At 44.3% G+C, this 72,089-nt stretch overlaps 1 protein-coding gene and 1 long non-coding RNA gene across 2 annotated transcripts; both read right to left on the bottom strand.

Moving 5' to 3' along the window:
• Positions 1-1,434: 1,434 nt before the first annotated feature.
• On the bottom strand, positions 1,435-23,079 carry LOC118578473. The gene is made up of 3 exons (XR_004944262.1): positions 22,942-23,079; positions 6,638-6,818; positions 1,435-3,301 (listed from the first exon to the last, which is right to left on the bottom strand). It is a non-coding gene; the product is annotated as an uncharacterized LOC118578473 (long non-coding RNA).
• Positions 23,080-49,193: 26,114 nt separating this feature from the next.
• On the bottom strand, positions 49,194-53,004 carry Hey1 (hes related family bHLH transcription factor with YRPW motif 1). Its single transcript, XM_036180068.1, has 5 exons — positions 52,749-53,004; positions 52,446-52,521; positions 52,227-52,310; positions 51,879-51,960; positions 49,194-50,976 (listed from the first exon to the last, which is right to left on the bottom strand). The coding sequence occupies exons 1-5, from the start codon at positions 52,835-52,837 to the stop codon at positions 50,408-50,410; spliced, it is 900 nt and encodes a 299-aa protein (XP_036035961.1). The 5' UTR covers positions 52,838-53,004; the 3' UTR covers positions 49,194-50,407.
• Between the last annotated feature and the right edge of the window lie 19,085 nt (positions 53,005-72,089).

Raw genomic sequence — 72,089 nt, 5'->3', positions numbered from 1 at the left:
TGTTCAGTTCTTTATTAGACCATCAGATGTTTTAGACAGGCACAATAAGTAACACAGCTTCACAGAGTTAAACAAATGCAACATAAAAGAATGCAACACATCTTTGCATCATTAAACAAATGTTCTACAGCATAAACAAATGTAACACATCTTTAACTAATATTCTACAATAAGACTAATATCTATTTCTCTGTGTGACTGTGAGTTTTAAATGGAATAATAGATGCATGCAAAGAATGTTCTAGAGCAATACCTAGCATGTGCAAGGTACTCAGTAAATAGGAATTTGAATTATTGTTGTTGTTATATACAAAATAAGCCTTGTAATTGTGCAAATGTTTTCGTGGACAGCCATTATTAATTTACCATTTTCCCCACACTACCCAGAGATGCCAACATAGTGAAATGGTTAAATTATTGCACTATGAAGGTGAACAAATTAGCTATGGTCAGAACACAATCATATGAATAAGCGTATTTTGCTAACAAGAGCTTGGGGTCAGAATCAGGCTGTATCAGTTAAACCCAGTGGTCTGACTTCCCTTTCAGTTTTGAAGAACCTAAAATGAAACACCAATGGCAGATCACCCATATCGTTATTATAAGAGTTACACAGCTTTAATAAATTGAGGCTGGGGAGACAGACCAATGGATAAAGTGTTTGGACTACAAGTGTGAGGGCTGAAGTTCAAACCCCTAAAACCCACATAAAAGTCCAGCAGGCACGGTGGCCACCTGCAATCTCAGCACTCGGGAGGCAGAGACAGAGGATCCCTGGGACACGCTGGTTAGAGGTGCAAAAAAAATGCTTCCTTCAGATTGGCCTGTAGGCAAGTCTGTGGGGAAAATTTTTATTATTAATGATTGATGACAGGTGGTCATCCAGGTGGTCCTGGATGATGTGAGAATGCAAGGTGATCAGTTCAGAAAGCAGCATTTCTCTGTGGTATCTGCTTCAATTCCTGCCTCCAGTTCCTGCCTTGAGTTCCTACCCTGACTGCAGTCAATGATGGAGTGTGACTGTAAACCAAATAAACCCCTCCCCACCCCAAGCTGCTTTTTTTATCACATCAACATAAAACAATCCAGGATACTATTAGACTAGCCTCCCCATTGCCTCCACAGCCCTACCACCTTCTTCCCCTCTCAAATTTGTGTGCTATCTTGTTCTCTTTCTTGAAATGTAATACACACTGGTTCCATTTTAGTCCATGTACATGCACAAGTAAGAGGCCATCTACTGGAGAACTAGCAGGCTCTCACAGAATGCAGATTCGTAAGTGCATAGTCCCATTCTACACACGTCTTCTCTGAAGCCAGCATGACTTGGTCCTTATGCTCCTGGGCAACCCAGAAGGAAGATTTTTTTTTTTTAATTTTTGAGACAGGGTTTCTCTGTGTGGCCCTGGCTGTCCTGTAGCTCACTCTGTAGACCAGGCTGGCCTCGAACTCCCAGAGATCCACCCGTTTCTGCCTCCCGATGGCTGAGATTAAATGCATGTGGCACCACCACCCTTCTCAGAAGGAAGCATTTCCTTGCAGAAAAACTTTCTGTTTTGGAAAGAGGAGCTTGAAACCATGCCACAAAATAGTGAAGGCCAAAATCCAAAACGTGTGTTTAGTCTTCATCTGTTTTAAGTTCTTTCTAGAATGTGGCCCAGGAAGGGTATTCTGCTAGGAATAGTTTGTGGAGAGTAGGTTTGCCACTGGGACTTACACAGAGCGCTGGAGCAGCAAAGAAGCCAGGTAACACTTAATTCTCTATACACAAGCACTGTTAATTCATCCAGCCCGCTTCACAAACACCCACAGCCAACTCCAGCAAACCTGCTGAAGTCATACACCAGCAAGTAACTAGAAGCCAAAGTTTGTTGTTAAATTGAATTACGTGTTTTATGTGTCACTTTGTGAGAAATAAACTGCATGACACATTTACCAGGCCAGAAACTGCAGAAATACTTACAGTTTTTGCATGCCCCGGATGAAGACTTGAACATGTCTTGATTCTGTGGCAGGAGATTTTCCACCCAGAGGGTCACAGATGGGATTTTCCACGGTAAATGTAGGTTATCATAAAATAGGTGGGCTGATTCTGCCTGGGTGATTGTCTCCGTAGCTCAGGCACAGAGACAATGGCAAGCCCCTGGAGGGACTTATTTTAAAATGTCTGTTCTTCTTTTCTCTGAGGGAGGAAGGAGGAATGTCACCATGCTCTTAGAACTGCCAGGGTCGGTCCCTTATATCATCTCCCTCCTCCAGGTCACTTGCAGGGACACAGAACACAAGAAAACAATCCCTTGAGTAAGACTGCATCTGTGTGTCCCCTTTAGGAGGTCTTAGCTCAGAGTTACTATGGATTAAATAGATAAATTTCTGTCTGGAAGATGGTTCAGTGGGTAAAGGCACTTGCTTTGAAAGCCTGCTACCCTGTGTTCAAGCCCTGGAACCCACTTAAATGTGGACAGCAGAAAACCAAGCCCTGAGTGTTCAGACCTCTACACAGCAGCACATGTAAACTGAGTTCTTTCAAACTGATGAGCTGGAGGATGGATCCTCAGCAAACCTAGGAAGCAAGGCTCAAATCACAGACGAAGAAAGCTCAGACCTCCTTGGACCACTGGAGACAACGGCCTGTGAGCTCTTGAGAGAGAAGCTGGACTGTTTTGCCCCAGGGCTCGTGGAAGTGGTTTCTTCCCTTGCAAAAGGAAGGGTCTTAGGGGGCAAACCTCACAGGGGACAGTGTGCCTAGACAGGTGGCAGTTGGGGAGATGGTCCTGACTCTCCTTTCTACTTAACTTACTTAGGAAATGCATTTGCTACAAGTGTTTATTAATTTGTAAAACAATTGCTGTGGACTATCTCTCTACCTGTAAGTGGTTGGTAAGGTACAAGCATGTATTAAGCACAAGCCAAGTCTTCAAGCATTTTACAGGAGAGAGAGAAATAAACAGTTGACAGCTATAATAGATATAGGACAACCTAGTGTGAGAACTCAGAGCAGCCCACACCAGTCACAGAGCCAGATAGACATCTGAAGAAAAAAAAAAGTGTCAGGAGTGCCTCCAGCTTCGATTAGCAGAAAATCTAATTTACGGTGCTTTTAACACATCACAGCAATGCTGGAGGTGAGCAGCCGCTAGATTTAATAGCAGGCTAACAACACCACCACCAGGCTGAAATCTTCTTGAAACTTCTTGACGTTTCTCTCATCTTTGTTGGACGATTGGTTGGGAAAGGCTGCCCCAGTTTCCAGCACCATGTCAGGGAGTCCTGAGGATGAACTGAGCCTGCTGTGCCTCTTCTAAAGGGAAAAAAAAATGATAGATCATTCAGATGGATACCTGTGGATTTGCAGGTATCCATCTATAAGCATTCTCCATTCCATATTGCATCTTGAACAAATACCCTTTCTCCTTGTTGCTGATTTAGCTTTTGGACTATTACCTTTATATTTATACATTTTTTTTCTCTGTACTCCCTCTGATAGGATTGTTTAATAATGCCTCAAAAAAATTAACTCATTTGTTAATAACATTTTTCATTGTACTTTTCTAACACATACTAAACTAATACTTTTTTTTTTTTTTAAATCACCCAGCATGCCAATTAGATTATTTGGCATATCCACGGACAAACTCTCAGGAGGCATTATCCCGACCAATCTGCTGGTGAGTTGTTCTGTCAGTCCTCCAAAGTAGGAGACATAACTCTATTACCATTCATAAAGGAGTCGGAGAGCCCCAACTTGAAGCATTAAGTCTGTTCCCTGAACTCAGAAAACGCACGATTAAAGGAAATGCCCAGCAGTGACCAAGACTCTCTTTTTTTTTTTCCCTTTCTCTCAGCAGTGAGATAAAATTATATTGTTCACAAGTTTCCCATAATGCATTTCATTTGCCACTGTGCCTGGGGAAATGATTGCTTATAAAACTGTTGGATCGCTTATAACTAGAGCCAGCTGAACTTCATTGACACCAAAATAAAAAACAAGGGGAAAAAAAATCCAAACATTTCATTACTGATATTTGTGTCTGAGAGTTCAATTAAAACAGAAAACAATTTGCACACAGCCAGAGGTTTGGCAATGGCTTCATATTTTCACACAGAAAGCTGGGGGCTGGGAGCAGGGGTAAGAAGGAAGGAAAGAAAAGACATTTATGTTGGATTATGGAAAGCCTCAGCAATTATTAGGTCTAAACATCATTTCTTTACATAAGTTTTCTTTCTCATTTGCATCTCTATCCCGTGAATATATCATCAAAAAAACCAAAAACATTTGAAGGCTGTATGTAAGGATGTGTGCTATAACCTAGCACTGAGGAAGCCACAGTAGGGGATTACAGGTCGAGCCTGGGCTGCCTGTGTGGATCCTGTCTCAAAAACAATGTTTTCAAACAATCTGTTAAATAACCAAATGTGTTTAAATGGATGGACAGAGATGAAAGATAGAAAGATAGATAGATAGATAGATAGATAGATAGATAGACAGACACGCAGATAGATAGCTGATAACTAAGCAAGTACCCAAACTTTAGAAAGAGAAAAATAAACGTATCAAACGCACAAGGATCCAGAATTGAGTTCAGTATATTCTTTTTCATCGGACTGTGTGCTTGCTGGTGACAGGCTGAATTTGGCTTCAGCCTCCCAGCAGCCCAAACAAAAGCAGCAGCCCAAGCAGGGCCCGAATATCCACAACAGGACAGGAGGACCTCGCTTGCAGTCAGAAGGCCCTGCATTTCAATCCCAGCTGCGCAGCACAGAGGGAAAGCCATTGAACTTTCTAAGCCTCAATTTCCTCTTCTAGAAGATGGGAACGATCACACCTCCCCTCAGTTATGAGCTATTCAAGTCTGTGGAGGAACACCTGGCATTCGACAAACATGTAATCCGAGCAACCACTTAAACAGCTCACGCTAGCCATTGAATAGGAAAGAAAAGAGGTGTGTGGGGACCAGCCGACACCAGCAAAACTGCGAAGAAAGTCAAGTTAAGAGAAGATGAAGATCCTACACGCTTTCTCTGGCAACACTTAAGTTTTACATCAATTATTGTAACAAATAAGTAAATAAAGTGGTTCACACATAGAGGTCTGGCAATGGCTTCAGACTTCAACAGAGAGCACCTGGTTTGTCTGCGCGTGTCCCAATGCACACGTATGTGTGATGGTTGGAATTTAGTAGTCTCTAGACTAGAAGTAATTTGTTTCTTCACAGATTTGCCCAGGTGGCTTCAGTATTGGCCTTCCTTTGTATTTTCTTTAAGAACAAACTGAACTTCCTGGATGTGTATCTCTGTCCCCAGATCCCCACACATCAATGGAGACAGACAACAGCTTTCTTTGTTGGGGGAGGCAGGTGAGTCTATTGGACCAGATTAACGAACACTAATGGATCAAACAGTAACCAAGGAAGTAGGTGGCAGATTTCCCCAAATGGATCTCCCCAGAGGGCCAAAGACTTCACACACATCTGGTCCTGTCAGCAGGCTCCAGTGTCTCATTCCACCTCTGCAAGTCTCCAGTTGCTGAACCATGATGGGTTTTCCACGCCTCACCTCTGCCTGTGTGAGCTCGCAAAGCTGAAGTATTTAGAACCGTTTGAATCCATTAAAAAAATGATGTGCACCTGGGACAGTTAACTCTGCTGCCTGGGACACTCAGCTCTGGATCCCACACTGTGCTATTTCCCGAACTCAGTGGACAAAAGCCTGCTAGGAAGGACACACCTAGCTGTCCCTGAGGTCTGGAAACAATAAAATCATGTTCAGTCCTCACTTGTGCCTCGTTTTACCGGCAGCACAGCCATAGCCCTGCCCCCTCCAATGTTAGCATCCCTTGGAGCCCATAAGACATATTGACTAGAGAGGGGAAATTTCAGAGACCAAAATTGCCATCTTTCTCAGAAAGCTGCACTATTTTTATCTAGAACTAGCTTGAAATGCTCCAAAAAGAACATAAAGTAGAATAACAACGAACTAAAAATGTCCTCTACTCAATGACTTAGGATCGCTTAGGAAAGCAATACGTCTGGCTGGGAAGAACATCACTGGACCTGAGAAGACAGCAACATGAAAAGAATACATTCTTATCAAAAAAGTGAGAAAACAATAGGCGAGGGGCTGGGAAGATGGCTCAGTGGCCATGTGCTTGCTATACAAGAATGAGGACCTGAGTTTGTATTCCCGGTACAACAGGTGGTGGTGTGCATCTGTAACCCCAACACTGGGAAGCAAAGAGAGACAATTCCTGGGGCCTCACTGGCCAGCCAGCCTAGCTGAATCACCAAGTTCCCGGTTCAAGATTGAAGAAGAACCCCAATCTTGACCTGCTTCCATGTGGGTGCACACATACACATAGAATCCTTTTTTAAAATGATAGTCATGGCTCTCGAAGAACACAAAGGTTAATGAAGAAAAAGGCACCAGCACAATCGTAGCATCGTGCAATGCCTACTCTATGTGAAGCTGGCAAACTGGTCCAGAAGTACAGAACAAAGGCCCAAGTCGCAGATGTTCCGACCCACATGTCCAAGAGAAGGCTGGACAGTGCAGAGTGTGATAACCAGCCTGGCTCAATATGTCAAACGTCCAGGTTTAGCTGGCCACTTTCTGTGACCCTGTGAGAAATCAGTCTCACCTGTCCCTTTTGCAAACAAAGCCCAGAAGGTGATCAGACCACAGACTCTCCCCCAAAGGACTTTGGCCACTCGATTTGTTTCCTTGAGTCCACTCCACACCCTTGAGACCCTCATCTGTCCAGGAAGACTTCTGGCAGGCTCTTCCCATAAGGATGAAATGTCACAGTCAATTTTTTTAAGCTGAAAGAAAAAAAAAGTCTTTATAGCAGATTTTATGAGCACAGGCACATGTCCTGCAGGATCAGATGGAAGGTCCATTTGAAGAGACGTTTTCATTTAGACTAGAGAAAAGCCCTAGGGAAGTCAGTGCAGAAATTGGACCCCCAGAGACAAACCGGTGTCTGAACGTTTGAGCCTTTCCAACCAGCTGCAGTTCTTCTGCTATACAGCTGTATCTCGTGCCTACTGGGTTGTCAAGGTTTTACACAGAAAAAGGTGTATAAGCTGGAGTCACCGACATGTGGCATGACATACCACAGACAGCTGATCAGTGTGCAAGGCATAGCCCAGGTGCCAAAGGTACATGGAGAGGCCCCGACTCCTAGTAAGCTGTCAAAGTTTCCAGCCTACAAGTAACCCACAAGAGATCCCCAAGTACAGCCCCTTCCAACTCTGATCACCACACGGAATTCATCAGAGGATAATCAAAACAGAAACTGGCCTGTTCTCCACAGAAAGACAAAGTTGTAAAGTAACACTTGAAAAGAGTTCTCCTCCATTCTGGAGCTGCCTATGATGGCCAGTCTTTGGTGTCATCTCAATGGGAGGATGCTTCCAGAGAGGCTCGCTTACTGTGGGGGAAGGACCCACCCTGACCCCCGCGCCACCTCCCCTTTGTCAGGTATTTGGTCAGAGTAACAAGAGAGCTAGCTAGTCCATGTCCCATTGAAAGACCCCCGGAGAGGTCTCCCTTCAGGAGAGACCCCCGGCTCAATGAGCACGCAGCGACCACCGATCAGATGCAACAGCACGAGGTTTATTCAAACACAGGTACCTGGGGCAACAAAGCCTCTCGGAAGACCAGCGCGCCTCTGGGTTGGTGGGATGGGTTTTTATAGCAAGAAGCGCGGGAAAGCATTAGTCAAAGGGTTCTGATTGGATAGTTTAAACAAGGCGCGAATGGTTACAAAGCTCTGATTGGACAATTCAAGTGAGGCGCGAATAGTCAAAGGGTTCTGATTGGATAGTTTAAACAGGGCGCGAATGGTTCTGATTGGACAATTCAAGTGAGGCGCGAATATATAAGCATAAATCAAATGGGGCGTGGATTCAGGCTCAGGGCGGTTTGTGGGTTTCCTTGGTAACCAGATATGTGTGTCGACTCAACCCCTATCTAGAATTCCAGCTGCTCTGGTTGCCTTCTAGCTGAATTCCTTTGTTCCCCTACGTGCCTCACAAGCTAGGGGGTTTGCACAACAGGGCAATGCTTATCGGCTATCTGGGCTGCGGTGGGGCCATTCTATTTCCTGGAACTGTCTTTTGTTCCCTTATAAGCCTTGCAAACATAGCATTCCTATAGGGGTGCCGGGGGGTCTTTCACCATAAATAAACAGAATTTAGACTGGTGTCTCGAATGGTGCCAGTTGCTGTGTTTCCCTCAGCCCCCAGGCCCTCCCAGCAGCTCCCAAAGTGTGGACAACTATAACTGTTCTTTACTCTCAAGACATAAGGCACCACGGGAATAGTATTGGCAGGCCCATAAGTCTCATAAACAGCATTGGTCCCACAGTAGACAGAGCCCAGAGATGGGAGACCAGAGCCTAGAACAGCCAGAGGCCTGGCAGCTAAGCCAGCGATGTTGGGAAAACAGTCGGGGCTCAGGTTTAGGGACATTAGCAAGGACAATTAAAGGACACAGAAAGCAACTTGTCCTAGAAGCCTCGGGCAGTGACAGCTCCAGCACCTCACCTAGAAAGGGCCCTCGGGCAGCAGAGATATTTGGAGACCACAGCAGGCTGCACTTTGTACAACATTCTATGAGGAATTGAGAACAGGCTGGCCATCCACATCCAAAACAAATGAGAGAGCAATGGAGATTCCAGGAAAGGGGCATGCATGCTCAGACTTCTCAAAATAGGCACTGAAGGTCAGCTTAGCCACAGGACCCAGAAGTTCAAGGCAGTCAGTGTTTTCTGAGGTCATCCCCAAGCAGAACAGAGGATTTAGAAACCGAGATGCATTGTGGGAGGCTGAGGCTGGGAAAGTCAACTGCAGGTGTCCTGGCTTAGCCCACAGAAGCAAGGAACAGGGAAGCCTGTGGTAATTTCCAGCACAGTGCAGCACCTTGGCCTCAGCCATCAGCAGAGTGACAAGGGGACAAGTCTCCTCAAGGATGTCTGGATGTGAGGAGGGCCTTTGCTGGCTCTGCTTAATTGCTTCCGGTCTCCAGGCTGAATTGGTCTGGGAAGGGGGCAGGGCCCTGGCTGCAGGTGGGAAACCTGTGTGGCCAGCTGTGGTGTGTTGGAGAAGCTGAGTCAGGGGAAATGGGGGGGTTGGGTAGGAGGGGCATTCAGAATGCTGAAATCAATCCTTCCATGTCCTGGGGAAGGAGACGGCCACTGAATGGGGGGAAGCAATGTCCTCCCCTCTGGCTTTATTTTCCTTTCTTTCTCTTCCCTCCCAGGCAAGCAGATCCAAGCAGGATGAGCGTCTGGAGGAGGAAGAAATGAAAACAAACCGCGGGAGGTCATGTCCTGTTTGAAGCATCAACAAACTGAGAGGGTAGAGCGCTCACCCTGCTGCAGGCACCCTGCGGCTGTGATCTGGGGTGGAAGGGATTGCATAGGTCCCGTCCTCCCATTCCCAGGTGCTGAAGCTCAACCTTTCTCCATCCTTTGAAGAAATGACCACTTGGACTGCAGAAAGCACGGGGTTCTTTTACTGCATTTCTTCACAGCCTTATCCTAAGATCCAGTGTTTGGGGTCCTTTTATCTTTGACATATTTGCTTAGTGCATTAAGAGAAGACCCCCAGCAGCATGTAGTACCAGTCCTGGAGCAAAGAGAACCATAGGTCCCCAACCACCTACCAGCTCCAATTGATAGTTGCCTGACAGCCTAAGAAAGATAACCAATTTTTTTTTTCTTTTTGAGGCAAGGTCTCACTATGTAGCCCTGTCTGGCCTGGAACTCACTATATTCGATATGTAGACCAGGCTGGTCGTGAAACTCACAGATATCTGCCTACATCTGCTCAAGAGTGCTGGGATATTTTTTTTTTTCTCCAAATGACATTATTTCATTCTTGTTTGTGTTAGAATAGTGTTCCATTGTGTTTTTACAGAATGTCTTCTTCGTCCATTCATCTGTGAGTTCCAGTCGACTGCAGTACACGTGTCCATAGTCTCTTCTAAAGACCGAATTAGGACTGAACTTGGAGTGACAGACAGTAACATGGGTAGCTGAGGAAAATAGGCTAAACTATCTTTTGACGTCAGAACAGTTTCCTAGACGTGGCAATCTTTCATAGGGTTGGGTGGACAGTCACCAGACGGTTAGTAAGAACCACGCAGACATCAGAGTGAAAGGATGTCCTACTCTGAGGTGCCTGTGACAGGCAGGACCTATGAGGTCAAAGATGCCCTGGGCTGCTTGTCATCCAGTTCACCCTTGCACCGGCTGGCCCAGTGCCTTAGCTCCGGTTCAAGAATGTGACTGTGGTCCCCTCAGGACTTTGGGCTCTCATCAATGCCCTTGGCTACCTAATTAACTAATGAGCCCAGTTACTCTGAGATCTGCTCAAAAAACAAAAACAAAACAAAACAAAAAATCCCACTCTTTAACAACATGAATTCTGTGTGTTAATATGATTAAGTGTGATGTTTCCATAGGTTTACATGGTGTTCACTGATTAAATCCTTTTTTTTTCCATCCCACCATTCCCAGTCTCTAGAATATAATTATATAATACAATATAATTCCACTTTCAAAGGGTCAGATCTGTCCTTGAGAGATTAGATCAGCTCAAAAAAGTCAGCTCCCCCATAGTGGACACTCAATCAACACTTCCCGAAAGAAAACAGGGAAATAAAGAAATAGGCCTCAAAGGTTGAGTGCTTGGCAGGAAGCCAAGGCAAAACCCCTCCAGGCCATACTCCCTTGCACAGCCTGGGAGATCCTTCAGGACTTTCTTCAGCTCGTAGTCACCCTGCACAGTTCCTAGACAAGCATACTCCAGCTTTTTCTGACACTACCAGCACAAATGGAACCAGATCTTAGGGAGAGGACCCTTCAGCTTCAGGAAACAATAGAACACAACAAGCAGCTGAGGAACGGTGTGGCTCGAAGCAGGAAAGCAATGCTCCTAGCTTGGCCTTGAAGGACGAAGAAACAGTCTGGCTCTCAGACAGGCGTGGACATGGTGGGACCCAGAGAGAAGGTGAGAACACTTCTGGGCATGGCAGTGAACATCTTTAATACCAGCCTTCTGGGAGGTAGAGGCAGGAGGATCTCAAGTTCACGGTTATTCTGTTCCGTAGTAACTTTGAGGCCAGCCTGGGTTACAATACGAGGTGCTGAGTCAAATACAAAACAGCGAGAACACTCAGACCACATGGTTTAGGGTTTGAAGTGTGAGAACATGGTACGAGAGACTAAGAGACTGATCACACCTCACTGTCTATTGCAAGTTCATGGAGCAGAAACAGGCCTAAGGAGACTGATGTGGGAATAGTGCATGTAGTCAAGGAAACAGAAGAACTGGAAGTGATCAACGCAGAGAGTGGTGGACAGGGGTACTGAGCCCACACTTAATTTCTTGAAGCACACCCTTTTTTCCCCTCCCATAAGTCTAATATAAATCCTTTCACTAATGAGGGCAGTATCTTAAGTGTGGGAAATACAGCTACTGGGTTGGACACATGGAAGATGGTCTGAGAAGCAGAGAAAAGTGAAGAGATGTCTCTGTACAAATACAAACCAAAAATTACCAGCCAGAAACTCTTCCATGAAAACCCAGCTTACCCAGAAAAGTCTTATCTTTAAATTTACAGATTAGAAAGTTGTATACTTTAAAAATATATGCCTTTATTTATGGTACCAAAGGCTGAGCCGAAGGCCTCCTGAACGCTACGCCACACTAGCTCCTCCACTGAGCTATATCCCAAGCTTCTTTTTACCTTGTACTGTTAAGCCAGGGTCTCACTAAGTTGCTGGGGTAACCTTGAACTCACTTTGTAACCCAAGTAGGCCTGAAACTTTTGATCCTCCTGCCTCAGTATTCTGAATAGCTGGGATTTCAGGCTTGGGTCACCAAACCCTATGTTTGATATTTTTAAAGCCCAAACCAAAAGGAGTCAGTCCCCTGTCTTCCCTAGGACCACCAGAGGTCTTTTGCTAAGAAAAATAACTCCTCACTGCATTCTGAATGGCCTGGGAGGGTCTGGATTCAAGCAACCTAGCAAATGTCTCAAGCTCAGAGTTTAGGTTTCATAAAGCAATTCTGACTTAGAGAGTGCATGCCATAAGGGTTGGCTCCATCCATGACTTCCCAGAATAAATACAGGAAACAATCTTATAATTGTGGTCCAGATTTTGTGATAATTCCGGAAATTAAAATCTGCAGTTTCAAAGACGTATAAGACTGTTTCTCAGCTTGATCCACCTTGGCAGAACCACACTGTCAGACAGTTCTACACCTAGGTAAACAATTCCAGTTCACAGCAAAGTAAAACAGTGACCTATTTTTAGAGACCAAGGGTTTCAGTGTTTTACCATTCCGGAAATAAACATCGCCGCTGCTCCTTCTGTTTCAGTGGGGACAGCTGTCCGGGTGGGGACGTAAACATCCCTTGGCCATGTTGTGAATCCAAACACAACAATGTAGGGCTGGTGTGTGAGAACCAGGAAACAAAGCTGACTCCAATCTCACAAGAACCAACCTAGTCTCATTATCTAATCTGAATGAAGCAAGACCTACCAGATGATAACATCCTTGGATCTCTTGGAAGTCAGCCCTCTCTATCAATCCACACTTCTACTACAAGTGCATAAATTCTACTGAAACTCATTATTACTGGGTTTGTTGGTTTGTTTGCACTTTCTATGTTTTATGGTATTTTGACAGGTAAGGGATCAAGGGAGACTACCCTCCTACCTAATTTCCAAGATAATCCACCAGCTTTAAATGGGGGCTCCACCCTCCAGACCAAAAACCCTTCCAAAGGCCAGATACCATCACACTGGAGATAAGGGCTCAGCATAGAAAACTGTACCTTACTCATTCCTCAGGGAATTAAGTGATATAAATCTTCTTTTGATGACATTGGCTTCTGACAAATGTCATCAATAAATCCTGTCTATTAGAAACCCACGTATACAGAGCACTTGCCTATGTAGAACGTCAGGACAAACCATGTCTCTGGCACCAGTATCTTTGTGCTCTAGCTTTCCTTGTTTTTAAAGCGTGCCTCTTCTGACTTCTCACACCTATAGACCTAGGCATCTTTACCTTTCTTCTAGACCACTTTGGTGGCTCTGACTGGGCCTAGACTCTCATATGGGGTAACCAGTGACTACTTGCAAGTTAAATTTAGTCCACAAACTATCATCTTATTACATTGTAGTTGCTTATTTGTCTATGTTTATTGTTTTGTGTGGTTGGGTGTCAAACCCAGGTCCTTGGATATGCTAGGCAGGAGCTGTGCCAGTGAGCTAAATCCTCAGCCCGGTTTGTTTGTTTGCTTTGTTTTTGCAGACTAGAAACATTGTAAATTCCAACAAAAAATTCTCATAATCTGGAGTCTGACATTTCTTGTAGAATAAACAAAAAAGTTTAAAGTGCATCTCTTAGTCAATAAAATCCATTAAAAAGCAATATTGTGCTTCTCTCTCTCTCTCTCTCTCTCTGTCTGTCTGTCTCTCTCTCTTTTGGTTTTTCGAGACAGGGTTTCTCTGTGTAGCTTTGCACCTTTCCTGAAACTCACTTGGTAGCCCAGGCTGGCCTTGAACTCACAGAGATCCCCCTGGCTCTGCCTCCCAAGTGCTGGGATTAAAGGTGTGTGCCGCCCAGCTCTGTGCTTCACTTTTTTTAAAAAAATATTTATTTATTTATTTATTTATTTATTTATTTATTATGTACATAGCATGTATGACTTCAGGCCAGAAGAGGGCACCAGATCTCATTACAGATGGTTGTGAGCCACCATGTGGTTGCTGGGAATTGAACTCAGGACCTCTGGAAGAGCAGTCGGTGCTCTTAACCTCTGAGCCATCTCTCCAGCCTCTGTGCTTCACTTCTATGGAGAGAAGGAGTGAGGTCAGATATTCAGCCTGGACCTGAAGGAAGAGGAGGCCAAAAAGAGAGAGGTATGATTAAGGGGGGGTGCCTGAACTAGGAGACTGTCAGAGTTCCAAACTAGAATGCCAGAGGCTATGTGTAAGGGGTCCATTTGTTCTAATTAGGGAATTTTTAAACCTTTAAAGAACTTTCTGAACCACACCACCTTTCATACTTTATTAGTAACAGGATAATGGTATAAAAAAAAAACCCAAAACAAAAACAAACAAACAAACAAAACCAGAGCAGTCTAATGCAAAGGAAGTCCTGATATTCACTTTATGCTATTCAAGGAAATTGAAGGCAAGCTAATCCTTATAACCAACTTATGGCTATGATTTCTTTTTTGCATTTCAAGTCAAGGGTTCTGTTTCTAGACTTGGCTGTCCTGGAAGTCACAATATAAAACCCAGGCTGGCCTCAAACTCACAGTGTAGCTGAAGTTTTCCTGTGTCCACCCAGCTCCTGTAGCTGCTCAGTAAACACACAGAGGCTTGTATTAATTAAAACTGTATTATAGTGATATTTTATTTGTGCTGAAATGTGATTTTATTTGTATGTTAATAAAGTTGCCTGGAGATCAGAACTAAGAGCTAGCCATTTAGCAGAAGTCCGGCGGTGGTGGCACATGCCCTTAATCAAATCACATGGCAGGCAGAGTCTCTGTGTGTTCAAGGACACAGCCAAGCGGTGACCCGAACCTTTAATCTCAGTACAAACCATAGAGACCTGGAGGTCTGTATAGACAGGCAGTGACAAGAAAGTCATGTGGTTGGTTTTAGAGCCAATGAGAAGGCAGAACAGAAAGGCAATAAAAAGACAGGACACAGGAAGAAGGTCTCTCTCAGGGGAAGGACAGCAGTGAGTGGACAGATAAGGTGGTCTTAGCTCTTGGCTACTGCTTAATCTTTGGGCTTTTAACTCTTTATTTGGCTCTGTGTTTCTTATTTAATAAGACCATTTAGAATTACATCTATACTGTATGGCCTAATGGCTCAGGCTTCTTGCTAGCTAGATCTTACATCTTAAATTAACCCACTTCTATAAATCTATACCTTGCCATATGGCTTGTGGCTTACCGGTATCTTTACATCTTGCTTCCTCCGTGTCTGGCTGGCAACTCCTGAATCAGCCTTCCTCTTCCCAGAATTCTCCTCTCTCTTTGTCCCGCCTATACTTCCTGCCTGGCTACTGGCCAATCAGCACTTTATTTGTTAACCAATCAGAGCAACACATTCACAGCATCTAGAGAGATATCCACAGCATCACAGAGATTGCCTGCCTCTGCCTCTGCCTCTGCCTCTTGAGTGTTGTGATTATTAAAGGTGTGTGCCACTATTCCTGGCTTAATGCCATGATTCTTATTATCTTGAATATCTAAAATTTTACAAAGGCCGACAAAAAAAAAAAAAAGAAAGAAAAAGAAAAAGAAAAAAGAAAAGAAATAAAAGGATTGGTGAGGGAGTGGGGAAATGTGTAAAATCAATCACATTATGAGAGCACTGAACTATTTTCCTGTGAATGGCATTGTTCACAAAATTAGGTTTAAATGCCTTGGAACCACCATAATAAAGAGATTTTTACATGGAAATCTAGGTTCCTAGTCTCTCTTATTTACCACAGAAATCATCAACACTTCCCTAGAGGAACCACTAAACATCTCTTGAGAGGTGGAACCTAATGCCTCCCCAAAGGACCCACTAAACGCCTTCTAGAGCAGTGGTCCTCAGCCTTCCTAATGCTGTGATCCTTTAATACAGTACTCATGTTGTGGTGACCCCCCAACCATAAAATTACTTTCATTGCTACTTCATAATTGTAATTTTGCTACTGTTATGAATCATGATGTAAATATCTGTGTTTTCTGATGACCCCTGTGAAAGGGTCATTCAACAATGCCCAAGGGGGTCACAACCCACAGGTTGAGAGACACCATACTGGAGGACCAAATAGACACCATCCCAAAAGAACCACCAAAGCTTTCCCACCAGACATCTCTCACAGGAACCAAACATCTCAGAGAAACTGTAAAACGCCTCCTGAGAGGAACCATCAACTATCTTCCCCAGAAGAGCCACCAAACACTACCTCAGAAGAACAACTAAATGTTATGTGATATTTTGATTGAATTCTGACAATAAAGTTTGCTTTGTATCAGAGGGCAGAGCTAGCCACTAGCTGGCCAAAATTAACTAGAGAAGTTTTGGAGGACTGAGGACAGATAGAGAGACAGGAAGTGGTAAGGCAGGGCTTAAAGAGGATCTCAGCCTTTTGGATGGAAGAATGGAAGAGACAGCAGATCACTGGTTGCTTTGCCACCACTTCTTTGATCATTCAGGTTCTTACCCCCATATCTAACTACTGATTATTTTATTGATAAAGAATAATTAGATAAACGAATCAACTTAATATCTCCCCAAAAGAACACCAAACACCTTTACAAAGAAATACCAAAGAACTTATCAGAGGACCCACCCAACATCCTGTGGAAGTCATTTTTATGTTGCTGATATAAAATATGGACTAAAACCAAGTTGAGGGGAGGAAGGGGTTTATTTGCCTTATAGTTACAGCCTTATTGAAAGAAGCCGAGATAGGAATTGTAGAGACCACAGAGGAACATTGCTTACTGGCCTTCCAGGTTCACATCCAGCTAACTCTTCTTATACAAAGCAGGCCTACCTGCCTAGGAATGGTAATGCCCTCAGTGGGCTGGACCTTTCTACATCAATGAGAAATCAATAAAACGGCCCACAGTCCAAATGATGGAGGTACTTCTTCAATATAAGTTCCTTCTTCTCAAATATATCAAGTTGACAACCAAGATTAGCCATCACAACTCCAAGAGGAACCACAAAAATGGCTCCCTAAAAGAATGTCAAATATCTCCCTGAGAAAAACCAACCTCTTCTCCAGAGAAACCACCAAAAATCTTCCCAATGGGAGGCAGAGGTGTGGGAAATCTCTGTAAGTTCCAGACCAGTCAGGGCTGCATGGTGAGATTCTGTCTTAAAAAAAAAAATCCCAGAATGCCAAACACCTCCTGAGACAACAACCAAGATGAATACTAAACTCCCAAACACCTTCCCAAAGGAACTTCAGAACACCCCAGAGAAACCACCAAATATTCCACACACCTACAGTGTCCTGACTTCCCCCTCTAGGTCTAGTTTTGGCTTGGTCACACCATTTCCTGCTCCATGCACACTTGGTCACACCATTTCCTGCTCCATGCACACTTGGTCACACCATTTCCTGCTCTATGCACACTTGGTCACACCATTTCCTGCTCCATGCCCAACTTGTTCCTACCTATTCCATCATTCAAGGTCATGCCAAAGGCTGCTTCCTCATGAAAAGATCTTCGTATCTCTAGCTGAAAAATAAAGGCTCCTCTTAATTCCCCTAGTATCTCTCTCACGCTCTTCATCAATTTTTATATGGTGATTTATATGTCTTTGTTTTCTCTACTAAACTGTAAAATGATTAGGAACATTCAGTTTATAGTTCTCAATATACCAACTATAGTAAAATACACTTAGCCTAGATTAATCAAAAAACAAGATTTTTTTTTCCTTTTTAAGATATCTCTTCAAGATTATCTAACAGAATTTAGTGACTTTCTCAAATTCCCCACAAAAGGAGATGAGTCATGGTGGTACAGGTAGGGAAGCAATGTAAAGACAGAAAAGCAGAGCTGTACTGGCTGCTTGTTTTTGCCAACTTGACACAAATAGACCATCTGGGAAGAGGGATCCTCAGTTAAGGAATTATCTTCATCAGACTGGCCAGTGGGCAAGCCTGTGGGGCATTTTCTTGATTAATGATGGGAGGTGGGGCAGCTCAGGGTGGGTGCCAGCCAGGGCAGGTGGTCCTGGGTGCTATAAGAAAGCAGGCTGAGCAAGCCAGTGAGCAGCTCCCCTCCATGGCCTCCACATCAGCTCCTGCCTGCAGGTTCCTGCCTTGAGCGCCTACCCTGTCTTCTCTCAAGGATGGACTATGATTGGACGTTAAGCCAAAAAAACCCTGTCCTCCCCAAGTTGCTGTTGGTTGTAGTGTTTATCAGAAAGCAAAGTAGGGCAGTAACACACCGCAGACAGGGGCCACATTCCAGTGACCGCCGGGACTGGGGGCATTTACAGGGAGTTCACGATCACAGCAGCTGGAAATGGAAACGTAAACTCACATAAGCGGGACATAAACAAAGAAAAGCCGCTCACTGGGAAGAAGGTGGGAATATCCTATCCCTCTAGTGTAGTTAGAGTTTTCCTGCCTGGCCCAGTCAGGACAAATCTCTCTTACCCGCCAGTCCCTCAGTCACTCAGACCCAACCAAGAAAGCACACAGAAACTTACATTGTTTACAAACTGTATGGCCGTGGCAGGCTTCTTGTTATCTACCTTTTCTATCTTAAATTAACCCATTTCTGTTAGTCTATACTTTGCCACATGGCTTGTGGCTTACCGGTGTCTTTACATGTTGCTTTTCATGGCGGTGGCTGGCAGTGTCTCTCTCAGCCTTCTACTTCCCAGAATTCTCTTCTCTCTTCATGGCGGCGGCTGGAGGTGTCTCTCCCAGCCTTCTACTTCCCAGAATTCTCTTCTCTCTTGTCCCGCCTATACTTCCTGCCTGGCCACTAGCCAATCAGAACTTTATTTACACAGAGCGATATCCACAGCACCTTGCAAAAATAGCCATTTGGGCAAGAAACTGTTCTTGCCTGGACTGCTCGATCAACTGGACATGCAGGACCCATAGAAAGGTGACCACTGAACTTTGCTCGACAAATTGGTCCTTCAGGTTCCTGCTTCACAGAGAAAACTGCCAGACATTCTACAAGACACTGAGAGAAGTGACCGAGAGACTCTAGCCCTGTGGGCTGAAGACAAATGCCCCAACTTTACAAAGGAACATTAGGTGACTGTCCAAGCTGCCAGCTGTCTCTGTCTACTCTTGCAAGACTCCTGAAAAATGCTTACATCCTTCTCCCGGTTCTCAGGTAATATTATATCCTTCTGAGGTCTTTGATGTGGTTGAAGATTACCTATCTATCTGAAATATCTCTATGTATATCTAGAAGACTTAACTAACATGGCTACGAGTATGATTATCATAGATGACTAATTATTAATCTATTTTTAATTATCCATTTCAATTTAAAATGAGCTATACAAACATAATACCTTAAACATGATTAGAAATATACACACAGTATAACAAAATTAACTTTAAGTTTGTATCAATAGACTAAAATCTATACCAATGTAAAACATTTTAAACAAGTTGTTGCTCTTTAGAAGTAAGTTCCCTAATCTACCCTTTCATCCTATTATATCTATATCACTCTAGCCATCTAACTTCAGGTCACTAATACAGTTAGGAGAAAATAGAACCTTTATAAGACATTATTCTCTTTGTTTTGGTTTGATTTTTTTCTAGATGGGGTTTCTCTGTGTAGTCCTATCCTGGAAATCCTCACTCTGTAGACCAGGCTGGCCTTCAACTCAAGAGTTCTGCCTCCCTCTGCCAGCCAAGTGCTGGGATCAAAGGTGTGTGCCACCACACCCAGCATAAGATTGTTCATAAGGGAATAATTTACACACACACCTTTGTGCTAGATAATACTATGGTATAATGAATGCTTATATAGGTAAAACAGTTACTGACAAAGGAAAAATAACAATGTGAAAAGAATGCATTACTAACATAGAATAAATTAGAAAAGCTAGCAAAAAGTAACATATGGGGCCAGGGGTTGGATCAGCAGCTTGGGGTGTTTTGCTGCCCAGCCTGATAGCTTGAGTTTGAGCCCCAGATCCCACATAGTTGAAAGAGAGAAGTAAATCCACAGCTAGCCTCTGATCTCTCTCTCTCTCTCTCTCTCTCTCTCTCTCTCTCTCTCTCTCTCTCTCTCACACACACACACACACACACACACACACACACACACAGAACAATAATAATAAATACATAAATATGCAAAAAGATGAATATTTTAGAAATCCACCTTCAGAAGCTAGGGAGATGTCTCATAGCTTAAGATGCTCCTCAGAGGATGTGGATTCCATTCCCAGCATCCACATCCAGCTCACAACCTCCCAAAATTCCAGTTGCATAAACCCTGGCAGGCTCTTCTGACTTCCACAGGCTCCTGAATACATACACATACATACATATACCACATAGAAGAAATGTTTTTGAAGTCAACCTTCAAACATGCTAGTAACTGCATTACAAACCTGTGCTTCTCAGGATTATGGCTTGTCCTCTTCTGGTGTATTTTTGCCTTCTCACTTTTCTAAGGATCTTTGTAGTAATAATAATAAATGACAAATTTTATTTTAAATGTATCTTAAAATATGAAGTGAAATGACATGAGGTACTACTTTATCTATTAGAATGACAGGATGGATCTTTTACTGTTGACAGTATGGTGAAGGCTTACTAAGCACTGTAGTGGAGTCTTCAGAAAAATAAGAGCAATAGGATATGCATAGATTTCTAAGAGGTAATCTAGTATGGAAATTGGCTCACCTGTTTATAGAGACAGGCCTGGATCAGCCATCTGCAAGCCAGAGAGCCAGAACATGAATGATCCCCTCAACACTGCTAAGAAACAGGGAGTTGAGTGATATGACTTCCAGCCTGAGGCCAAAAGACAGAGAGAGAGGCTAGTGTAATTTGTATGGTACAGAGGTTCCAGACCCAGTAGCTCTGATGCTCAAAGGTAGAAGAAAATGAATGTCCTAGCTCAAAAGAAAAAACGTAAATCTTGTTTACTCAAGCTGTTGAAGGATTAGAATAGATTCTAGTCCATCAGATGGTTCTCAACCTGTTGGTCAAAATCCCACGTATCAGATATTTATATTACAATTCACAAGAGTAGCAAAATTACATTTATGAAATAGCAACAAAGCCGGGCAGTGGTGGCACACGCCTTTAATCTCAGAACTTGGGAGGCAGAGTCAGGCGGATCTCTATCAGTTCGAGGCCAGCCTGGGCTACAGAACGAGATCCAGGAGAGGCACCAAAACTACACAGAGAAACCCTGTCTCAAAAACACAGAAAAAACAATGAAATAGCAACAAAATAATTTTATGGTTGGGGTCACCACATGTGGAACTGTGTTAAAGGGTTGGAGAATTAGGAAGTTGAGGACCACTATTCTCAGATGGCATTGGTCCATATTGATGATGTAGGTTTTCTTTATCCAGTCTAACTGCCCCAATGCTAATTTCTTAAGGACAAAAAGCATGATATGAGTTTAAATTTCATATATTCTGACTTGTGACTCTTTGGCTGTAACAGTTTCCCTCCAGGTTCATGTGTTCCGTACAGTTGGTCCCCACCTGGTAGCACCGTTTGGGGGAGGCGGGTAATAAAACTTTCAGGGCTATCCAGCCTTTTGTCGTTGCAATAAGGAGTTGTTATCTATAAGCATGTTGGCCTCATTCATAGCTTTCCTGGGTCACAGGTAGCCTGCAAGGGCGAGTTGGACACACCCACTAGGAGGCGGGGCTGAGCTGCAGGAGGTAGATCACTGTGGAGCCAGCCAGCCTTGAGTGTACTAGCGTGAGCATCCTCAAGCTCCAGCTGCCCAGTGACAAACTGCTCCACTGCCCTGTGCTCCCTTTTGTGATGGACTGTACCTCTCACAGTGTGAGGCTGAATAAACAACTCTCCCTCCCTTACATTGCTTCTATTAGGGATTCGTCACACTGGAACACGCTAGGAAAGAAACTGACAGTATGTACGGGCATTGGACTGGAAAAGGAGCACACAGTTGTTACTCATGATGTGATATGTACACCACTTTCCACATTTATTATGATGAACACATTATCATCATGTGCATATATTTCCTCATACAAAATTCATTCTTCAGAAGTCTGTTTTGTACTCAACTTTCTGGAATATACCTGGTACATCAAAAATACCTCTATTTAAAGGAGTATTTTAAGAATTTTTAGTTCTATGTCTAGCATATAGGTAAATTTTAAGACATTCTCTATGAGTCATATTAATCTTAATGATATCATAAATTTAACATTAAAGCTCCCCAAAATAATATGTAATTATTACTGGAATAAAACTAGAATTTGGTTTATTTGCAGCAAATGTTCATCTTGAATTGAACTTATTCGAAAACCAAGATAATCCTAATTATTCCTTAATGTGCAATGGAGCAGTGATTACTGTTCATAATTACTCCTCAAGGGCATTACAAGGTTCTAAAATGCCTTCTGAACCACCAAAGAAACAAGGCATTAAATTTAGAATACTTCATTGTAAAAATTGTTTAATTGTGCTGAATTCCCTGGAAATTGACCACTCTACATTTGGTGTCTACAGCTGGCTAGTTTGCCAGTCCAAACTGTTGATCAGAATGTCCTATCTTCAGCTCTTTTGCATAAACTGGAGTGTGCTGTGCAATCACCTAAATGTGTCCAGAGAGTGCGCTTTTTACTCCCAGCTAACCCTGAGGGTTCAGGGCCTGGGGGTCACAGGAACAGAGAATTTACTATGGATCTGCTGAAAAGGGAGAGATCTTGCAGGTAATTCAAGACTAAAGTGGCATCCCCTTATCTGCAGGGGCCATGCACCAAGACCAGCACTGGACACTGAAACCATGGGTGAGTTGGGCAGAATGGGTTGTTATTAACTACTAATAAAATAGAACTATTACAACAACTTACCAGCATAAGGATTACATGGCTAACATCTCAAACCCTCATTATACTGTAAACCTTAGCAGGCTCAGCATGAGACCTGCTTTCTTTCCTTACTGAGAACAGTGCCCTGTTTACTTAGGGACTGCTAGCCACAGCTTCTTTTGACATCTCCTGTTGACTGACATCATCATGGCTGTGCTTTGGTGCCATCATTAGATACACAGTGGCAACCTGAACACAAGCACCTTGAATACCAAGACAGCCGACCTGGGCATGGAGAAAGCTCCCAGGAGCCCACTATGCAAGTAGCACAGACAGTGTGGATGGATACAGTGGGCAAAGGATGTTTCACCCACCTCGGGCTGCACTGAGCAGACGCCAGTGAGAGACTTTGTCCAGATGCTCCGTACAGCAGGAAGAAAAGCAGGACTTGTGAATTATTTCTGTCTGGAAACTTCCATTTGATTCTTGAAGCCTTAGGTGACCACAGGCTCCTGAACCTGCAAAAGCAGAGCTTGTTAAAGGGGTACTGCAGGATCTGAGAGTGTCTAAAAGTGTGCGATGATGGATGATGGGCTGTCATATACACTTGTAAAAGGGACTTCAGCACGACTGCTATAGAGAAGGAGGAAGCTAGCTGGGCGGTGGTGGCGCACCTTTAATCCCAGCACTCAGGAGACAGAGACAGGCGGATCTCCGTGAGTTTGAGGCCAGCCTGGTCTACCAAGTGAGTTCCAGGAAAGGCACAAAGCTACACAGGGAAACCCTGTCTTGAAAAACAAAAACAACAACAAACCACATACCCACCCACCCACACCCCCAAAAAAAAGCAAAAAGGAGAAGAAGGAGGAAGAGGAAACCAGAAGGAGGCAGGCACAAGCTCAGTACCGAGCAAGCCCTGCTAGGGGATGTAGGATGCTCTCCACAGAGGAGAACATCACCAGGAGCCACTCTTCAGTGTTCCCTGGTGGGAAAACGATGCATTCTCATCCTGAGAAATGGAGAACGGATGTGGAGGTTCCAGGTTTGGGACGAGCACTCTGAGCAAAGACACTCATGCTGGCCTTTTTGCTGCTTGAACGAGATGGGGAAAAAATGCTGACCAGCACACATAGGAGCCACTGTCAGGAGGGTGCACAACTCTCCTGAGAGTCAGCGTCCCAGGGAGTCGATGAGCAACCAGGACCGCAGCACTGCAGGTGTTTAGACCTACCTGTGGACAGACCATGACAGAGCCGTTCGAATTTAGGTCATTAAGAACAACGACAACATTATAATTTGGTTCTTTATTCACTCAAAGTGCATGAAAAATGCTTGATAGCAACATGTGGCTAGCAGCTACCCTGTCAGATAGTGTGACGTCACCCCAGAAAGTCTTATTGAACTTGTATTGAAGCCAACTGGTAGATGCTGGAGTACAATGCCGGAGCCTAGCACATTTTCAGAGAATATGTAAGAATTCAAAGAACTTGGTGCTTGCCCCTGGCTTCTTTGAGCTTAGACTGTCTCTATCTCTAGGTACACGAATTTACCCTCCTTTAGCTGGGAGATCCTTAGCAAGGAAGTGGGGGGCATATGCTCATATGGGTCAGCACCAAGGACACAGCATTAGGCAGCCCTGTGGACTGCTAATTGGCTTCATAGACCAGAGGGCACAATAACCCATTCCCTTAGGTTGCTACGGCTGCTTGGATGCAGCTCCTGGCCACCAGGTAATAATTAGCTATCCCCAGGAAGGAAAAAGTAAGTTTGGCATCTTTTTCCCACTACAGGCCTTCATGACTCACTTGTTTCAACCGCTCCCATCTTTGGCTGATCCACACCAATGGGGAGAGAATTTCAGGGCCAGCTTGCCTAGTTTCCCCACCTGGAAGACAGTCATCTCTGCTCAAAAAGGGGCAAATGTCTGTGACCCAAGTGGCCTTCATTAGTCATTGTGTGCTCTAGAATAAACGGGCGTCTCTAAGGACCTCCTGCTTCCTGCGGCCAATGTGACAACCTCCACCTCACCTTAAAGTTCACAGAGCCTGAGAAGAATGCTGTCCAGCTCAACAATTGACTATATCTTAAGCACAATAAGCTGATCTTTAAAAAAAAAATGGGGCCGAAAGTCAAACCTTGTAAAATAATTCCAACATTTTATAGTGTTGTTCTGATTGCATACAATTCCCACAAGAAGGGAAGTACCTTTAAAATAAGGACTATTCAATACTAGTCCAGGATTTCCTCTTGTTGTTGATAATTTCCTCCTAACAGAAGACACGACACAGTGCAGAGTGAATTCAAAGGAGGTGTCCAGAGACAACACAGCATCTGCGTTCTGCAAGGAACATTGTTCGGTCTAATTGATGTTTTCCTTGCAAAGCAAGAGTGAGTGGAACTATTTTTATCCAGAAGAGAATAGATTCTCCTAAACTTAGGGTTCCCCCAAACCCCACCTAGTTTTTTTATATATAGTCAGAATCACAACTTGTACCCTTGCAAACTCAACATTTCCATGAGATGAGTGATAAACAGGAGGAGAGGTGCTATGTTCTGAGCAAGCAAACCTTAACCAATCCGAGCTTTCTAAACCATGGACATTCTGGTTCAAGCATCATTTTCAATGGATCCTGTCATCCCAACAGAAATGGCTCATAGAAGAAACTTCTCTATTTCCATGAAGTTTAATGATCTTCTCTCTGCTGGAACAGTGGCACGTGTGTCTTAGTCACCAGCTTAGCCTACCTATTGAGAATAACAACATATGGTTATGTGTGGTCAAGACCTCTAGAATAACAACTTATGGTTATGTGTGGTCAAGATCTCTAGGCAAACAATAACTTTGACTCTTGTATACACAAGGGCAAATACATCAGTAAGCAAATTTTGGCAGAACATTTTTCCAATTTCCTCCCTTTGGTCAGAAAGGCATAATTCAACCTTCACAATCTGGGCTGAGGTGCCAGAAATAAATGAACGTCATCCTTATGTCCAAGTACTTAAACATATCCAATAAAGGTGATGATTCTCAGTTTCAACTGAGAGCTAAAGTGAATTAGCAATTAGAGCCACAAAAATACTCAGCTGGGCGGCAATGGTGCACGCCTTTAATCCCAGCACTCAAGAGGCAGAGGCAGGCAGATCTTTGTGAGTTCAAGGCCAGCCTGGTCTACAAAGTGAGTTCTAGGACAGCTAGGGCTACACAGAGAAACCCTGTCTCAATAAACCAAAAAACAAACAAACAAACAAACAAAAAACCCACTCTTTCGTTGGCTTCATTTGTACCTCCAACTGTGTGCACAGGGTTAAAAGACAGGGATGGAGGTTCAAACAGGTTAGGTAAGCACATTCTTGCTAGTTGGGTGTATTCTTGAGCCAGTAATTCTTTTCTGGAGGCTTGGTATCCTTATCTGTAAACAAGTGTAGTAACAGAGCTGATACATACAGGGAAGGTTTATAGTTGGGGGTGGGATGGGGTAGTAGGGGGTATGGTGGAGGATGAGGGAGTAGTAGGGGGTAGGGGGTGGGGTTGGGTGCATGGTGTCACATGTCAGTCTAGGTGTTCTTGATATTTATTAAGCAGCACTGTTTACTGTGCAAGAAAAGCCACAAGGTACAACAAAACCCACTATAAGAGTTTATTAGGGGAAGGGAATAGAAGGGAATGCTTAGGCCTATGGAAAGCTCATGCAGGAAGAAGGGAGGAGGGATGTGTGGGACCCACTTTTATAGATTCCCCTGCACATGGACATATGGGCTTACGTAGCTATACCATGCATTCACATAGATTACATGTTCACACTGCACGCAAATTACATGTTCACACTGCACGCAAATTACGTGATCACGCAGCACATGGATTATGTAGGACATAAGGCCTTGGGCTGACCAAGCATCTTGCTAGTGCATGCACAATCGTGGCGGAGTGTCTAAGAGTTCTAACAGTTCTCACGTGTGTGTGTGTGTGTGTGTGTGTGTGTGTGTGTGTGTGTGTGTGTGTAGGCCAGAGTTTGTCTTCCTCTTCAGTGTTTTCCTCTATTGCTCCTGGCTTTATTTTTTGATATAGGGGCTCTTATTGGACCTGGAGCTTGTCATTCTAGCCAGGATGGCTGGCCAGGAAGAACACAGAATCTTCCTGTCTCTACTTCTACAGTGATGGGATTACAGGTGCTCACCCCTACTCCCAGCTTTTACATGGATGCTGAGGATTCAAACTCAGGGCTTCTTACTTGCATAGCAAAAATCTTCCTAGCTCCAGAGAAGCTTTAAAGAAATAAGTAACATAAAGAGCTAACCCTGAGGCGGGCCGTGGTAATTATATTCTGGGTGGCCTGTCAGGTGATTGCCTATGACATCATAAACCAGCACCATCACATTGATGCTCTGGACTCTGGTTCATGTTCCTCTCAAATTAAAATTCTCCTGATTTGTTTCTGTGAATAGCTTGTGGATGGCTCACATGGTCTTCAGGGCCCCAAGACATTATTTTTCTTCTCTCCAATTATACCTGCTCCCAAAGCTGCTTGTTCAAAGCTGTGGAGACCATAGGAGTATTCGCCGCATCTTCCATATCCCCTCCTGATAACCATGCATCCCTCACATGGAACACAGCTGTGCCATTTTCTACCCAGCTGCTCTAACTGACCCCCAAGTCACACTAGGTTCATTTAGTCTGAGGCTGTCGGTACCACACAGTCCCAATGAAATGACTTTTTCATGTTCTGCCTCTTTGTTTCAGGCCCTGGCACAGATCCTTGGAGACTGGCTGGAAGAAAATCTCAATGACAGACGCCACACTGCATTCAAAACAACCCCTGGCTTTTGAGTATGGTTGACCTTGTTACTCTGTTCTCTTCCTGTGGGTACTTTCTGGAAAGTGCCTGAGTCCTTCCTGTAAACCAGCTAGTGTTCCCAAGACAAGCACAGACATGTTTCAAGTCAGCTGGGGAATCTCATTCCTCTCACTGAGGTTTCCTATCCTCCCTTGGTATTATTTGATCAAATATCACTAAGATGTTATGTGATAAAATACCAAAGAAACAGGCCAGATAACGTGCATGGAGCATTAGACAGAAGAACCAACCCTCCAACATTATTGTGCTTCCTCCAGAGGAGCCCTGAGCCAGTGGTTCCCTGAGTTACAGTTTCATCTCTTCATCCTCCTCCAACCTTTTGCTTCAGGTCGCACCCTCAGCTAGATGTTGTGCAAAGGTCTTCAATCCATGCCTCCAAAGAACACAAGGGACTCGTGGTAGAGTTGGAAAGGACATTTTGTGGAAACTTCAGATTATGTCCAGGTCTTACAAACCATGAAGTTTGGTCCCTATTTGAGGACCACTCAACAGGCTGGGAATAATTTATCTTTGCAGATGTCACAAAATATGTGATTAGACAGACATGTGTCTAGGGCCCCTGAAGACTTCAGAAGGGGCCATGCAAAGAGGAGTCTCTGCAGTCCCACAACACAGCCTGTGTACCTTACAGCCACATGACTCAGAGGAATTAGCCCAGCAGCTGATGCCTTCAAAGCTGAAGGTTTGGCTTTGCTGGGGCAAAGAGAAGCTGTCCACAATCCCATCCAATGAGCGTGTCCTTTTAACTGATCTTGGCCGGCCTTCTGCCTTGCTTTTAGTCTGGTATTTTGCTGCTGCTATTTGCTGGTTTTCAGTTCAGTTTCTTTGCAGTTGTGCAGGCTGACTAAGAACCTTTTTCTCTTGTTGCTTTGAGCATCCTTGAAGGCCCCTCCACCCCCGCGGGGAGGAGTTGAGTATTGTTTTGTCCCTAGACTCCACAAATAATAGAAGAAACGATATTGTTTGTATTGGGTGCACCTGCTTCCCTGAACCAGGGTGAGGTGTTTTGTTTTTCCTTCTCAGCGCCCACTCTCCTTTTATCTTGGCTGCACATACTTTGTTGTTTGGTGGGAATTTTAGTGGCTCCTGATTTCTTAGGGAACTTCCTATCCCAGGGAACTCAGAGATTCTCCCCAGAGGCCCCCAGAGACTATTGTTTTATTGTCCCCACCCTCCGTCCACATGTACCATATAAACAGGCACCCAAACATACAAGATGTTCTTAAAGCGGCAGAAGAAATGTGATCCTACAGCAAGGCTGCCTATGTAGTATTCGGCCAAAATGATGCAAGTATGCCTGAATGCATTCTCATACCTAGGGAGGCACGTCACACAAAGAGAAAGGAAGCCTGTGTGTTTGCTCTCTACATTCCCCAAAGGGACTAAAGTCTTTAAGGCAGGGCTTGAAGCATGCCTTCCCCTCACCACTTTTTCACAAATTAGATAACACACCATCAAGAAATGTGTTTTGAAGCAATTGTCTGGTGTGTGTATTGTTATTAGGGATTCAAGCAAATTTGCATACTAACAGAATGGGTTTACTTGCTTATTTATTCCTTTTATTATCATCATTTTTATTATTGTGTGTGTGATGTGTAGATGTGTGAGTGTGGGCATGGGTGTGGGTAGGTACACAGGTGTCAGAGTTCGCATGGAGAGGTCAGGTCAGAGGATGACTTTGGGGAACTAGTTCTCTCACTCCACTGGACTTTGAGATCACAGTGAAGTCATCAGGCTTGTGTGACCAGTGCTTTTACCCACTGACCATCTCACTTTGTTTGTCTGTATGTGAAGAGAATTAAAATTTGGCTGCATATTTGATACTGCAGCAAACAGAGCGTGTGCAACACTTTTCAGTATGATGTCTACTTTATAGACTCGCATGAACATGTTCAACATGGCAGAAGTGTGCTTGGCACCATTTTAGAAATTGTTACAGTTCAGCACTTTTTGTTTGTTGTATTTGGTTTTTGAGACAAGGTCTCATGTATCCCTAGCAGGCTTCAAGCTTGCTCTGCACCCAAGACTGGCCTTGCACTTTGGCCCTCCTACTCTACCTCCTCAGTACTGGGAGGAAAGTGTGCCATCTCACCTGGCAGAAAGTCTGTCATAATCTTGAGCCAAAATTCATTGAAAATTTTTTATGAAACTCAGCTCAATTTTTAAGATCAAACTTTCTTTTTTCTTTCTTGAGACAGGCTATTAAGTGGCCTTGAACACATGTACTATGTGCCCCAGGTTGACCCTGAACTCCTAATATTCCTTCTCTGCCTCTCAAGTGCTGGGATTATAGGTATTCACCACCATGTCCAACTACAATTCAACATTCAAACACAATCCAATCCAAAGAGTCATTAACTTGATGCTTACATGCTAAGGAGTGACATTGAAAGTCTTTGTTTTCTATAACCAAGCTGTTGTTTTTATAAGAGAAGAAAACTTTGTGCAGAGAACATTGTGTCTGTAATGTATACGGTCTCAAATCTGGGTTAATCGGTGTTACTCAGCCTTTGTGGGCACCGTGTGGCTAGTCAGCATGTAAGAGCATCCTTTGTCTATTCTTTGTTCAGAACCCAGGCTGCAGTCAACACACGAGTGAACCCTGCCAGAAAAGACCTGACATTTGTTAACACTTGATTTTGTATTATTATCATTATTATTATTATTATTATTATTATTATTATTATTATTGGTGTGCTGGGTATCCAGAAACGTTTCTGTCACCAGATTTTTCATACTTTCACACATGGAGCTGAGTGCACAGTTTCAGAAGCTGTAGTTTGGATGTGGGATGGATAGTGGTTAAAAGCATTTGTCCCAGAAGCATGAAGACCTGAGCTTGATTCTCGAGCCTAAGGTGGAAGGAGTGACTGACTCATCTCCTGAAAGTTGTCCTCTGACCTCCACACCTATCCCATGGCACAAAGGTGCTTGTCTGCTCCTCCTCTTCCTCCCCCTTTTCTTGGTCTTCCTTCTCCTCTACCTCTTCCTCATCAGCAGCATAAAAAGATGCTGTGGTTTAAGAAAGGGAGAACAAGGAATAACAGACCATGATAAATGAAGACCACATGAGAACAGGAATAGGCAGAGTGCTCGAGAGGTCCCCAGAAATCCACAATGATACGTCCTCTGTAGACTGCTGGCAATGGTCGAGAGAAAGCCTGATCTGACCTAGTCTGGTGATCAGATGGCCAAACACCCTACCAGTCGAGCTGGGACTCTCATCGAATAACTGATGGAAGTGGATGCAGAGATCCTCAGCCAGGCCCCAGGTGGAGCTCCAGGTGTCCAATTGGAGAGAAAGAGGAGGGACTGTAAGAGTGTGAATTGTTGAATCCAAGATTGCAAAAAGCACAGGGACAAATAGCCAAATGAATGGAAGCACATGAATTATGAACCAAAGGCTGTGGAGCCCCCAGCTGGATCAGGCCCTCTGGACAAATGAGACAATTGAATAGCTTGAACTGTTTGGGAGGCATCCAGGCTGTGGGACCTGGACCTGTCCTTAGTGCATGAACTGGCTGTTTGGAACCTTGGGCTTACACAGGGACACTTTGCTCAGTCTGGAAGGAGGTGACAGGATCTGCCTGTACTGAATCCACCAGGTTTAAATGAGTCCCCAGGGGAGTCTTGGTCCTGGAGGAGATGGGAATGGAGGGGAGGTGCTGGGGGGAAGGTGGGGCTGGAGGCGGGAGGGGGGAGGACAGGGGAACCCATGGCTGATGTGTAAAATTAAAACACAAATATAATAATTAAAAAAAAAAGATGCTGTGGCTTAACACAACAAGAATTAACTCCCTGGGTGCACAACTCAAGGACATTGGTCATCTGCCCCCCTGGTACATTTTGTGAACTTCTAGATAGACGGAATCATGCCCTGCTTCATCCCTGTGCCTTAATGGCTGGTAAAGAGCTTCACACGGGACATGTTCAGGAAGTATTTATAGAATGAGTACTGAGTAGAGAGGCTTTGGAAAGCCCCTTCACAGCTCTGGCTGTGGTTCTCTTTGTGACTATATAACACAGTTGACGTCTTGAACTCATTCTAACACATCTCTGACTCCTGCCATCCAAAATGATGTGGCTTCGCCTCATTATGTCAGGGTGATATGTACAAGGCAGGGGGAAGGGAAACAAAGTAGTCTGTCAACAAGATTAAGTTCTCTTCTCACGTGGAAGTCCACAGAAAAACCATCCACTGATTCAAGTGGCTACCAAGGGCTCAGTTGCCATCTTTCTGTATTACCATCCTCAATCCAAAATCCGTGTTGTGTTCCAGACACCATGTCCTTCTAGATCAGTGCGAAGAGGAAGTACAGGAAGATGAGAAGGCAATTTAAAAAAAAATGTATTTATTTATTTTATGTATACGAATGCTCTATTTGCCTGGACACCTGCATGCTGGAAGAGGGCATTGGGTGCCATTACATGCTGTGGGATATTTTGATCACACTCTGACACTCTTGAGACTGACAATAAAGTTGACCTTGAATCAGAGGACAGAGCTAGCTAGTTAGTGACTGACCAGAATTAGCCCTAGAGGTTTTAGAGGACCCAGGACATAGAGAGAGGGAGAGAGAGGAAGTAGTAGGGAGGGGCTTAGAAAGATTTGTGGGCCTTTTTAGATCGAAGAAGCGGAGAGAGAGGAGGTTACTGGTCACTTCTCCAACCAATCAGGTTTTTACCCCAGTATCTGACTCCCAAGTTTTATTTAATACTAAAACAATTTAAGTAATCACTTCACTTATAGATGATTGTGAGCCACCATGTGGCTGCTAGGAATGGAACTCAGGTCCTCTGGAAGAGCAGCCAGTGCTCTTAACCACTGAGCCATCTCTCCAGGCCCGAGAAGGCAACTTTTGCAACTGAGCCCACTTAAATGCCATCCTGGAAGTCTACTTGGCCTCACACTTAGGCATCATTGACTAGAACTTGGTTGGGTCAGATATTACCGGAAATACAAACAGCATCCTATTGCTCGGATGGAAGAGGAGAGACAGCTGCTGGTGTCATTGGTGATCCAGTCCATTACCATCCAGCCTGGTCTGCAGCTCCAGATTGTAGTTTATAATTAGATTGTAGTTAGCTAAAGAGCTGCCCTCCATTCTATAATTATATCACTTTCTCTCATTCTCTCTCTCTGTGTGTGTGTGTGTGTGTGTGTGTGTGTGTGTGTGTGTGTAACGGTGTTCGTGGTAGATAAACTCCATCTATTTTTTATTACAATCCTTGCTTTGAGGACTGCAACTATGGCCCCCGTTTCCGGAGGCTGGTTTGTTCTCTGTGAGCCTTTAATACTCAGAAGTCCAGGCACATCACCTTAGACCATTTCCTTACTTGATCTCCAACTTCTAGACTCTGAGGAGGAGGGCTGGGCAGGGCCATGTCAGTATTCCCATTAATAATAACAGAGAAATGGAGGTCAGAGGATTGGCTCATTGAGGAAGAAATAACTCTTTAATGCCTTGATATCAAGGGAAGACTTATAAGTGATGTTGTCATATGTAAGAAATGGAGACATTTCCTGGAACTGCCCAAATTCGAATACTTCCTCCAAAAATGCACCAGCAAAATGGGTCTTATTAAGTCACTCCACCTCTTATCTTATTTTTATAATCTGTAAAACAGAGCTAATAATAGAGAATTAGGAATGTAAACCATTTGAAAAGAGTTTTGTATAGTGTCTGACACACACAGGAAACAATCAATAAATGTCATTTATTTCAGGTAGTGATTCAACTGTCAATAATTTTTTAGGCAAATTTTTGACAGCTTCGGGGCCTGTTCCTTCTCCCCTTGTGAACCACACTGCAGAGGCTCCAGTCCGAAGCATGACTGGCTGAGCGATGACCCAGTCACCGGAGACTCGGATCTTTTCATCAGCGAATTCCATCATCTGTAGCTCACTGCGCCGTGATCAACACAGCGCTGGAGCCCCAGCACAGACATCGTATGCAGGAGGCAAATATGGCATGATTGCTATTACCCTTTCTTCCAAAAGTCCTGCATCCCTTCTGATCACAAATCAGTGGGCAGAATTTAGCCCATGAGCAAACCTAAGAAGTGGGGCCTGTGCAGACTGAGCACAACTGTCCTGTAAGAACCAACATTCCATTGCCAGCAAAGGGAACCATGAGCACACTAGCAGGCATGGAGAAGACTTGGACACAGACATATTTGTCGTGGAATCTAGGAGTCTAGGAAAAGGGAGTGACCTCAGCCAGCGATTCTGAAAGTCACCAATGTACCAGGTGATGACAAACATTAGCCATAAATCCTAGAGATCTTCTGTGCCTGCAGAAAACATTTCCCTGTGTGTTTAGAAATTTACAAAAAGAGCCTGGCAGTCACTACCTATGGTGGGACACCTTGCACAGCCTTGATGCAGGGGGAGGGGCTTGGACCTGCCTCAACTGAATGGACCAGGCTCTGCTGACTCCCCATGAAAGGCCTTACCTTGTTGGAGGAGGGAATAGGGATGGGTTGTTTGCCCTCTTCCTTTGTCACTGTGAGCCGACGTGCTATAAGGACCATGCTGCATGTAACCATCTAGTCTTAGACTCTCAGCTTCCAGAACTGGGCTTTAAATTTAAACTAACTCTGTCCTCTCCCACCTCCCTCCTGTCCCCCTGCCATCATGTTTTCAGCAGTGTACCTACCAGCCCATCACCCAACACAAGAATAAGGTGCTTTCTACAGTGCTAGAAAAGACAGCATAAATATGTGTGAGAAAATATCCTGGAAGGGTCCTTGTTACCTTAACTTCTTAAAATTCACATTTCTCACCAATGCTTCTCTTCATCCACTGTTCTGTTGCTGTAACAGCATCTGAGACTGCAATTTATTTTAAAGAAGAAGAAGAGGAAGAGGAAGAAGAAGAGTAATAAGAAGAAGGATAGGAGGAAAAGGAGAAAAAGAGAGACAAGAAAAGATGCTTATTTGGCTCACAGTTCTGGAAGCTGAGAAGTCTAAGACTAGATGGTCCTTATGGCACGTCAGCTCACAGTGACAAAGGAAGAGGACAAACAACGACATTCATAAAGCACTGTGGTGCAGGGGAGGAACAGACTCACATTTTTAACAACCCATTACTCATAAATTCTGCTAGAGCAGCATGAGTCACTCATGGCCTAACACCTTCCCTTGGGCCCAACCTCCCAGCACCACCACACTGGGAATGCAGCTTCCAACACAGGAGCATTGGGAAGCCACATTCAAACAACAGAAAGGCTTTGTCATAGCAGGGTCCTCATTCAGAAGGAAGCAGAAAGGTAAGAAGGAAGCAAGGGAAGGAAGTCTGGGAAGAGACTAAAGACAGGAAGGGAAGTAAATGAAGACGCATAAAGACTACCCGTAAATAGTTCCATTGGCTGGAGACCTTGCAAACCCATCCGGTGATGATGTACAGCATACACACAGGCTGGCCCACCACTCCTGGGTTGTTACCAAGAAGATAGCCTGGATAATCACATTACTGGAGTGCAGAGCACAGTGGAGTTTCTGGGCTGGAGGAAATAAAAAAAGAGGTGAGCTTCCTAGGCAAGACTGTGAAGAACTCGGAAAACTTGGGGGTTTTCATTAAGGGTTGGACTGATCCTTAATCCTGCTTTGAGCTTTTTCCTACTTGATGCCACCCTAGCATCCCAATAGACTGTCTCCCTGGCTAGGGTACACAGCGGGCAGCACAGATGTGTGTGACTTGCCTAGCACTGAACACTCCTCTCCACAGAGGAGGTCTGGAGACTACATTGCTAGAGATGAGTAAGAATGCAGTACCTCGGTTAGCTGTCAGCGGTCAGATCTCATTGTCGTGGGCAGGGAGTCATGCTTCAGATCTACTCACACATGAGAATAAAGTTAGTGAAGAGAAAAGGAGAAAATCAATCTCAACCAGAGGACCAGAGTTTATGCCCCACCTACGGTCTTCAATTATTGAACAGTCTGCTGATCTGTTACTACCTGACTAGAGAGACATGGCTGTAGATGGCCAAAGGCTGTGACTTGCTTGGCTGCACTGGTGATCAGCCTCAGAAGCAACCCCACTTCCAGAAGCTGGCATCTCCTAGGATGCCTGTCACTCAGCACTGTTTCTTCCTTCCTTCCTCGGCTGCACGCTTGTTTTGTTTGTTTGTTTGTTTGTTTGTTTGTTTGAAATCACTTGGGGAATGTTTTAAAGCACTGCTGCCACCTCTGGATCTTCAGATTTCATTAATATTGGGTGTAAACTGGCTGTTGGAATTGTCTGAATGTCCCCCCAGTGACTCTGCATTTTTCACAGGAACTTCTTATGCATGCAAACTTTCACTAAAACTTTGGGAATTTAGAAAAGCATAATTCCAGCAGAAGGTGAAAAAATACCTTCCAAATCTGTTTTAAATATTTGTGTCTTAAAAATATAAAATTCTTTGGTCTATCCCTTCCTTTGGAAAATTCTGTTGAGAGAAGCAAGCAGAAACGTCAACTTAATTTCATCCGCAACTCCCTCTCCTTCCCTCAAGACCTTCCTTCCCTCCTTCTCTTTTTTTTTTTTTTTTTTGAGCTGAGGATCGGAAACACACACACACACACACACACACACACACACACACACACACACACACGTCTCTCCTGCTCTTACACCTGCCTCCAACGCTGGTGATTCCTGCGTTTGCAGCTCCGCCCTAATACAAACCCCTACTACGGGAGGAGCTAGTTGTTCCTGGGACCGCTGGGAGGTTCTGCAGGGGGCAGCTGGGGGTCTGGAGACCAGGCTGGGAATTACCAAGACATTCCACCTGGTGGGAACAAATGGTCCCATTAAAGTATCTACAGAATGGTGTGGACACTGGCTAGGCATCTGTAACCATACACGAGGTTCCAGGACCTCTGGGTGGCTGACCCCCTTTTCTTCCACCAGATGACAAGAGATCAGGCAAGAAAGAAGCCCCCTGCTTCCCAACATTCCAAAAGTCTGTGCTGCCTCTCTCTGATCTTTGTTGCTGCTCCAGAACTCCCTACTCCCCACTCCCCCACTACCTCAGCCCAACCCAACAGCAGGATATAACTATCCCTGAACCAGGGGAAAAATGAGGGTGAGCAGACAAAGAAGAGGTAGTTGTGCTGTTTTGAAGACTTCACTAGGGGTGGAGATGTGGCACAGTGGGTAGGGCTCTCACAGCATGCACAAAGTCTCAGGTTCAGTCACCAACACCACATAAGCTGGGCACAGACTTAAAGGGTTGAAAGACTTAGTACAATGATAAAGGAAATCAAAGAAGATACAGGTAAATGGCGAAGTAACCTATTCCTGGATTTAAAGAACTCATATTGTTAAAATGTACATTACCACCCAAAGTGAGCTACAGACTCAACGGAAGGCCTTCTTTGCAGACATATAAAAAACAATTCTAAAAGTCACATACAGTCATTGTACAGCATAATGACTACAGTTAATAATATTGTATTCACAAAAAAAATGTTAAGAGAAGGGGGCAGAAGAGGTGCTGGGTGGTTAAGAGCACTGGCTGCTCTTCCAAAGGACCTGAGTCCAATTCCCAGCACCCACACGTTGGCTCACAATAACTCCTGTTCCAGGGGATCCAATGTCCTTTTCTGACCTCTAGCACCACACACAGACATGTATGCCAGTAAAACACCTATGCACATAAAAATAAGCTAGTTAATTAAAAGAAAATAATTTTCTTCCTTATCTATAAAAATTTTTTGAGAGGAATTAAGCACTCTTACCACTTACAAGAACAGGTAGATAAAGTATATATTAATTAGCTCAATAGAGACAAGATAACATATTATGCATGATAAATATATACATGTTTTCCTTTATGATTTTAGGATGTTTTCATTACATGGAGGGAGGACGTGAAGATTAGACCGCGGTCACATGTGAAGGTCAGAGGACAGCTTCCAGGAGTTGGTCTCCTCCTTCCAGCATAAGGGTACCAAGCTTCTAACTCGGTCCTAACTACAGACATCTTTCCTCACTGAGTGATCTTGAAGGCACAATATACAGGATTTAGTCATCAATTTTAAAAACTAATATGGCTAAATATATTTTATATGGAACAATAGACCACAGATAGCTAAAGCAACATTGACTTTTGTTAATGTACTACCAGCTGAGGTACATCCCCAACCCATGAGTTAGATATTTTTAAATTACAGTTTGATAGTAATAAAGGTAAAATACAAAAGTAAAGTATAAAAAAATCTTTCATAGTAGTTTTTAAATTAAGATTAGAAGTAGGGCTTGGATGGTCCAGACATACACCTATCTGTAACTCATTCACTCTGCTCATAAAGGTGCACCTCACCATCCCACCTATCCATCCATCTATGCATCTAAGCATCCATGCATCCATCCATCCACCCACCCATACATACATATATACATACATACATACATACATACATTCACCCAGCCAGCCAGCCAGCCAGCCATCTGTTTTGGAATAATCTTTTTGCACACGGTAAGGATGTGTCTTTGCCAAGGCACCTTCCAATTGATTTAATAAAGAGTTCCAATAGCTAGGCAGGAAGAGGTTAAGCAGGACTTCCGGGCAGAGAGAGAGGAAAAGGAGATGAATCTGGGTGCAGGAGGGACACCAGAGCACATGGAGAGGAAACAGGAGGTGCAAGATGGAAGAGAGGTAAAGAGCCATGAAGCAAAACATATTAATACAAATGTATTAATTTAAGTTATAAGAGATAGTTAGAAACAGGCCTAAACTGAGGCCATACTTTCATAATTAATAAGTCTCCATGTCCTTTTTTGTGAGCTGGTGGCACAAAGAAAAATCTTTTGACATACAGTGACCAACATGGTGTTTGAATATCCAAACACAGGGCCTGAGAAAGCTAAGTAAAGTTCTGTATAAGGAGCCTGACATACCTTCCTAGTCCTGCAGTTTCTCAGGAGGGCTGGTGCTCAACAGCATACAGAGAAGGCTACTGGCTGCTGCCTGAGAGCTGGAGCCAGCCACCAGCACCATGCACTAAGCTCAGCCACATAGCAGCTGACATGGCAGTTTAAGATGTGTCTCACATGGTCAGAGAACACTGCAGATGCTTAGTAAAGCCAAGTCCAGACATAAAAAAAAACCTCTAAAATGATACAGTATGTTTAAAAGTGTGCTTAGATGCTGAAGAAAGAAAAGAAAATGGGTAAAAACAATCATAAAAAGTTTATAAATAATAAGATAAAGTATTTAAAGAAAGAAGAAGTAATGTAAAAAGGATAAGCCACATAAACATGGAAAATACAGAGTCTGGATTCTATATGGTATCTTGTTGACTTTGAAATTTTTTATTTCTGATGAGTGAATGACAGCTGCTGAGAGACATGGAATTATAAGAGGAACTTGCTGCCCAAATCCTAAATGGTCTAATAATAAAGACCTTAAGCCATATATTGGGGTAAATTCTGAGAGATCAGGGAGACTAAGGAACAGGCTGCTAGAGAAACTTCTCACCACTACCAAATCCTCAGGCCAAATGGAAGGTAAGATCTATCTCCACGAATCCTCAGACTGGAAGCCTCTGAGTCCTCAGCTGAAAAGCTCTAGTTCCTGTCTCCTCATGCCTTATATGTCTATCTCTGCCCAGTCATTTCACTCCCTTCCTACTGCTGGGATTAATGGCCTGTGTGATTCCCAAATACTGGTAGCAAAGGCATGAGATCTCAAGTGCTGGGATTAAGGTCATGTGACTCCCAAGTACTGAGGTTAAAGGTGTGTGCCACCACTGCCTGACTCTGCTTCTCTCCTAGACTAGATCAATTTCATGTTATCCAGGGTGGCTTTGAACTCACAGAGATCCAGACAGGCCTCTGCCTCCCAAGTACTAGAATTAAAGGTTTGTGCCACCAATGCCTGGCCTCTATGTTTAATCTAGTAGCTGGCTCTGTCCTCTGATCCTCAGGCAAGCTTTATTGATATACAATATATCACCACAGGGATTACTGAATCAAAGCAGCCTAGATGCTTTAGGAATGCCTTAACTTTAAAGTGGAAGTAGAAAATGTATTGCTTTGGGGAAGAGGTCATACTTTTGTTTCCACAGGAAATGAAAGGCTATGGATTCCTTCAAGGTTAATAAAGATCAGGTTTGATCGTGAGAGATCCCCTAAAAATCCTGGCTACAGACATGAAGAAATAAACCTAGAAAAACTTTGCAACCACTGCCTGACCTCTATGGCTAACTCTGTGGCTAGCTCTGTCCTTTGATCTTCAGGAAAGCTTTTATTTCTTAGATCACAGTCAATATATCACCACATTCCCCCCCCCCCTTTTTTTGTCTAAAATAACAAAAGAAAGTTATAACAAATATAATAACTATAGACAAAAGGTACTATCCATAACCCATTGAATGACCAAAAACCACCCACCCCACCTCTTGGGAATGTGGGTGTCATGTTCTTGAAACTACTTCCTGCTGTCTAAGGATGATGGCATCTTTGTTGTTGTTGTTTGAGGCAGGGTTTCTCTGTTTAGCCCTGGCTGTCCAGGAACTCACTCTGTAGATCAGGCTGGCCTTGAACTCACAGAGATTCACCTGCCTCTGCTTCCCAAGAGCTGGGATTAAAGGCATGTGCCACCACTGCCCAGCAGGTGATGGCATCTTTAGGGGATCCTGAAAATAAAATTGTTGGTTTAATTGTCAATTCCTGGGAGAGGCAGTTGTATCATGTGTTGTCCAGTCTCTGCATAATGCAAAAGTGCAGGGCTTGTCTCATGTCCTGGCTATAGTAGCCTGTGAGGCTGGATCATCTCAGCTAGCCATCTCAAAATTGTCCTGAACAGTTTGTAGTCCAAAGTCAATCTTTAGGCGTCGTTTGTCATCTTAGTTGTATTATCATAGTCCATGTGGAATCATCAGTGCGGGACCCCATCATCCTTTCAGAGACTTCAAAGGTCGCTGTTAGGCATGGTCATGGTTAACTGCAGGAAACTGCTAGAGACTCAAATCTGAAACCATGTACAGGAAGCCAGGTGAAGCCTTTTTTCTCTATATGACCATTAATATCATGACAAAAGTTTAATATATAAATTAATCTTATAAATTCTGTTATAAAAGTCATACCTTAAGAAAATTTTTAAAGAGTCAAAATAAAACAAAAGGGCCATGAGATTAGTAGCAATAGAATACTCCCTTAATCTTGGTTTTTCTTCTGTCACATATCAGGTGTCTCTTCTAACATGATACAGACATTTTGCATTTTCCTTTAACAAGCATGCTTGGGTTTAGAAAAGGAGAGAGCCATGCTCCAACCAAAGCCAGGTTTAATTTTTAATTGAACTGGGACTACAAGAAGACCATTTGCTTTATGTGTCTATAGAGAACAACAGAAACAAGCGTTTAGGAAGACTTAGGAAATTTTATATGTGGTATACCAATAGGCCAATTTACTCTTTTTCTTGGTACATTTTTCTGGATGATTTGTCCTTTTTCTTCAGATGTCTCATTTGTCCCGTGTTCTTCTGATTCCTTAGCCTTCATTCTCTTGAAAGACAAAATAAAACCCTTCCCCAACCCTAACTTTGGAGAGGTTCCTTTTTGCAAAGTTATATCTGATCAAATGAAAATCATTTGTTAGTCATATACGTTAGTTTAAATTGAATGGTCATGCTGGTTGATGAACTATCATCTATGCTAATTAAAAGCTCTCTCTTGTTCAAATAGAACCTTTATCAATTTTAATGGTATCCATAGCTTTTCTTCTCCTGTGGAAACAAAAGCAAAACCTCGTCCTCAACGTAACACATATCCTGATTTCCACTCTGAGGTCAGCACATCTTTAAAGTATACAGGCTGATTTAATTCTGTAGTTTTTTCTGTTATCCAATGTCTCTCCACAGCTGTTGTTCCTTTCTCATTAGCACTGAGAAAATTCAAAGTTAATAAAGCATTATGTAATCTATTTCTGGGGGTCTTTATTACCCCTTTCTGTTTATTTAGCATATCCTTTAGAGTTTGCTTTGATCTTTCTATGATTGCTTGGCCTGTAGAATTGTGTGGTATAACTGTAATATGCTTTATATTATTAAAAGCAAAAAATTGTTTCATTTTACCAGAGACATATGCTGGAGCATTGTCAGAATCAGCCTTTTCAGAACTCATAGCAGTTGCCCACTGAAATCCTGAATTGGTATCAATGGTGTGGTGTGCATATTTTAATTATCCAAATTCTGTAAAATGAAACACATCCATCTGCCAGGTTTCATTCCTTTGAGTACCCTTTGGGTTACATCCTGCTGGTAGTGGAGTTTGGTTGTATAAAGAACAAGTAGGATACTTCCTTATAATTTTCTCGGTTTGTTGCCAGGTTATAGAAAAATCCTTTTTTCAAACTCTTACTATTGACATGATGTTTTTATTAAATTCTGAGGCCTCCAGCACATTTCCTATTTATCAATCTTATTGTTACTTTGTGCTAGAGGGCCTGGTAGACCTATATGGGATCAGATATGAGTTATATATAAGGGATGATTCCTATTCCTCATTATTTCTTGTAACTGAATAAATAATAACATTAATTCTGGCTCATTAGGGATAAATTCATCAGTTTCAATGTGTAAAACAAGTCTTTCTGCAAACTGAGAGTCAGTAACTATGTTAAGAGTTTCCATAAAATCCATTAATATCATCAGAATGTCATATAATTCTGACTGTTAGACAGAATTATAAGGACTTGGATTCACTTTACTTAAATTTTCTGATTTGTAACCTGCCTTTCCTGATTTGTTTTCATCAGTATAAAATGTAGGTGCTTCAGATATTGGTGTTTCCCGTACAATGCGAGGCAGGATCTAGTTAGTTTTCTTTATAAGTTGAATTCTATTGCTTTTGGGATATTTGTTGTTAATATCTCCCAAAACAAATTACTGCAAGCTCTTTGCCAAGGTTCACTTTCTGCCCATAATTTGTCAACTTCATCATTAGTTAAAGGTACTACAATTTCTGCTGAGTCTGTTCCTGCTAATTAACAAAACCTCAAATTTCCTTTCAAAATCAGATCAGAAATCTTTTCCACATGTCTACAATTTCTTGCTCTGCTTATTTGGTAGAAATATCCATTACAATGTACTATCTTCCCTCTGCATTAAAATTCCTGTAGGAGAATGCTTAGAGGGTAAAATACCCAAAAGGCAATCAAGCTCTGGATCCACATGATCCACAAGTACAACTTGTACTTTCTTTTCCAACAAAGCCAATTCTCTCTCAGCTTCAGCTGATAATCCTCTTGGACTGTTTAAGTCCTTGTCACCTTCTAAGGTTTTGAGCAAATTACTCAGTTCATCATTTTTTACCCCAATAGTGGTCCATAGATTGGAAATGTCTCCTAACAATCTTTGAAAGTCATTAAGAGTCCATAATCTATCTCTCCTAATTTGTACCTTTGGGGGTACAATTTTTTGTAAACCTATTTTATATACTAAATAATTAATAGAATCTTCTCTTTGTATTTTTTCAGGAGTAATTTGTAATCCCCAACAAGGTAAAATTTTCCTGTCTCCCCTGCCTTATATTCCTTTTTCTGCCCAGCCATATCATTTTCTGTCTCAACCTCCCTAGTGCTTTGAATAAAGGTGTGTGATCCCAAGTGCTGGAGTTAAAGGTGTATGAAACCACTGTCTAGCTGTTTCTCTTTTAGACTGGATTAACCTTCAGTAGCCCAACACAGCCTTGAACTCACAGAGATCCAGACATATCCCTGTCTCTGCCTCTCAAGTACTAGGATTAAAGGTGTGTGCCACCACTGCCTGACTTCTCTAGCTAACTCTGTGGCCAGCTCTGTCCTCTGATCTTCAGGCAAGCTTTTATTTCTTAGGTTACAAGCAATATATCACCACACATCTATAACAAACTTAGAGTCATCTTAGGTATGTTTTCAAGGTCATACAGAGATATATTTTAAATAGATAGATGGTCTTTAAATACTTCAAAAGCCTACAGCATATGGCACTTAAAATGTTTTAATAACATAAGACTTTTTATGACAGTGAGATACATCTGCTCCTGATAACACCAATCTACTTCAAAAAAAGGATGATAGACATCAAAAAACCTTCATATAGAGTTTCCTTTTATTAGGGTAAAGTTAGCCACTGGGCAAGAAACTGCCTTTGCCTCAACTGCTGACAGTGTTCCAAACTAGATAAGCAGGACACAAAAGACTTTGCCAAGGTAAGGTAGGAAAGTCCTTCAAAATTCCTATTTTACAAAAAAGTCTGTCAGATATTCTAGGCCTGTACACCAAAGATGGATAACCCAACATTAGGGAAGACCCTTGGGTGGCTGTCCAGGCAGCCAGCTGTTTCTGTCATTTCTATAGTTTTGGAAGTTGCTTTCTCTGACTTTCCTGTTTATTCAAATAATATTTTATCATTCTTGGGTCTCCTATGGGGGTTGAAGACTAGATAGTTATAGTTTTACAGTTTTCCTTGTTACAAAATTCAGAAAAGAAACTTACATAAGAAATGTAAAGTTTATAAAGTTGAGAAACATATAAGCTTAAGTTGTTTATCTGAGAATATGTCTTAAGGCCTGAAAAGATATTTTTAGCATGGTAATACAAGTTATAACAGAAAATGGTTTAGGTACAAAACTTTGAACTGAGATAGGATAGATAATACAGCACTTCTCCAAATTTTCTAAATGCAAATGGACTAGATATTGTAAATATAATCCTTAACTGATAATTGTTCTTATTGTATGTAGTTTTACTGTGTTAGAGTTAAAAACCCTTTGTTTTTATTTAGACAAAAAGGGGTAAATGTTGTGGAATAATCTTTTTGTACACTGTGAAGATGCATCTTTGCCAAGGTGCCTTCTGTTTGGTTTAATAAAGAGCTGAATGGTCAATAGCTAGACAGGAAGAGGTTAGGCAGGACTTCCAGGCAGAGAGAGAGGAAGAAGAGATGAATCTAGCTACATATGGGACACCAGAGGACATGGAGAGGAAACAGAAGGTGCAAGATGGAAAAAAGGTAAAAAGCCATGAGGGAAAATGTAGATTAATACAAAAGGGTTAATTCAAGTTGTAAGAGCTAGTCAGAAGCAAGCCTAAGCTAAGGCCAAGCTTTCATAATTAATAAGAAGTCTTCATGTCATTTTTTTGTGAGCTGGCAGCTCAAAGAAAAATCTGTCAACATCTATCCATCCATCCATCTCACCCATCTACCCATCCATTTATCCATTATCCATCCACTCATACATACATATATACACTCATTCATTCATCCATGCATCCACCCACCCATCCATCCACTCATCCATGCATTCACCCACCCATCCATCCACTCATCCATCCATTTTCCCACCCATCCATGCATGCATCCATCCATCCTTGCATGCATGCATTCATCCATCCACTCATCTATCCATCCATCCATCTCATCTATCTACCCATCCATCCATTATCTATCCACCCATATATACATACATATATACACTCATCCATCCATACATCCACCCATCCATCTCACTCATTCATCCATTCATCCATGCATCCACCCATCCATCTCACCCACCCATCCATCCATGCATGCAGGCATTCATCCATCCATCCACTCATCCATCTATCCATCCATGCATCCTTTATTCATTCATTCAGTAATGTTTATGGAAAGCCTCCAGTATGGTAAGTGCTGCTTTAAGTGACCGAACTGTGGAAATGACAAACCAGCCAAAAATACACAGTAAACAAGACATTAGAAAGTGTGTCTTGTCATTCTACAGTCAGATAGTGCAATGCTATGGAAAGGAACCGGAAGAGGAAAGGGAGGTGGGCATGAAAGGGAAGAGTGGGATGACCATTTGAATAAGGGTTGTCAAGGAAGACCTCCTGGGAAGAGAAAGCTTGGAACATATCCCCAGATGAATTCGATTATAGGCATGCCTTAATCTGTCTTCTGTTGCTATAACAGAATACCACAAAACCAGGCTGGTTTATGAATAGAAACTTGCTTAGCTCATAGTTCTGCAGGCTAAGAAGTGCAAACACACGGCACCTGGTGAGAGCCTTCGTGTTGCTGCATAACATGGCAGAAGTGAGTGCCTCAAAGAGAGAAAATGGGGTGAACTCATCTTTTTTATCAGGAACCCACTCATGGGATAGCCCCGAAGTCAGAGCATCCTTTCAGGGCATGAGTGTGCTGAGTCACAAGCCAGCCACACACTCACTCTTTTGCTAGACGCCACCGTGTTGGCATCTTGTTCACTGTGGCAAAGTGAACACAGGACCAAGGGAGAGTACCTTCAGGAGAGATTCCTGGGAGTTGTCCAAACACTACGGAAAAGAGGGCTTTGTTTTCATTTGTTTTATTGTTGTTGTTTTTCTTGGCTTTATTTTGCTTGGAGAAAATAAAATAGCCTAGAAAACAAACTCTGCCATAATCTTCTCACGGTATCACCTTCACGTGCATAATTAGTACAACACTTACCTTTTTTTGAAGCCTCTACTGACTCATTAGGCACATTCAAAGATATACATAACAAAATTATCAGAAGATTCCAGCCCTCTGCAGAGCCATTCAGGTCCCTGAGACATGGCTACTGCCCACTGGCCCAGTCCTGCCAGCAGACAGATTTTGGTAAGTAAGTTGCTAACTAATAAAAAAAAAAAAAATGGTTCCACATAGAAATCCAAAGGTAGCGATGGTCGTAAAGACTCTATAACTTTTTCATTTCATTAATTTACAGTAATATATTTAATCGATTAAATGGGTGATTATTAAGGACTCAGTTAGGACCAGTGAGATGGCTCAGCAGTTAAAAGTGCTTGCTTGCCCTAGAATTCTGATAGCCTGAGTTCAATACCAGAGACCCATAGTGGGAAGAACAAACTAATGCCTGACAAAGGTTCTCTAACCTCCACACTCAGGCTGTGGTCTCTCTCTCTCTCTCTCTCTCTCTCTCTCTCTCTCTCTCACTCACACACACACACACACACACACACACACACACACACACACACACGAGGGAAGTGGCAATCAATAATAATTGTTATTAATTTAATTTTTAAAAACGTCAACAATTGGGAAGCATTGAATCAAGCCTGTGTAGGAACAAGAACGTTTAATGAAAACATTCTTTTACGATCTGTCACCTGACCAGCACCTGCTTTCTTCCCAGTCACTACATGTCCCTGTGAGCAGACACTTAGGACCCTTATTGCCCATCTAGTCATTTGGCAGATGACCAAAAGAGCCTCTACATAATTTTAATGACCTCCCCAAGGTCACCCAATTAGTTAAAGGCAGAACTGAGCTAGGATCCAAGCCCCTTTCCCAAGATGCCCCATCCCCTGGGGCTTGGACTGTGAAAGAAACGGGGCCACATTTGAAGCAATGTCTTGGATGATGTTGGCTCTGAAGTTATTTTAATTATAAATCAGCACTAGAAACTAATGAAGGCATCAAAGCTGTGGTACTGGTTCAGACCAGAAGGGCTGGGGAAACTGTAACCAAGAGACAGAACATTTCCTGTGGGACTTCAAATTTAAGTAATCTATATTTAAAGTATCATGATTTTAGTGACTGACAGAGTGGGGAAGGGAAAATCTGAATAAAAAAATCACATCCTAATTCAGCTAGATGAAATAAATTAGAAATGGTATTTCTTGGATTTTTCTAATAGAGACTAGTTCATACAAGAGCTCTACGGCTTTCATTAATTCACAGGAATATATTTAATCAATTAAGTTGGTGATTAGTAAGGACTTTCATGAGTGGTATGAGCAATGATATTATTTTCATAAGATAAATAGCCTAGGGGCTAGAGAGATGGCAGAGGACCTAGGTGTGAGTCACAACACCACATGATGACTCACACCGGTCCATAACTCTAATTCAAAGGATCTAATGGTCTCTCTGACCACCAAGGGCACCAGACACACATTTGTGCATGCAAAACACTCGGACACTTTGAATAAATCTTTAAAAAGATTTTGGTCATCTTTGAAAAGATGACTGGATGTTTATTTACACTAATGGGTCATCTGGAAATTCTTGTTTAGATAAATAAAAATCATATATGATATAAAAGTAGACTGTAGTAATTAACTGATGATCTTGTTTATTTTTAATGCATCGATTCAAAATGGAAATGGAATTGTTGTAATCTAACAGTTCTGCTGGCTTTTCGCCAGAATTCCATCTCCTCACTCCACCTGAACAACCCAGAAACCTGTCACCTTCAAGGTGTGTGTGTGTGTGTGTGTGTGTGTGTGTGTGAGTGTGTGAGAGAGAGAGAGAGAGAGAGAGAGAGAGAGAGAGAGAGAGAGCAGGATATTTCCTTTAAAAATTATGAAATTTCAAAACTGACTACTTGATGTAGTAACTGAGCACTTGGGAGGTGAAGACAGAAAGATCTGGAGTTTAAGGTCTGCCTCCTCCACATGGGGAGTTTGAGGACAGCCTGGGCAAAAAGAGGGAGGGAGGGAGGGAGGGAGGGAGGGAGGGAGGGAGGGAGAAAGGGAGAAAGAAGAAAATAAATCCTTTTGTCCCTCCCAAAAGTGTTCCCAGATCATGATTCAGCCATTATCCTGTGTGACAAGGATGACCCGTTAGATTTTTCACACGTCCATGGCTCCCCTGCAAACTGCATTCACGGCCATCCAAGCCTAGGTACCAGCAAGTCGAATGGAAGGAGGCACGATGTTGTTCAGTATGCTGTAACACCAGCGGAAGCCCTACTGGCTAAATTTAAACATGCTTGGCAGAAGCGTCATAGCACCTTCCATCACAGGCTGTGTCAGACAGAGCGTCTGCAGGGAGCAGGCAATGCCGAGAAGGAGCTTCCATCTCAGGAGAGACCTAGGGCTGAAGTCACTGAGCAAAAGCCCGATGGCCTCTCACAGTTGAAACTCAAGGGCCCCCCTCCCTCCCATCCTTCCCGGGACCCAGCTGCCATCTCAAAGTCTAAACTTCTCTCTGCGTTTTCTTTGCTTTCTCCTCAGAGCGAGCAGCAATGCTCTGTGGTCATCTGCCAGAGTGGGCTTTGCCTTCTCCTCTCTCGCTGCCACGCTTGGGGTCCAGGCAAACTCCTGCTGAGTAAAGAAGCAGTGTTCCTTCATTGCAGGATCTTGAAGGCACTCTTCTGTGGCCAATGACTGCCTGTCATGGTGGCATTGTGTCCTAACTTAAAGCATGTGTCTGCTTCCTCACACACACAGCTCAGGAGCACAGTGTAGCCCAAGGGTTAACTGGATTCCTTAGAAACAAAATGAGGGGAGACTCCTGGAGCTGTGCAGGTGCAGAATTATAGCCTGCCACTGCTCATCACCGCACTACACCAAGCCTTCTCTGTGGCCTCAGATACAAGGCCATTGTAGTCCTGTTTTCCCATGAAAACAAATACAGTTAGATACATGAAATGTTCTATCTTACCAGCAAAGAACTGAGCACACAGTGGGTGCGTTCAGCAGCTTCTAATCAAATGATCAACATGGTTTAAAATTCTATTATCAAGTTCCTTCCAAGAGCGCAGATCCCAGCCTGAATCCAAACTCGTGAGTCCAGAGCCAGACAGTTCAGAACCAGGCCACCCGACTGAGCAGCAGATAAACTCTGTTCCCTCCTGGGAGGCCAGGCAAAGCTCTGTAGTCTAACAAAGACATTTAACTTGACATTACAAATTCACACAGCCTAGAATTCCAAGAATAATGAAACTGGCCAATGGAAGAAAACCAATCATTAGGCAAAATGAAAACCAGGAAACCTGAGATTGTTCTCAACCAACAGAGGGGAAGGCTAAGGATGAGAGACACAGCAGCATACTTTGTTCTTTGTTTTTGTTCTTTTTTTTTATTTAGTCACAACACATCAGTACAACAGAGGTCAAACCCAGCTCAGTGGAGGCTGTTCAAATTATACCTGCTAAAGGAATAAACCTGTAAAACAATACTTCTAGAGCCCAAATCAAAATTTTAAAAGTCAAAGAGAAGGCAGAGAAGCCCTTTTAAGTATCGCAAAAACCACATTTTCATGCACCAAAAGGAAAACACAACATAAAAATTTCCTGTTAAAAGAAAATACGGCAGTTCCGGGAAAATCAGGTTATGCATTTAACAGGCACTGAACTGACTACTTGCGTACTACAATCACGTATGCAGGTTAACACTTGTGAACTTGAGATCTGTGAACTGAAAATGCATTGCATTGCTTGGGGCTGGAAAGTGCAGGCATGTTCTACATAATTGTCTTGCTTGCTGCCAACACTCCAAGTGGGGATGTAGCCTACCAGCGGCTGTTTCTAAACCGGAAATGTTAGCACAGCAAAGCCTGCCAGGCCACAATAGCTGGTCATCTGGATTCAGGACCACTGATAAGTCTGTGCATTCACCTCACTGCTCTAAGAGGCAGCGAGCTAGTGTTTCTAGAATAAAGCTGTTCCTCTGATTTGTCAACGCTTAGTTTGGAAATATAATGCTTTGCTGACCCCCTCCCCTCCCTACCCCACCCCCACCAAAGAATATCACTTATACATTTTAATCTGTCAAAACATTAACAAAACCATGTTAACATTGAGCATAGTGGTTTGGGAAATTAATCCTAAAGAATTTTTTTTAAAAAAATAAAAAGATTGCAACTTATACAAGCCAGAAAACAGACCCCAAACACTAATGTTAAAATTCCCCAAACTGAGGCAAATGGAATCATTCTCGGACAGACAGGTCTACTGCGAAAGTAAACCAGGCACAGAACAGACAACGGATCACCAAGTGTTGGTTTATAATCACTACCTCAACCGAATGTTTTAAACAAAAATTAACAACTAATTTTAAAAACCTGCTAATACATGACATGATAAAAAAATTTAAAGAAAAAAAAAGTAAACCAACAAACCTTCAGTCTTTAGAGAAAAACATGTATCTGAAAGTGTACCTTTTTCCTTACTTTTACTGACGACTTTAAGGTGGTGTTGGCAACCGTCCCAGCGCACCTGGGATTTTAAGCGTTTCCCTCCCTTGCTCTACGGCATTAGTTCTTTAGAAAGCTCCGATCTCCGTCCCCCAAGGTCTATAGGGCTTGCCAAGGTTTGCTGCCTGCGTGGGTGCCGAAGGGCTCAGTAGGTGGAAGGAGCTGAAGGAGAAGGGGAAGGCTGAGAGCGAGGCCACCGAGGAGAGCAGCGGCGGCGACAGTTTGGAGGCCGAGGTCACCACGGGAAGCACCGGTCCCAGGCTGCCACTAGGGGGCGCCCGCAAGGCCGGCGCCTCGGCATGGGCTGAGGCCAGCCTGCCCTGGTGATGCGGCTCCGTGGGTGACGCCGTGGTGCCAGCATTCCCGTGGCCATTCTGGGGCAGCAGCAGCGGGTGTGCGACGTGTGGGTGATGTCCGAAGGCGCTCCCCCAGGGAATGTGTCCGAGGCCCGCGTGGGCGCCGCTCGCGGCTTCCCGCTGGGAGGCGTAGTTGTTGAGATGTGAGACCAGGCGAACCCGAAGCGGGTCAGAGGCGTCCAGTCCTTCAATGATGCTCAGATAACGGGCAACTTCGGCTAGGCACTCCCGAAACCCCAAACTCCGATAGTCCATGGCCAGGGCGTGCGCGTCAAAATAACCTGAGCACAAAAAAACAAAAGGAAACCTTCAAGGCGCTGCTCATTCCCGGATTTCTTCCACTCCAAAGGCAGCCCTTCCTGGCAAATACACATACAGGGTTACAGCACAGACCATGGGTCCTGGAAGAGCAAATATTTTGGAGTTGACCAAAATCTTTGCCTTAATCAACATTATATGTTTGCTAATGCAAGTTCAAAGCCCAATTAGAAGCTGCTGAGCAGAAATTGGAATTATACCCTACCAGCAGATGAAACTATGTTCTTTCCTTTAATGTTTTCCCTCAACAACAACAAAAAGTACATCAAGGACAGAGAAACCACAGAGTAGTGAAATTCATTAGACACACAGATGTAAGTTATCATCGGGAAGCTTTTAGGCACTTGGTCCTTGGTGAAGAATTTTGGGGCTGGAGACAGACACAGGCTTCAGTCTCCCACCTTCTGTTACCATTTTCCCCTGCTTGGCCACAACAGGTCCCTTCCCTCCGGATTCTTTTGGCAATTCATTTTTTTTTTAAATCCTGTATATGAAATTCAGACTACATAGCTGCTGTTTTTAATAAGCCATCTCCCGAGCTTTTCTTAAATAGCAACAGACAAATGTGAGTGACTTGACCTAAATCATGGCTGTCACAACGGGAGGCGCTCAGAGGCATCGGACACTTGCTGAAAGGTGAGTTAGTTCAGTTGGAAGAGGCTGGGGCGATGAACTCACTGCCCACGAGCCAGGAGCCGATGTGCCCATGTGCCGGTGAAGGTGCACTGACTGGCAACCACACACTGTTCGCCCTCTCCCCACCCCCAGAGCAAAAGCAGACAGGGACTGCACCAATCCCAGACTGCGCTTGCTGCTCCCTCCACGCCGAGCACGCACAGCCCCAGCTAGAACTGGAGAGGCATACCTTTCCCCCCTGCAGTGTGCAGCATTTTCAAGTGATCCACAGTCATCTGCAAAATCTCTGCTTTTTCCAGCTTAGCAGATCCCTAAAGAGACGACAAAGGGTTTATTTGACAGCAGTGCCGTTGGAGAGCTTAAAATACGCATGCACATATATACAAATATGTAAGATTCAAACGTCAACTAAAGCAAAATGAGGTGTGTCCACAAAATCTGTTGGAATTTTGTGTCTGAACGTACAACGACATGGCAAAGCTTTTATTCCAAGACACGGATGGGGTTCGAAGCACGGAGGAGAGGGAATGAGGGTGCTGACGGCTACAACAGGCGCTCTACCTACTGCCTCCATTACCTGCTTCTCAAAAGCACTGGGTACCAGCCTCCTCAGCTCAGACAAACTGTTATTGATTCGGTCTCGTCGGCGCTTCTCAATTATCTGTGAGAAGCAGACAAAAACAAAGGACATTTCCATTATGACTGTAAATTCCAAGGAGAAGAAACTTGGTTCTTTCCGTTAGCTACTACAGCAATATGCATATATATTTAAAGTATTGGGGGGGAGGGTACTCACGCCTCTCCGTCTTTTCCTGGCCAAAACCTGGGACGATGTCGTTGGGGACATGGAACCCAGCGCCGAACTCAAGTTTCTGCAAGATAGGAAGCAATTGCCTTGAGGAATGATGGGGACTCGAGAGCCCCCCTGCACTCAGGTTTCTTTGGCAACTCGAGCTGGAGAACGCCCGGGGGGGCGGGGGGTCGCTCACAGCCTGCAGCAGTCGGCCCGGGGCTGCTGGACTCCGGGCAATGAGAACCGAGAACCAGCGCACCCCAGCCTCTCCTCCCACTCAGGCTCGGCCGGGCGCCGCCAACTCACCCATTCTCGTCCGCACTCTCCTTCTCCACCTCGATGGTCTCGTCCAGCTCGCTATCAGAGGAGCTGTAGTCGGGGTGAGCTCTCTTCATGCTGGCGGAGCGCGGGCTCCGAGGAGGGTCGCGCGGCGGGCAGGGAGGAGTTAACAGCAGCGGCCGCTCGGCGCTCGGCTGCGGGCGGTGCGCGCACACTGATCCCACTCACGCTCAGCCTCCGGTTAAAACTCAACCATCCCTTTCCCACGCTGCGCCCCTTCCCAGGGCCCGGGGGAGGGCGGGGGAGGCGGGGAGGTGCGGGGGGCAGAGGCGGGGCCGCGGCTCCGGGGCAACCGCGGGCTCCGGCCAATCGGCGCCTCGCAGCGCGGATTGGCAGCCGCCCAGGGGGCGGGACGAGCGGAGGCCGAGGCGGACTGCGCCCCGCCCCTGGAGCCCGCCCCTGCCCGGCGGCAGTGCGTCGGCTCCGCGGGAGCTCGGCTGGGGGCCGCGGGTGGCGCGGGCGGCGGTGGGCCGGCGGCGGGCAGGAGCTGGGGGCCGGCCCGGGACACCAGCCCGGCGCTAGCCACCGCCCCGCCCCACCCCGCGCGCCCCGATTGGCCTGGCCGTGTGCCAGGGCCGCGCCTGCAGCGCCGCCGGTGAGCCGCACGCGCCGCGGGCCGTGGGAAAGTGCCGGCGCCCCGGCCGCCAGCCAATCCGGACGGACGGCGACGGCGGCCGCGCTGGCGACGACGGCGGCGGCGGCGGCAGCCCTGGGCGTCCGCATGAATGGAGAAGAATAGCCGGGCGGGGAACGGGGCCGCGGGGCTGCGCGAGGGCGCGCCTGCCGGGCTCCTCGTGTGAACCTGTAATCGGAGTCCGGGCGCCGGCGGGCCCCGGAAGCCGCCGCTCGCCTCCCGCTCTCCGCCCGGCTGCCGGTGCTCCTCGGCGGGAGGCGCGCTCGGTTGGCGGGCTTGGGCGGGTCCTGCAGGGAACGGTTGCCTGGGGCGCAGCTCGTGTGGGTGGTGGCCAGCAGCTCTGGGAGCTGAGACAGTAAGGGGCCGACAGAGGAATGATGAGCTTTGGGTGCTGGGAGCCTGTGAAAGCTAGTCTATCCTGCGAGGTCTTAGCTCCGGGATGGAATGAATGCCCCCCGAGCATCTCATTTCCGGGGAAGTGGACCGCTTGTTTTCTCTGTTAACTTGACGGAGGGGTAGCTGTCCCCGGAGACATTCATTATGTTGGGATTTTTGTTGTTGTTTTAGTTTGGTTTTGCCCTCCCCGCTGGAGTTGGCGGCCAGATCCTCTCAGCAGGCGACAGGGTGGCGGCCTGGGTGTTTGCTTCGGAGGCTGACCTCACTGCGGGAATGCACGTTTCTCACCAGCACCACACACACACACACACACACACACACACACACACACACACACACACACACCCTCCCTTTGGTCTCAATCAGGGCGGGTGTTAGGGGTGCTGTATGAAGTTTTGTGCACCTCTCCCCTCCTCCCCACTAAGAAGGACGACTTTTAAAAATATTTTAAATCTAAGAGTTGGTTACTGAGTCCAGCCTTCATAGAAGTAGACGGCCAACAGAAAACCTGATCTTTATCCCGTTCGAAGGTTCCTGTCTGTGAAGCAAAGCTTCATGAATGTTGAGGGGGTAAAAGAAACTAATCACTCTTGCACGCATTTTTGGTTTCTAGACTGGATGAGTTTCCAAGCGCAGCATGAGGGCCTAAACCCGGTTCCCAGGTCCTTCTCTCCATCTGCACACACTACGGGTCACCTCCTGGCTCCTATTAAAGATCTCCCTGCACTTCACCCTAACGTCCAGCTCCTTAGCACACCCCCCCATGGGTGAGGTCCCTCCATCTTGGCTTTGTTCTTGCTAGTGCCCACACCCCTGCAGGGCTGATACCCCACCACATGCTGCTTATGAGTGAGTGGTCAATCCAAGGTCAGTTTCACAGCCCGATCCCCTGCTGTGTTCACAGCTGAGCTTCTAAACGGCTGCTGTCACAAACCTGGAAGCCCGTCTGTGAACATCTCTCTGCTGCCTCATCTTCGCACAGACACACCACAGCACCTGCCTCCTCCCACTGCCTGGAGATCCAGACAGAAGACTTGGCAAACCATTCCTGTGCCTCCCATAGTCCCTCCGCCATCCCATTTCTTCCCCCAAAGTGATAGGTCGTCCTGCCCCAGAATCAGTGTCACTTCTACTGCATGGCTCTTAAGTTTTCCGGGTCAGTGGCCCCTAACAGGAAAGCCTTCTCTACTTTGGCCAGTTTTGGCTGCTGTGCAGAGAGAAACAAGCAACAGGTTGGCTGGTAAAAAGAAAAGGTTGATGTTGAGGGTATTTTATTTCATGCCATTTTAGGTTCCAGGATTTCTCACACATGTATGTTTACCTCAGAAAATGAGGCTATCCTGTTGGGCATGTGGTGTTGCATGCCTATAATCATACAACTTAGAAGTAGAAGCAGAAATGTCAAGGTTGAGCCCAGCCTATGTATGCTACACAGGTCAAGACCCTCCTGATTATAAGTAAAACAAGACCTTGTACCAAAAAAGCCAAAGACTGGCAGTAACTGAGGAGCCCGACACTTGCTTAGCGCCACGGAATGGTATCAGCTCACCTTTCCATCCATCTAACCAGTGCTGACTGTCTCCATTGTGCCTGGCACAATGCTAGCACCTGGGGAACAAAGGTGACCGAGGTCATAAGCTCCGCTCTGGAACTCCCGTCCTAGAGAGACAATGCACAATGAGCTAACACACAAGTGAGATCCATCACTATGGTGCCCCAGAGCCTAGTGGCACCTTCTGATAAGGGGACAGGAGGCAATGGGGACACTTTTATCAGGTCTGGTGGAGCTTTTCAGAATTGACCAAGGATGTAAGATCAAGATGGGGGAGGTCACTGAGTAATCACCAGGAAGGAAGGGTGGCAGCCCATCCCTTGGCTGGTGGGGTCAGGGAGACACTGAGAGCACCAGGCTGTTTCCCACCAGCCACTAGCCACTGGCATTTTTTTTTCCTGGGAGATTTGGGGCTTCTTGCACAGTGAGTGGGGGTGCTTAGGCCTGGCCTTTAAGAATTGGGTCTTTTTAGAACTGGAGAAGTCTGGAACCCTGCAGGAAACCCTTATTCTGTCACTGTGCTGTCCGGGCAGGTGACCTCACAGGTGCTGCTGGAAATGGTGCTCAGAGGTGGAGTCTTCATGTGCAACTCGCCTTTAAGAGCTCTCGGGAGGCTGAGGCAGTCAGATCTCGAGTCTGAGGCCAGCCTGATGTCTACATAGGAAGTTCCAGGCCAGTGCTATGTAGTGAAACCCAGCTTCCAAAAAAGTTTTGTGTCAAAAAACAACTCTTACATTACTCATGGTAGGACGTTTCTGTAATCCTACCCCTGGGGCAGCTGAATGGGGGAATTCAAAGTCTCAAGACAATCTGGCTATGTGAGCCCTGTCTTGCAAAGCAAAAGTCAACCAGAGAAACTCGGAAGTAAAGGCAGCAGGTGAAGTATTTGAAACTGTTAGGGTTTGGTTAATTAAAAACTTGTAGGAAAGCCGTACTAAGTGCTAAGCACTGAGTCAGGCCTGGAGCAATGAGGCTGAAAGGCCACGGTCTCCATCCCGATCCTCAGAAGAGCTTCCTGACAGTGGGCATGTTATTTAACCTCTGTTACATGTTTCCGTTATCTGTGACATGAGGCTATTGATAATAGTTACCACCCAAGGCCATTATGAACAGTGCATTGATTACATAATGTATGGCCATTGTTAACACTAGGTAAACAGCACCGTTAGTATCAGGCATTGGTAAGTCTGCTGTGTTGGTGAATGCAGCAGTAGGTGACCCCAGCATTTTCTTCTGATGATTTCTCATAACTGCTGAGATTGTGATGTAGCATAATCTAGTAATCAGATATATTAACACAGCATCTCTAGAAAGTAGCTTTTTAGTGTCCTGGGAGGGGATCAGTGCTACATACTTAAAGCACCAGTCTATTGTGGGTAGAATGGCTATCTGCTGTTCGTTTTTAGTGAAAGTGCTGTTTCTGAGTCTCTTATTAAGAAACATCCCCCCCGAGCACACACCGCTATAAATAGGCATATAAATAAGCTGCACACTCACAGAGTTCAGCTTCTGCTCCCTTTGGAGCATGCATGAAGTCAGAACCAAAGCAGAATGGCCCCAAACTGTCACAAAAGAATCTTGACTCAGCAACCATCCTCCATCCTCCTGTATGTGGGGCTCCCCAGAAGCCCTCCTTAGAACATCACCTAGCCTTGTGCTGTGTTATGCCACAGACAAGTGTGTTTCCGCTCTCAGGTCTCCTAATTGACAGCCAGTGTGAGGCGCGCTGCTGTTTGCTGGGAAGGCATGTTTCTTTGGAAACAACAGGCCACAGTGGTACTGTGGTAAGGGAGGGCGATCAAGTCACCTGCGGGGCTTTGAGTTACCATGAGCAAATCATAAGCCATGCTCACACCCCCACTCCCATGAGCCTTACTTTCTCATTAGTGCGCTTTTTGCTTTTTGAAAGTTAAAATGAAATGAAGCAAAGCTTGGTGTGGTGATAGTGCCTGGAATCCCAACACTTTGGAGATCATGATGGGAGGGTCAGTTTAAGGCCATGCTCAGCTCTGCAATGAGTTGAGAGCTGACCCAGAATACATTAGACATTGTTTTAATAAAAGAGAGGAACAGTCCAGGGAGACACTTTTGTAAAGTAGGATACAAACATGTACTTCATGCTTATCATGGATGAGGAGGACAAAGACAGCGTTAGTGATGGTGGTGATGACGATAATCATGCTAATAACATCCTGAGTATCCTGGAACAGCAAGGGTAAGCTTCAGTGGATTTTCCTGTGAATCCCTCCAGGATAAGCCACTCAATCTCTACAGAAAGGGGCGTGGACAAGGAGAAGGGAGAGGAAGAGGGGGTAGAGAAAGATCTTTTTATCCTGGTATGATGGTGGTAAATTACCCAGCCTGTACACTGCTGCTGCTGTCCGCCCACCCCCTCCCTTACCCCACTTGACAACAAGATCTTGTGTATCCCAGGTGTTTAAAGTGGCAGTTTGGCACCAGATGTATAAAGTGCAGACGTGAACCCTCCAAGGTATGGTTGAAGGGAAAGGTTTTTATTGTAGATATAAGGGAGAGTACAGACAGAGGCATCTGGAGGAGTATAGAGCAGGGAGAGAAAGCAGTACATTGAACATGGCCAGCAGAATGGACCAGGCCCTGAGAGGAGAGGAGTGAGGGAGGAGGACCAAGTGGGGGGCAAGAGAGAGGAGGCCAAGAGATCCAAGAGATGGCTGCAATGGCAGGGTTTTATATAGGAATGAGAAGCTGGGGGAAAGGACGCCCATGATCTGGAGACCTTCAGGGTAGGAGGCAGGTGAGAACTACTATGCAGCATAGACTCTGTAATATGTTTGCAGTGCTGAGAGAGCCCGGGGAGCCAGCATGCACTTGGCTATGCTAATAGGCACCACAGTTAGCCATTTGCCCTGAGTTTCTTTTGAACCTGATAATGGTCTTAGAACTTACTATGTAGCCAAGGAAGACTGAATTTCCTATCCTCCTGCCTCCATCTCCCAGTGCTGATTTACATACGCAATATCTGAGGATCCAATGCAAGGGCTAAAGTAAACCCGTAAGCCCCAGTTTCCAAGGACAGGGAACTTCCGGCAATGCTGGGGTCTGACGTTCTGGGAGGATAAGAAGCCATGTGTTTTCACTTCAGTAAACAAAGTTGGTTGCCCCAACAGCAAAGGATGTGCTTGATCACATGTAGGTGGGAGGTCTGTAGGCAGGAAGTATGTCAGCATGCTTGCCCCCAATTGGACAAAAGTGGGAAGTACTATAGCCTTGTGGGTTTTGCCTTTGTGAATACTAGACTAACTTAATTCAGCACCATTCTCTGGGAATCTTGGGATGGACCTGGCTAGTGTCCATATCCCTGGCCAATAGTTAATGAACGATGCTTTAATTGAATAATTGTGGATTTGATTTTCAAGTTTACCATCAAACCCAGGACTTCATGCATGCTAGATAAAAGCACTCCACCAACTGAGCTACATCCCAGCTCTTGTGTTTAGCTTTTGATTAATGACCACTGACCCACAAACAATTTAGTAATCATCAGGTTTTTGTTTTGGTATGGTTTTGGTTTGTATTAATTTATTATTATTATTATTATTATTATTATTATTATTATTATTATTTAGATGGGATTTCTCTATGTAAAATCCCTGGCTGTCCTGGAACTCGATTTGTAGACCAGACTGGGCTTGAACTCACAGAGATCACCCTGCCTCTGTCTTCCAAGTCCTGGGACAAAAGGCACGTTCCACCACTGCCCAACTAAATAATCATGAGTTTAAAAGCAACTCAAAAAATGTTGCTGGCCAGGTGTGGTAGCACAGGCCTTTAATCACAGTACTCAGAAAAAAAGAGGCAGATGGGTCTTTCATGAGCTAGCTTGGTCTATATAGACAGTTCCAGGCCTATCAGGGCTTCATAGTGAGACCTTGTCTCAAAATAAATAAATAAAATATGTATATAATATAGTTACTAAGAAAGTAATGAAATTAACTTGCTTTTTAATTTTTCTGACAAATCCCAATAACATTTTTAAGAAAACATTTTAGTAGAAATCTTCATTGCATGGGTGAATGTGTGTGTACATATCCATGTGTGTGCATGCATATGTATGCAATCACATGTACATAGCAGCCAGAGATCTCAATTAAAATGATGCAGATATTTGGGGCTGGGGAGATAGCTCCTTGCAAACACTATGACTTCAGCTTGATCTCCAGAACCTACGTAGAAATGCTGGCTGGGTGTAATGGCACACATTTATAACCAGAGCACTGGGGAGGGGAGACAGATGAATCTGGAATTTGATAGCAAATCAGCCTAGCCTAATTGGTGAGATCCAGGCAAATGAACAAATGAAAGATCCTATCTCAAAAACCCAAGGTGGGTAGCTCCTAAGTTATGATGCCCAAATTTGTCTTCTGGCCTCCATAGGTATGTGCATATGCTTCTACGTGTCTCACACACACACACACACACACACACACACACACACACACACACACACACAGATGTAGAGACTGATATATAGCATATTATTTTCTTAATTAACTTATGGTCATTTGCAGTATATTTTCATAATTTACAAATTCAACTGCTTTTCATATCTACAGCTTCAAGTCAATTTGAGGTATAAATGAGATCAATCTTAAGAGTGTCACGTAACTGGACTGGGAATATTGTTCTTGAAGTAGTAGCTACTTCCACTCGAGTGAAGGTCTATTTTCCCAGGCAGCCTGGATGCAGGTACCATACAACTCCATCAGCTCCAGGTTCCAAATACAGTGATGGCTATTCTTGGTTGTCAACTTGACTACATCTGAAATGAACTAAAATCCCAAAATGGAGAACACACAAGGAAGAATCTTTTTTATTTTTTATTTTTGCTTAATTTGAAGAAGGCACACACCTTCCATCTGGATCTTGAGACAGGAAGACTCACCTTTAATCTGGGCCACATCTGCTGGAAGCCTATACAAGAACATGGAAGAAGGGAGCTTGCTCTCTCTGTGCCTGCTTGCTCTCTCCTTGCTAGCAAGTCCATTCCTTTACTGCATTAGACCTGCTTCTCTGGGATTCCAGTGTCTACTGAAGACCAGCTGAGACATCCAGCCTCCTGGGCTGAGCAACTTCAGGATTCTTGGACCATCCGTTCATAGCCTGTCATTGCTGAATTAGTTGGACCACAACCTGTAAGTCATTCTAATAAATCCCATTTAGACATATATGTATGTATATGTATATATAGATATACAGAGAGATTCATTCTATGAATTCTGTTATTCTAGAGAACCCTGACTAATACAAGAGATTATTATAAATATGTGATGGTTAGTTGGGTTTTTTGGTTTGGTTTTTGTGTTTTGTCAACTTGAAACAGCTAGAGTCATCTGGAAAAGGAAAACCTAAGTTGAGAAAATTCCTCCATCAGATTGGCAGGTCTGTAGGGCATTTCCTTGATTAATGGTTGGTGTGGGAAGGCCCATCCCACTATGGGCAATGGCAGACCTAGGCAGGCGGTCCTGGGTTGTACAAGAAAGAGAGCTGAGCAAGCCATGAGGAAGAACCAACAATCAGTGTTTCTCCATGGCCTCTGCTTCAGTCCCTGACACATGATTCTCACCCTGCTTGAGTTCCTGCCTCGGCTTCCCTGATGGTGGAGTGTAAGATAAAATAAACCCTGCCTTCTCTTGAGTTGCTTTTAGTCACGGTGTTTTATTACCATAGCAACAGAAAGCAAATTAAGACAAAATAAATCTAAGATAATTTTGAATTATTGAAGGTCAAAATATAGGAGGTTGCAGGTGACTTATAGCCTGGAATTCACAGACTCCATGGCTTTGTAACTAGCCAGCTGCTAACGTACTGCCTATAGGCTGGAAGTAATATTTCCTGGAGCTTTGATTTTAGGGTCAAAAGGATTTGGTTTTTATTCAGAAACCACAGGGTAGAGATGAAGAAGAAAAGAGAATTGGAGCACAGATATTCTTAGTAGACAAAAAGTTAAGACCAGAGTCTGAAGGAGCTAGCTGATAGACCATTTTGAAAGGGGAGCATTGTTTTGCTGAGTAAAAGCTCATCTGTACCACCAATCCTCACCCCTTACACACATGTGCACGTACCACCACATGGCCTCCTGTGAAAGACTTGGGTATTGGCACAATGCAAGTCTTCAGAGGGTGTGGCCTCAAGGGCAGAAACAAGAGCCTCCCTGGGGGGGCACGGATGAAGTTAACAGTACTCAACTTGAGGGAGAGCATCCAACAGGTACTTCCCAGGTGAGGCTAAGGGCACAGAACAGGGCAAAATCCCTAAGCCAAGCAGGAAGATTGAGCCGCTGGAGTTTTTTTTTTTTTTGCTTTTGTTTTATTTTTATTAGTGTATGAGTGTTTTGCCTGCATGTATGTCTATGCACTATGTGCATGCCTGATCCCCTGAAACTGCCATGTGGATACTAATGAATGAACCTGGGTCCTCTGTGAGACAAATGCTGTTAACCACTGAGCCATCTCTTCGATGCAGTTTGGGCGTAGGTGTGGACTCATTTGTACTCAGAATCTAGTGAGGCTGTGCAACCTTCTGCTACGGGAGGGGGAAAGACGTGACAGATGCTTGGATTTCTGTCCTGTAATGGCCCCACAATGCAATTCAATGGTGTTTGAAGGAAGGGCCTCTGTTGGCTGCTTTTCATATCAGCTGGACACACTCATCTGAGAGGAGGGAGCCTCAACTGAGGAAATGCCTCCAGAAGACCTGGCTGTAGGCAAGCCTGTGCAGCACTGTCTTAATTAGTGACTGATGGAAAGGCTGAGCCCATGGTGGGTGGTGCCAGGCCTGGCCTGGTGGTCCCGGGTGCTGTAAGAAAGCCGGCTGAGCAGGCTGTAAAGCACAAGCCAGGGAGCAGCACCCCTCCATGGCCCTGTGTGGGCTCCTTCCTCCAGGCTCCTGCCCTGTTTGAGTTCCTGTCCTGACTGCCTGTGATGATGAACTGTGATATGTAGGCATAAGCAGAATAAACCCTCTCCTCCCCTACTTGCTTTTGGTCCTGGCGTTTCATCACAGCAACTGAAACCCTAATTAAGACAGGGCCTTTGGAAGATAATTAAGTTTGGAGGAAAATGGAGCCCTCATGATGGAATTGGGCTCTTGTAAAGAGATACCTGGAAGCTGGCTCTCTTGCTGCCTGCTCCCTCCCTCACACCCTTCTCCACTCCCCCTCCTTCCACCCTTTTTTTATAGAACACAGCAAAGGTAGCCAGATATTTGTAAGGCTATAAAGTGGGGGTGGCTCACAGGTACCCCATTATGCTGGGATCTCCTCTTAGACTGCCTATCTCCAAAGCTAAAAGGAGATCCCTATTATCAAAGTGGCCCCATCTATGGCATTGAGTTATGATGGCTAGAGATAAAATAATTCCTATTTCAAAACTCTTTTTAAAATCTGAGAAACATGGCAGTATTCTTACTATTAATTCAACGTTTAAAATTAGTACATTAATTTTTTTCTTATTCTCCATATTCATATTAGAAATTTGTATTTAGAAAATCATTCAGTTACTCTATCATTCCAGATTATACTGTGTAACACACACATTCAGTTTGTCCTCTCAAGACTTAAAACTCTTCACTAGTTCTGAAACCCTATACATTTTATTCTTTATATTGCCTGTATGTGTTAGTATGCACCTTTTTTTACAATTAAAAAAGTTGTTTATTGATATATTTATACCTATCATTTTAATAAGCATTAAGCAGAACTATAACAAAATTTTCTGGTAAATGAGCAATAAAATTTAAGATAATGTTAGGGGGCTTTTTTATTTCAAAGCTTTTGTAACAAGCTACCACATCTTTGTGAGCAGACATTCCTGCTCAGGAAGACACTCTATTGCCCAGCTTTGAAAATGTGTTCCACTAGGGACTGGAGCAATGGCTCAGAGGGGAAGAGTGCACACACTCTTGCAGAACACCCGATTTGGGTTTCCAGTACCCATATCTGGCATGCTCTCAACCTTCTGTAACTCTAGCTCCAGGGATTCTGATGTCTCTGGCCTTCCCAGGTACCTGTACTCAAGTGCACATATAATATATATATATATATAATCATTGCGTTTTATTTCACATGTAATGGAATGAGCTAAGCAGAAGACACAAGTTTCCCACTTAAAAAGACCTGCTTTAAGAGCAAGTATGTTTTTCTGTTTTTCGGTGGCTTTTTCAAATTCTTCAGGGAGTACAAGTTAATGAACGAGGACAAATTCCTTTCTAAATAAATGATACAGATTTTGGTATTTCTCATATGTCTGCTTAAGAGCAGCTGGGTTTTCAGACCTGTTTGTCAAGTGGCAGAAAACTAGATGGCCAGTTCCTCTCTGCTGGATGTCCAGCAGAGCTGACCCTTTGGCCCGACTGTTGATACCTGAAATAGCAACAACAACAAATCATGACCCTCCCTCTAAGATATCATCTCTCTCCACTTGCCATACTAAATCCCCAGAATACGGTTATCAGGGTTCCTTTCTCCAGTTTATAGTTACAGCCAGCTATCTTTGCAAGAACAGCCTTCCCACGTGCAGTGGGCCAGATGTTCAACCCTGGAACATGCTTTGAAACACAGCCCTCCTCATGGGGCAGGGGGAATCTCTATAACTTGAAGAAACTTTCTACTATGCCTTTCTACTATGCTTTGACCCAGATTGCCCTCTAAAGTGCACACATTAAAGGCTGTTTGCCAGCGTGGTGCCACTGGGAGGTGGTGGGACCTTGTGATAGTTTGAATAGAAAAGCTCCCCCCCCCCCCAAAGCTCAGATATTTGAATGCTTGGTCATTAGGGAAGAGCTGGATTAGGAGATGTGACCTTAGAGTAGGTGTGGCTTTGTTGGAGGAGATGGGTGGGGAGCAATAAGCTTTGGGGTTTCAAAAGCCCAAGCCAGCCCCAATGTCTCTCTCTTCCTGTTTTCTGTGGATCCAGATGTAGAACTCTCAGCCCCTTCTCCAGCACGTCTGCCTGTGTGCTGCCATGCTTCCCACCATGAAGATAAGGGACTACACCTCTGAAACTGTAACCCACCATAATTAAATGGCTTTCTTTTGTAAGAGTTGCTGTGGTCATGGTATCTCTACACAGCAATAGAAGACTGACCATGACAGACCTCTAGGAGGTGGAGTCTAGTGGGGGATCTTGGGGGCCATTGGTAAACACCCTCCCTCATCTCTACAGTGCTGGGGATCGAATCCATGGCCTTGTACATGCTAGCCAAGTACTCTACCACTGAGTTACACCTTCAGCTCTTTCAGAGATTAAATTAAATTATTTTCCACCATGGTGGAGGAAGTATAGAAACCAGAAAGATCAAATGGTTGAGTATGTCATAGATTTTAAATATATGCCATCTTTTATATGAAACAGGATATATTTGGCTTGGAGATAGTTGAATTTGTCCCTGCATTTATGTGTACAATCATGTCATTACCTCAGACCCTAAGTCCCTACACAATCACTATAACAAATATTTAAAGTAGCTTTGGGGGCTTTTTTGTTTTTTTTTTTTTGAGACAGGGTTTCAAACTGTAGCCAAACTGGCCTGGAACTCACTGTGTAGTTCATTTAGCCTTAAACTCCTACCCTTCTACTGCTTCTGCCTCCTGAGCATAGATTTCAGACATGAGCAACAATGTCTTTCCTTAAAAGCTTTCCTTTAAAACACCCATCCTTGGGAGTATGGAGGGTTAATACTACTAAAGACTGTAGACAAAAGTTCCTTTCCTGTCCACCAGCTCCCAAATAACCAACATGGGGACTGACTATTACTTATAAATGTTTGGCCAATAGCTCAGGCTTATTACTAACTAGCTCTTACATTTTAAGTTAATGCATATTCCTTATTTATGCTCTGTCACATGGTGGTGCCTTTATTAGCATGGCACATTTACCTCCTGCTCCCTCTGCATTTGACTGGTGACTCCAGATTCCACCCTTCTTTCTCCCATCATTCTCAGTTTGGCTCTCCTGCCTAACTTTATTCTGTTCAGCTATTGGCCAGTCAGCTTGTTTATTAAACCAATCATAGGGACATATATTCACACAGGTACAGAAGGATTATTCCACAGAAAAAGACCTTTGAAAAGAACACATGAAAACACACTACTATAGAAACTTCCTAAAATATACATGTATAAAAAAGAGTTTAAGTGGAGTTAGCCAATAATTGGTGGTGGTGGTGGTGGTGGTGGTGGTATGTGTGTGTGTGTGTGTGTGTGTGTGTGTGTGCAGACAATGCCTCTCCTAGACAACTGGAAATCAAATAAAAACCTAGTGTCAGGAATGAGTTACCTCTTTTGAAGTTGTTGGTCTGTGGAGTCTCATAGACCACCCCCAACATTACAAGCTATCGACATTGTTCTCAGTTACCCTCCAAAACTTGGTGCTAAGACCCTATTGTTGAAGATACCACATACTAAAGTGTGCATATTTGGTGGTCTCTGAGTCTCCACAATCCTTTTTTTTTTTTTTTTAGTGCAAGCCAAATTTCATGTTTAGATGATAACTGGAAGGAAAAAAAAAGAGTAGTTCAGGTTCTATGATTTGTTTTGGTATTTTTGTTTTTTGGTTTTGGTTTTTGTTTTTGTTTGGTTTGGGTTTTTCAAGACAGGGTTTCTCTGTGTAACAGTCCTGGCTGTCCTGGAAACTCACTTTGTAGACCAGGCTAGCCTGGAACTCACAGAGATCAGCCTGCCTCTGCCTCCCGAGTACTGGGATTAAAGGCGTGTGCCACCACCGCCCGACTTTACATTTTGATGCGACAGACTGAGTTGCTGCCCTTGGTCCCATTACCTTTATTTATTGGAGTCAGAACAGAAAAAGGAGAGGATGTGCTCATCTGGGCCTTGGAGCAAAGCAATCCTCAAGGGTAAACAAGGAGGAAAGATGGCCCAGAGAGAAGGGAGTTACATGGCTCTGAAGGCAAGGAGGTAAAGTGAGTAACATAATCTGTTAGATCAGAAACAGGATTCCCCAGGCTGCCTTTGTTGTAGTTGAGGTGATTTAAAAATGACTTAAGGGAGAAAGTTCTAGAGTTGGGATCTTCTAGGAATGAGCCTGATGAAGACCTTGTTTTCAGGGATGGAAAGAACATGAGAATGAATTATAGAAGGACACTGAGCAGCACCTAGCCTGTCATTGGATAGAAGTAACACTGTGTCAAAAATCATTTCCAGTCTAGGTATCTATAATCCTAGCATTTGGGAGACTGAGGCAAGAAGGTCAGTGTGAGTCTGAGGCTAGCCTGGGCTACAGTAGTAACTTCTAGATGGCCTGAACTATATGTAGAAACTATACAAAACAAAAATATCAATTTTTTTTAGCCCCATAACAGTGGCTATCAGCATCTAGCATGCATCAGCTGAAGTTAAGGTGACTGTTGGTTCAAGGACCACGTTTGTAATCCATTATTTTAGGAAGCCATTTGTCTTTGCTGGTGGAGAAGCCTGATTCCAACGGGAAAGTTTAGAAGGAAACAAAGTTGCTTAGCCTCTCTCTGCCCAGAGATCTTGACATATACAGTATTCAGCCATGTAGCTTTGAGATCTGCCAAGTTCTCTGGAATGGTAAGAACCTGGTACTTTTCTAGGGAATTAGGGATGTGTGTTAAAGTCCCAGTTTAAGCCATTTGAATTTGGAGACAGTTCTGGTGGTGACAGTTGAAGTTTGCTGTCTATCTGGAGAAACCATGGCTCTCAAATTTCCCATGGGAAGGGTTCCACAGACAATAAAGGAAACCATTGTCTTCCTGTGTCAAATGAAATGCTCAGATATCTGAGTGCCAAATAAATGAGCAAATAAAAGATAAAAGCATAGATGAGGCCATCTTTCAAATCTGCAAAGGCAAAATAATTAAAAGTAAAGTATACATTATTATGGTAATAATAGAATTAATAATATATATTAATTATATAAACAGAGAAACTGGGTTCCTCTAAGGAGTGTAGTTCACACAGTGGGTTTTTTTGTTTTGTAGTTTTTGCTTTTTTGTCTCACTAGTATAGTCTTGGCTGACCTGAATCTTGTTATGTAGACCAAGCTGGTCTTGAACCCACAGAGATCTACCTGCCTCTTCTGGAATTAAAAGTATGTGCTACCACAGCTGGCCTAGTCCATAGTTTTATAATGAACTATGATGTATCCAAATACCATACACAGAGAGAGAGAGAGGTATACACAGAAGGGGGTACACACACACACACACACACACACACACACACACACCTATATCCCAATCTCACAACCAAGTACTGCACTGAAGGCAGCACAGGCCAGAATCACATGGATTCAGGGACACCACCACAGGGTATCCAACTGGGTCAGGCTCAAGAATTCATCCTCCAAACAAGTTCCTGAGCAATGATTTAGGAATTGCTTACGTCAGCTCTATGGGTTGCAACTGAACCTCATACTAGAGTCATCCAGTGATCCTTTTTCTAAAAAATAAAATTTGAATCATTGGTCCTATCACAAAATAACAGAAACCACAAACTCTGGGGACAAAACCTGGCTGTCAGTACTTAGTCCCTCCGATGGCTCCAAAGGGAAGCCAACTAGAAAACAGACAACCAGCGGCCTCAGGCTCCAGCACCCAGCAGAATTGGTGGACACTTATTAAAGCATTGACTATGAGGCCTCTGTCCTGGGGCTTGGGGGCCTTGAACTTGCCTCCAGTTGCATCCCCAGTGATGCTGTTGCTCCTGAACTGTGCCTGGAGAACCAGCGGGTGCGGCCACCTTCAACCCCACTGCACTTGGATTTATTGGAGGCCTGGAGGAAAATACTGAAGTTAACAACATCTCAGCATCCCCCTTCCCAAAAGACTCTGGGGATTTGGATTTAATTAATTTACACTGAAGTCTGGCAAAAAAAAAAAAAAAAAACCATAAAAGTCTCCAGGTGACTAATGGGTAGCCAAGGTGGAGTCATGGCAAAACCTGTCACCAAGCACAGTGCCTGTAGGTGGATGCTTCATGTATGGCATTTGCCTCTTCTGAGTTAAATGTGACTTCTAAAAGGAATGTGTCTTAATTATTACACAACAGATACCCATTGCGGGGAAAGACCTATTCAAAAAGTGCAAAACCCTGATAGTCGTTTGAATTTGATAAATAAAGAGGTTACGAGGTTACGGCAAGGGACAATGCTCCCATCCCATTCATTGCCATACACACATGCTTGGCATTTTCCTACTGTAGCATAGTAGACTGTCCCTTTGGTGAGCCACATCCAGTCAAGTCAACAGAAACATCAAAGCCCTTATTATAAACACAGCCTCTTCTGTGAGAATTTATGCTCATGGCTAAATAAATATCAACCCTGATTAAACTCCCTGGCTCCAGGAAAAGTCTCCAAGTGTGGGCAATACAACCAGAGTGAGGATTAATGCCAGCTGATGGTTTCGGGAATTATACAGGGTCCTTTTTAATCACATACAGGAACAACTTGCCTACTTCAGAGACTGAAAACTTGGGTTTGGAAGTGGAAAGGGGGAGTGCCTGGTGAAGTCAGTCCCTAACTAGGGCATTCTTGTCCAACTCCATGTATCAGCTAGAAATATTGTCAGGACCAACACCAAGATGGAGTCACTAAAGCTCCCACAAAATATGTTTGTAAATAATAACTTTCTATTTCAGCCCCTGACTTCTAAACAACAATACTATTGCTTTTAGCAGCTGGTGAAATTGCCATTCATGACCCTTCTAGAACACACAGTGCAAGTCACCATTCTTATTCCCAGAAGGACCTCCGAAATTCACATTGGAAAGAGTTTAGGGCTCATCCACTTTTACTATTTTATAATTGAGAAATCACTTTATATATTTGGTTGTAGAACGGCTGTAGCCAACAGCCAGTGCTAGTGAGGACCCGGAGAAAAAGAAACCAGAGACTAACCTGCCTTGTGGTCTGAGCCAATTCGGAAGCTACCTGGGACTCGATTTGAAAACCAAACAAAAATTTACCTTCAAATGAACACCTCCACTTCCCGTTATCTATTCATGAGAAAGCATATGTTCACAGGAAGCCTGCGTGAACTTTCTTACCATTGTTCATAATGGCCACATTGTGGGAACAATTCCAGTGCCCATCAACAAAGTGTGATTCAAATCTCCATAGTGCAATACAATTGGAGAATTAAAAACAAGTGCTGATTTACAGTACAACTTAGATGGCCCCTGAAGAACATGGAAAGTGAAAGAAACCAGCCACAAAGATGGCACAGTCTGTAAGAAAGACAGCTAGAGATGGGAAGCAAAAGCTAATGGTACCAGGTGTTTTTGCTTGTGTGTGTGTGTGTGTGTGTGTGTGTGTGTGTGTCTGTCTATCTCTCTGTGTGTTACAGTACTGGAGATGGAGCCAAAGGCCTTGTCCATGCTTGTGATGTGGACAGCCAAGTTTTTGCTTTTCAGAAAATGAAAATATTTTAATATAATTGGTGTTAGTGCACATCTAGGAAGTCACTAAAAAAAAAACCCAATCATGGTTTTTTGTTTTTGTTTTTTGTTTTGTTTTGGTTTTTGAGACAGGGTTTCTCTGTGTAGCTTTGCACCTTTCCTGGAACTCACTTGGTAGCCCAGGCCGGCCTCAAACTCACAGAGATCCATCTGCCTCTGCCTCCCGAGTGCTGGGAATAAAGGCGTGTGCCACCACCGCCTACCCAATCATGTATTTTAAGTGGGTAAGTTGTACATGAATTCCATCTTAGTAAAGCTGAGGGTTTTTAAGTCCTCGGTGTCCTGGACTGAGAGAAACTGTGAAGTAAGTTTCCATTAGTCTCTCTCCGGGGCCACCTTGACGCGGGAGACATTAAGTGTCCTCAGCCTGGAGTTGCTTCTAGCCAGTTGAGGGGCTCCTAGGTTAGGGACACTGGCCTCGGGGCTTCTGGGTCCAGGTCTGTCTCACAGGATAGCGACAGGGCGGTACCCCTCCTCTGCTTAGCACAATGAGCCCGGTCTCCTTGGCACCGCCACAGCGGGGTCCCTGAACCTCACGGTGGGACAGGACAATGAGCAACGAAGTGGTCCGGCCACTGACCAGTTGAAAGAATATTTGGTAACAGTTGTTTTCCCTGGCTCTGATCGACATTCGGTGGCTGACCTCCAGCTGGACCTTGCAAGAGCTCGGACCCTCAGGGAACCAAGACCGCGGACGACCCACCGTGGGGACGCCGCCGCCGGGGAGGCCCGGGTTCTGCGCAGAGCGGGCGGGGGAGGGGCGCTGGAACTGCGGCGCGGCCGGGGTTCCCACGCTCCTATTGTTGGCGACTTTGTTTCCAATTCCCATCACGTGTGCTAATTAGTTGGAGCTGCTGGCTGGCTGGGAGGCGTGTGGCGCGCCTGAAAGCAGAAAGATCGCTTCCTGTTGGGAGGGCAGGACGCTAGCTCGGAAGGGGTTAGACAGGAATGATGATGGCAAAGGTTCCTGAAAGCTATAGCTACCGAAAAGCTGAGGCTACCCGAGGGTGGGGGAGGCCAAGACTGGTCAAGGGAAATTGCCTCTCCCTCTCTAACCTGACTCATAATTGTGTTCCGTGTATCTTTTCAAAATTAAGATAATAGAGGACGGGTATTTTAATTTTAGCCTGCTCATTAAAATTGTTTTTTCACATTCTGAATTTAACAGTCACGTACTATTCAACAGAAAAGGAGAAGACACGTGAACTGTAGCGAGTCGTGTTTCATCAGGGGCTTGCTCGTCCTTGGACCCCCAGCTTCTGACTTCTTTTCACCTTGGCGCTGAACCCCTAGAAGGCATAGAGACGACAGCAAGCTTGCCAATATGGGGCCCAAAGAAAAGAAGCGCTTTCTGTGTTTCCAGGCTTCTTGCTGCGCGTTTCTTGAACAATCTGATCCCACAATGGAGGTTTCTGCTTAGAAAATACTATAGTATCCATACAGTGTCCTTCAAATAAGAGGGAAAGTGGCATTTATGAGGATTCACTATACAACGCTGTATGTGGTAGTAATAAAGAGGAATCTGCACTAAAAGAGGCAGAATGGTAGAGGATTGGAGAGTGATGTCAAACGCGGTCCACAACAGTGCCTGGATATCTACTGTGAGCCTAGCAATGAGCTGGAGATGCAAAGGTGGACCATTCAGAGCCTATCTTTGAGTAGTTTGCAAATCCAGTAAAAGAGAAAGTTCCCCAACCCCCAGGAACGACTTCTGGGGCTGGAAATGTAGCTCAGTTGGTAGAGAGCTTGCCGAGCACGCTTAAAGCCTTGGGTTGGATTCCAGCCTCACATGAACCTGGCATGGTTTGCCTGCCGGTCCTGCCAGCACTAGAGAAGTGGAGGGTCAGGAATTAAAGGCCGTCCTTTGCTATACAACGAGTAGGAGGGCAGCTTGTGCTACGTGAGACTCTGTCTCAATCAAACAAACAAAAAGAACAAGAATGTCTAAGAAGTGGAGTCTGGGGGTGGGGGTAGGAGACCAGAGAAGGCAAACCAGATCCAGGTAGGAATTTGGTGTTTGTTAATCTTTAAAGGGTCTCCTTAGTCCAGGCAGGCCTTGAATTCTCGGCAACCAAGTATGAGAATGACCTTAAACTTCTGAGCCTCTTGCTTCCACCCCCTGATTACTGGGGTTACAGGCGGGAGTCACTATACCTTTCTATACCACTGCTGGAGATTCATCTCAGAGCCTCCTGGGTGTTGGGCAAGGGCTAGCCCAACTGAATTACAGCCCTGTCCCCAGGCAGGAAA

Source organism: Onychomys torridus, chromosome 2 (assembly GCF_903995425.1).
Source record: "Onychomys torridus chromosome 2, mOncTor1.1, whole genome shotgun sequence".
Taxonomy (NCBI): Eukaryota; Metazoa; Chordata; class Mammalia; order Rodentia; family Cricetidae; genus Onychomys; species Onychomys torridus.
Note: the sequence above shows the minus strand (reverse complement) of the source record. Positions and strands in the feature narration are given on the sequence as shown.

What these genes read in the sequence shown, in the direction of transcription:
- Hey1 (XM_036180068.1), bottom strand. Translation starts at nt 52,837, where the DNA reads ATGAAGAGAGCTCACCCCGACTACAGCTCCTCTGATAGCGAGCTGGAC. An exon ending in CCAGGAAAAGACGGAGAGGC is followed by an intron (nt 52,311 to 52,445) that starts GTGAGTACCCTC and finishes TGCTTCTCACAG; the next exon opens with ATAATTGAGAAGCGCCGACG. An exon ending in GCACACTGCAGGGGGGAAAG is followed by an intron (nt 50,977 to 51,878) that starts GTATGCCTCTCC and finishes TTTTGTGCTCAG; the next exon opens with GTTATTTTGACGCGCACGCC.